We start from the raw sequence: 72,089 nt of genomic DNA on the forward strand, positions 1-72,089 counted from the left end.
GCAACTGACAAAGGATTAATCTCCAAAATTTACAAGCAGCTCATGCAGCTCAATAACAAAAAAACAAACAACCCAATCCAAAAATGGGCAGAAGACCTAAATAGACATTTCTCCGAAGAAGATATACAGAGTTCCAACAAACACATGGAAGAATGCTGAACATCATTAATCATTAAAGAAATGCAAATCAAAACTACAATGATATATCTTCTCACACCAGTCAGAATGGCCATCATCAAAAATTCTAGAAACAGGGTTTCCCTGGTGGCGCAGTGATTGAGAGTCCGCCTGCCGATGCAGGGGACATGGGTTCGTGCCCCAGTCCGGGAAGATCCCACTTGCCATGGAGAGACTTGGCCCGTGAGCCATGGCCGCTGAGCCTGCACGTCCAGAGCCTGTGCTCTGCAACGGGAGAGGCCACAGCAATACGAGGCCTACGTTCCACACACACACACAAAAAAAAACCAAAACAATAATTGCTGGAGAGAGTGTGGAGAAAAGGGAACACTCTTGCACTGCTGGTGGGAATGTGAATTGGTTCAGCCACTATAGAGAACAGTATGGAGGTTCCTTAAAAAACTACAAATAGAACTACCATATGACCCAGCAATCCCACTAATGGGCATATACCTTGAGAAAACCAAAATTCAAAAAGAGTCATGTACCAAAATGTTCATTGTAGCTCTATTTACAATAGCCCGGAGATGGAAACAACCTAAGCGCCCATCATTGGATGAATGGATAAAGAAGATGTGGCACATATATACAATGGAATATTACTCAGCAATAAAAAGAAACGGAATTGAGCTATTTGTAATGAGGTGGATAGACCTAGAGTCTGTCATACAGAGTGAAGTAAGTCAGAAAGAGAAAGACAAATACCGTATGCCAACACATATATATGGAATTTAAGGGGAAAAAATGTCATGAAGAACCTAGGGGTAAGACAGGAATAAAGACACAGACTTACTGGAGAACGGACTTGAGGATATGGGGAGGGGGAAGCGTGAGCTGTGACAAAGCGAGAGAGAGACATGGACATATATACACGACCAAACGTAAAATAGATATCTAGTGGGAAGCAGCCGCATAGCACAGGGATATCAGCTCGGTGCTTTGTGACTGCTTGGAGGGGTGGGATAGGGAGGGTGGGAGGGAGGGAGATGCAAGAGGGAAGAGGTATGGGAACATATGTATATGTATAACTGATTCACTTTTTTATAAAGCAGAAAGTAACACACCATTGTAAAGCAATTATACTCCAATAAAGATGTTATAAAAAAAAAAAAAAGAAAAGGGAACACCCTTGCACTGCTGGTGGGAATGTGGATTGGTACAGTCACTGTGGAGAACAGTATGGAGGTTCCTTAAAAAAACTACAAATAGAACTACCATATGACCCAGCAATCCCACTACTGGGCATATACCCTGAGAAAACCGTAATTCAAAAAGAGTCATGTACCAAAATGTTCATTGCAGCTCTATTTACAATAGCCAGGAGATGGAAACAACCTAAGTCTCCATCATCAGATGAATGGATAAAGAAGATGTGGCACATATATACAATGGAATATTACTCAGCCATAAAAGGAAACAAAATTGTCTTATTTGTAGTGAGGTGGATGGACCTAGAGTCTGTCATACAGAGTGAAGTAAGTCAGAAAGAGAAAGACAAATACCGTATGCTAACACATATGTATGGAATCTAAGAAAAAAAATGTCATGAAGAACCTAGGAGTAAGAGAGAAATAAAGACACAGACCTACTAGAGAATGGACTTGAGGATATGGGGAGGGGGAAGGGTAAGCTGTGACAAAGTGAGAGAGTGGCATGGACATATATACACGACCAAACGTAAAATAGATATCTAGTGGGAAGCAGCCGCATAGCACAGGGAGATCACCTCGGTGCTTTGTGACCACCTGGAGGGGTGGGATGGGGATGCTCAGAGGGAGGGAGATGCAAGAGGTAAGAGATATGGGAACATATGTGTATGTATAACTGATTCATTTTGTTATAAAGCAGAAACTAACACACCAATGTAAAGGAATTATTCTCCAATAAGATGTAGAAAAAAAAAGAATAAAGAGGGTTCCCTTTTCTGCACACCGTCTCCAGCATTTATTATTTGTAGATTTTCAATGATGGCCATTCTATCTGCTGTGAGGTGATACCTCACTGTAGTTTTGATTTGAATTTCTCAAATGATTAGTCATGTTGAGCATTCTTTCATGTGACTGAAGGCAATAAGTGTATCTTCTTTGAAGAAATGTCTATTTAGGTTTTCTGCAAATTTTTGGATTGGGTTGTTTGTTTTTTTGATATTGAGCTACATAAGCTGCTTGCAAATTTTGGAGATTGATCCTTTGTCACTTGCTTCATTTGCAAATATTTTCTCCGATTCTATGGGTTGTCTTTTCTTCTCATTTACGGTTTCCATTCCTGTGCAAAAGCTTTTAATTTCATTAGGTCCCATTTGTTTTTCTTTCCATTTCTCTAGGAAGTGGGTCAAAAAGGATCTTGCTGTGATTTATGTCATAGAGTGTTCTGCCTATGTTTTCCTCTAAGAGTTTGATAGTTTCTGGCCTTACATTTAGGTCTTTAATTCACTTTGAGCTTATTTTTGTGTATGGTGTTAGGGAGTGATCTAATCTCATACTTTTACATGTACCTGTCCAGTTTTCCCAGCACCACTTATTGAGGAGGCTGTCCTTTCTCCACTGTACATTCCTGCTTCCTTTATTAAAGATAAGGTGACCATATGTGCGTGGGTTTATCTCTGGGCGTTCTATCCAGTTCCATTGGTCTTATTTTCTGTTTTTGTTCCAGTACCATATTTCCTGGATTACCATAGCTTTGTAGTATTGTCTGAAGTCAGGGAGTCTGATTCCTCCTGCTGCGTTTTTTCATTCTCAAGATTGCTATGGCTCTTCAGTATCTTTTATGTTTACATACAAATTGTGAAATTTTTGTTCTAGTTCTGTGAAAAATACCATTGGTAGTTTTATAGGGATTGCATTGAATCTGTAGATTACTTTGGGTAGTATAGTCATTTCACAGTGTTGATTCTTCCAGTCCAAGAACATGGTATATCTCTCCATCTGTTTGTATCATCTAAAATTTCTTTCATCAGTGTCTTACAGTTTTCTGCATACAGGTTTTTTCTCCTTAGGTAGGTTTATTCCTAGATATTTTATTCTTTCTGTTGCAGTGGTAAATGGGAGTGTTTTCTTAATTTCACTTTCAGATTTGTTATCATTAGTGTATAGGAGTGCCAGAGATTTCTGTGCCTTAATTTTGTATCTTGCTACTTTACCAAATTCCTTGATTAGCTCTAGTAATTTTCTGGTAGCATCTTTGGGATTCTCTATATATAGTATCATGTTATCTGCAAACAGTGACATCTTTACTTCTCCTTTTCCCATTTGGATTCCTTTTATTTCTTTTTCTTCTTTGATTGCTGTGGCTAAAACTTCCAAAACTATGTTGAATAATAGTGGTGAGAGTGGGCAACTTCTTCCTGATCTTAGTGGAAATGCTTTCAGTTTTTCACCATTGAGGATGATGTTGGCTGTGGTTTTTTCATATATTGCCTTTATTATGTTGTGGAAAGTTCCCTCTATGCCTACTTTCTGTAGGGTTTTTATCATAAATGGGTGTTGAATTTCGTCGGAAGCTTTCTCTGCATTTATTGAGATGATCATATGTTTTTTCTCCTTCAATTTGTTAATATGGTGTATCACGTTGATTGATTTGCATATATTTAAGAATCCTTGCATCCATGGGATAAGTCCCCCTTGATCATGGTGTATAATCCTTTTAATGTGTTGTTGTATCCTGTTTTCTAGTATTTTGTTGAGCATTTTTGCATCTATATTCATCAGTGATATTGGCCTGTAATTTTTTTTTTGTAGTATCTTTGTCTGATTTTGGTATCAGGGTGATGTTGGCTTCATAGAATGAGTTTGGGAGTGTTCCTTCCTCTGAAATTTTTTGGAAGAGTTTGAGAACGATGGGTGTTAACTCTTCTCTAAATATTTGACAGGCTTCACATGTGAAGCCATCTTGTCCTTTTGTTTATTGGAAGTTTTTTTTTTTTTTTTTGTGGTACGCTGGCCTCTCAGTGTTGTGGCCTCCCTCGTTGTGGAGCACAGGCTCCAGATGCTCAGGCTCATCAGCCATGGCTCACGGGCCCAGCTGCACCGTGGCATGTGGAATCCTCCCCGACTGGGGCACAAACCCATGTCCCCTGCATTGGCAGGCGCACTCTCATCCACTGCTCTACCAGGGAAGCCCTGGAAGATTTTTAATCACAGTTTCAATTTCATTACTTGGGATTTGTCGGTTCATATTTTATATTTCTTCCCGGTTCAGTCTCGGAAGGTTGTGCTTTTCTAAGAATTTTTCCATTTCTTCCATGTTGTCCATTTTTTTTGGCATAGAGTTTCTTGTAGTAGTCCCTTACGATGCTTTGTATTTCTGCAGTGTCTGTTGTAACTTCTCCTTTTTCCTTTCTAATTTTATTGATTTGAGTCTTCTCCTTCTTTTTCTTGATGTGTCTGCCTAATGGTTTATTAATTTTGTCTATCTTCTCAAAGAACCAGCTTTTAGTTTTATTGATCTTTGCTACTGTTTTCTTTTTTTCTATTTCATTTATTTCTGCTTGATATTTATGATTTCTCTCCTTCTACTAACTTTGGGTTTTGTTTGTTCTTCTTTCTCTAATTCCTTAAGGTGAAATGTTAGAAATTTTATTTATATTTCTTGTTTCTTGATGTAGGCTTGTATTGCTATAAACTTGCCTCTTTATACCAAACTGCTTTTGCTGCATCCCTTAGGTTTAGGATTGTCGTGTTTTCATTGTAATTTGTCTGTAGGTATTTTTCTTGATTTCCTCTGATTTCTTTAGTGACCTCTTGGTTATTTAGTAACATATTGTTTAGGCACCATGTGTTTGTGTTTTTTCTGTTTTTTCCCTGTAATTGATTTCTAATCTCATAACATTGTGGTCAGAAAAGAATCTTGATATGATTTCAATTTACTGAGGCTTGATTTGTGACCCAAGATGTGATCTATCCTAGAAAACATTCTGTGTGCACTTGAGAAGCAAGTGTAATCTGCTCTTTTGGATGGAATTTTCTATAAGTAGCAATTAAACCTATCTGATCTACTGTGTCATTTAAAGCCTGTTTTCCTTATTAACTTCCTTTTGGATGATCTGTCCATTGGTGTAAGTGAGGTGTTAAATGTCCCCCACTATTATTGTGTTACTGTCAATTTCCTCTTTTATAGCTGTTAGCAGTTTCCTTATGTATTGAGGTGTTCCTATGTTGGGTGCATATATATTTATAATTTTTATATTTTCTTCTTGGATTGATCCCTTGATCATTATGTAGTATCCTTCCTTGTGTCTTTTAACAGTCTTTATTTTAAACTCATTTTATCTGATATAAGTATTGCTATTCCAGCTTTCTTTTGATTTCCATGGAATATCTTTTCACGTCCTCTCATTTTCAGTCTCTATGTGTCCCTAGGTCTGAACTGGGTCTCTTTTAGACAGCATATATATGGGTCTTGTTTTTGTATCCATTCAGCGAGCCTGTGTCTTGTGGTTGGAGCATTTATTCCATTCATGTTTAAGGTAATTATCCATATGCATGTTCCTATTACCATTTTTGTAATTGTTATGGGTGGGGTTTTTTTGTAGGTTCTGTTCATCTCTTGTGTTTCCAACTTAGATAAGTTCCTTTAGCATTTCTTTTAGAGCTGGTTTGTTGGTGCTGAATTCTCTTAGCTTTTGCTTGTCTGTAAAACTTTTGATTTCTCCATCAAATCTGAATGAGATCCTTGCTGGGAAGAGTAATCTTGGTTGTAGGTTCTTCCCTTTCATCACTTTAAATATGTCATGTCACTCCCTTCTGGCTTGTAGAGTTTCTGCTGAGAAATCAGCTGTTACCCTTATGGGAGTTCCTTTGTATGTTTTTTGTAGTTTTCCCCTTGTTGCTATCAGTAATTTTTCTTTGTCTTTAATTTTTGTCAATTTGATTACTATGTGTCTCGGCATCTTTCTCCTTGAGTTTATCCTGCCTGGGACACTCTGTGCTTCCTGGACTTGATTAACTATTTCCTTTCCCATGTTAGGGAATCTTTCACTATAATCTCTTCAAATATTTTCTCGGGTCCTTTCTCTCTCTCTTCTCCTTCTGGGACCCCTATAATGCGAATGTTGTTCCTTTTAATGTTGTCCCAGAAGTCTGTGAAGGCTGAATGAAGTCTTTAATGAATGAAGACTTTAATGTTGTCCCAGAAGTCTGAAGGCTGTCTTCATTTCTTTTCATTCTTTATTCTATTCTGTGGCAGTGAATTCCACCATCTGTCTTCCAGGTCATTTATCCATTCTTCTGCCTCAGTTATTCTGCTATTGATTCCTTCTAGTTTATTTTTCACTTCAGTTATTGTATTATTGATCCCTGTTCATTTGTTCTTTAATTCTTCTAGGTGTTTGTTCTTTAATTCTTCTAGGTCTTTGTTAAAACTTTTTGCATCTTCTCGATCTTTGCCTCCATTCTTGTTCTGAGGTCCTGGATCATCTTCACTATCATTATTCTGAATTCTTTTTCTGGAAGGTTGCCTATCTCCACTTCATTTAGTTGTTTTCCTGGGGTTTTATCTTGTTCCTTCATCTGGTACATAGCTCTCTGCCTTTTCATCTTGTCTATCTTTCTGTGAATGTGGTTTTTGTTGCACAGGCTGCAGGATTCTAGTTCTTCTTGCTTCTGCTGTCTGCTCTCTGGTGTATGAGGCTATCTAAGAGGCTTGTGCAAGGTTCCTGATGGGAGGGACTGGTGGTGGGTAGAGCTGGGTGTTGCTCTGGTGGGCAGAGCTCAGTAAAACTTTAATCCGCTTGTCTGCTAATGGGTGGGACTTGGTTCTCTCCCTGTTGGTTGTTTAGCCTGAGTCAACCCAACACTGGAACCTACCCGGACTCCTCGGTGGGGCTAATGGCCGACTCTGGGAGGGCTCACGCCAAGGAGTACTTCCCAGAACTTCTGCTGCCAGTGTTCTTGTCCTCACGTTGAGCCACAGCTACCCTCAGCCTCTGCAGGAGACCCTCCAACACTAGCAGGTAGGTCTGGTTCAGTCTCTATGGGGTCACTTTTCCTTCCCCTGGTCCCGATGAACACACTACTTTGTGTGTGCCCTCCAATAGTGGAGTCCCTATTTCCCCCAGTCCTGTCAAAGTTGTGCAATCAAATCCCACTAGCTTTCAAAGTCTGATTCTCTAGGAATTCCTCCTCCCATTGCCGGACCCCCAGGTTGGGAAGCCTGATGTGGGGCTCAGAACTTTCATTCCAGTGGGTGGACTTCTGTGCTATATGTGTTCTTTGTGAGTCACCCACCCAGTAGTTATGGGAGTTGATTTTATTGTGATTGCGCCCCTCCTCCCATCTCACTGTGGCTCCTCCTTTGTCTTTGGATGTGGGGTATCTTTTTTGGTGAGTTCCAGTGTCTTCCTGTTGATGACTGTTCAGCAGTTAGTTGTGATTCCGGTGTCCTCATAAGAGGGAGTAAGTGCACGTCCTTCTACTCTGCCATCTTGTTATTTCTATGATTCCATTTATATGAAATATCCAGAATAGTCAAATCCATAGAGACAGAAAATAGATTAGTGGTTTCCAGTGGCTGTGGGATGGAGGATTGGGAGTGACTGCTAATTGGTACATGTTTTCTTTTTGAAGTGATAAAGATATTCTGGAATTAGATAGTGGTAATGGATGCACAATTTTGTGTATACTTTATTTTTGTTTTTTTTTTTGTTTTTTTTTTTTTGCGGTACGTGGGCCTCTCACTGCTGTGGCCTCTCGCATTGCAGGCTCCGGACGCGCAGGCTCAGCGGCCACGGCTCACGGGCCCAGCCGCGCGGCATGTGGGATCTTCCCGGACCGGGGCACGAACCCGTGTCCCCTGCATCGGCAGGCGGACTCCCAACCACTGCGCCACCAGGGAAGCCCCTGTGTATACTTTAAAACGCTGAATTGTATATTATAAAAAGGTGAATTTATGGTTATGGATTAATTTTCAATTTTAAAAGCTGGAAACAATGAAAGTATCCACAAACATCCATAAATAGATAATTATTTAAATTAAAAATTATGGTAAGTCCATACAATGGGTTTGTGTGCAGCCATTAAAAGGACCTTTAAAAATGAGAATAAAGAACATGTTACATGGAAAAATCACCAAGCTACATGGTTAACTTTAAAAAAACACCCTACCAAAATGGTGAATGTATGATCACTTTGTGAAATGAAAAGCAACACATATACAGGTAGATGCAACTCTCACACACATATCTGTGTGTATGTGTGTGTTTGTGTAAACATATACAAATTTATATTCTGCTCTTCTCCACGCTATTAATTATTGAATCATGACTATACTGGCCAACTTTGGATATTTTTACTTTTCATTGGCTCTTTCTGCAGTATTAATTTTTTCTAATCTTACACTATTTTATCTCTTTTACTTATTTAATCTTTTGAATGTTTATAGAGGCTATCTAGATAGAGAGATAATAGATCTTCTTACTTTCTTCTTTGTGTTTCATAGAATTCTAAAAAATTCTAAGTGAAATATTACATTGAAAACCTGAAGTAAGGGCTTCCCTGGTGGCGCAGTGGTTAAGAGTCTGCCTGCCAATGCAGGGGATGCAGGTTCGTGCCCCGGTCCGGGAGGATCCCGCATTCCGCAGAGCAGCTGGGCCCGTGAGCCGTGGTCTCTGAGCCTGCGCCGTGGTCTCTGAGCCTGCGCGTCCGGAGCCTGTGTTCCGCAGGGGGAGGGACCGCAGCAAGTGAGAGGCCCGCGTGCCAAAAAAAAAAAAAAAAAACCTGAAGTAAAACACACACACAAAAATACATGTAGTCTTCCTCCAAATCATTCTTATTTTTCATTTTATGAGAATGTTACAGGGACTCCATGGTTCTTATCCTTAGATTTTTACCTTAAAAAAATTAACAGAGAAGTCCTTTATATTTGTTCAAAGAAGAGAAAAATTCTTGGCCTTAAGATGAAAGCTAATTTCCAGAAAAAACACAATGAATCAACGAACTCCTCAATTAAAAAACCCTAAATGAAAACAGATTACTATCGCCCAGAGGGTTCAGTTTTGTTCTCTGTTGTCATCCTTTGAGCACTTGAAATTATGAAAGAATTTCAGATCTATAGTCCTTCACCTTGGCAATGCCCTCTTCTTGTTCCATGTTTCACATGCAGCTAGTTCATCAATGTTGAAAAAAAAAGGCTGAACTTGGAAAAAATGATGGGGAAAAATCATTTTGAAACCTAGAAGTAAAAGGCTTTAGTTTTCCATTCTAGTATAACAAAAAAACACAAAAATCCAGTTGTGAGTATAATGGTGGTTGACAGGGCTGGGGAGAGGGGAAAATGTGAAGTTGTTTAATGGGTATAAAAAATTCTGGACTTTGGTTGTACAACTCTGTGAATATACTTAGCATGACTGAACTGTACACTTAAAAAAGGTTAATATGGTCAATTTTATGTTATATGCATCTTAATGCAGTTTAAAATAAAAATAAATAAATCCATTTAAAGTATAAATGGTTCGGGTTGATGTCAGCAGCTCTAAGTTGGGAATGTTTTCAACTCAAGTCAAATGTTTCCCATAAATCAAACCCACCTGGATTTGATACAATTTTTAATTCCAGTCATTTTACTAAAATACGCACATATTTCTCTTAATCTACTAAAACTATATCTATAGCTATAAAACAACTTAATTTCCAATTTTACTCTTAAAGTCTTTTGTCTTGCAAGATTTAGAGACCCCTGTAAAAAGATTGTGAAAATATTACTACATTTACTTTGGGAAATAATAAATAGTCTGATATATATATACACACACACACACACACACACACACACACACACACACACAAAACTCCAAGGTTTGACTTGTACAACTGGGTAGAAGTGTGACATTCACTGAAATGAAGAGTAGGAAAGGAGCAAGTTTGGAGGATTAGGGCTAGATCAACTGTTCTCAAAAGGTATGATTTCCCCCCCAGGGGACATTTGGGAGTACCTGGAGACATTTCTGGTTACCACACCTGGAGGCAGTTGCGGGATGTGGGGGCATGCTATTGGCCTGGGTTGGGATACTGTTAAACATCCTACAGTGCACAGGACAGGCTCCCACCAGAAAGAGTGATCTGTCCCCAAATATCAATAGTGCCAAGAGTGAGAAACCTTGGGTTGGCACCCTCTCTTCTGAATCTGGCCACTCTTTCTCAGCCTTTGCAGCAGGCTTCTCCTCTTCTGACTCTAATTGCTCAATAGTCTGCCTTTAGCAGCCCACTTCTCTTTTCCTCTACATTTTCTCTTGGGAACATCACTCATGACTTCAACTACCAATTCTATGTTGCTAACTCCCACATCTTTATGCCTAGTCCCAACTGTTCTTCTAGCTCTAGAGCATTTTTTCTTTGTATTTCCCTTCACATCTTTTCATTAACTTACTGCTACGTTTCTTGTCTTTATAAGTAGCATCTGGTAGAAAACCACAGGGTCATTTATTTCCCAAACATTTACTGAGTATCTAGTTTGTGTAAAGGGCAGCACTAGTATTTGAAAGAAGGTAGTGGTGGTGGAGATGAGAGGTAATCATAGTAAGTGTCTTAAATGCATTATCCCTGATTATGGCAATAGTTTTACAAGGAAGAAATTATTATCTCCTGGAAACGAAAGCCTCAAGTGCTTAATCAACTACTTAACTATCACAGAGCTTGTAAATAGCAGAGTATTTTAAAAGTCAGTTCTATTTTGACATTAAGGATTGAACTCTCTACATTAAAAAACACTGGGGACAGTGCTGGAAAAGTGTGTCCATAGCCAAAGGGAGATGGATGTGAATGAGGAAGGTCTAAGAAGTTCCAATAGCCTTTTATTCTAAGCCACAGTGCACCCTCTTCCGGTTGCTTACCGTATATCCCAGAATATAATACACCAGCCATAGGAGGATGAATCATTATTTTCCTTAACTCTAGAAAAGATAAAAAATTGACAACGAAAGTATGATATACCATCAATTGTCAGAGATTTACTAGATGTTGAAATATTTTTTAAAAGGTAAGCCTTCAGAGATTTCTAATTTGTTAAAATATGAAGAAGAAAGTAATCTTAGATTCTATGACATACGATGAATTTGTTTTCTACATTCAATTTCCACGGTCAGTGCTGGTGGCTGGTGTGCTATTCTGCACTTTAGTCAACTAAGACGTTTGTATATTGCTTTCTAAATGGTCGTAGATTGTTTCATGGCTCTGTGTTGTGCTTCTGCAACTAGATCGTAAAGCTCTTAGCTCTTCAATCACCTCTTTGTTCTCCTCCCCCCCCCGCCGCCCCGCCCCCACACCAAGCGCCTTTCAACAATCTACGCAGAGTTTACCACTTATGAGTAAACCTAAATTTCTTGTAACTTAGAATTTCATAGACAGTATAAGACTGTTCACAGATTTAGTTACACTGGGGGGCGGGATGGGGAAAACATTATATTAAATATGAGCATCGTTTTTTTAAAGACCCATCCTTGTAGAAACGTTAAAATGTGGTGGGGTAGGGAGCGAGGCGGAGAGGGGATATACGTCTCAGGATACAGGAAATACGGAAAAAGCGAAACCCGGAGGAAGCTCTGTGCCTGGAGGGGACCCGCCGCCATCTCCGGTCTCTTGGCTTCGCCAGGGCCCACCGGAGAGAGCTGACACCCGGGTCCTATAATCCTTATGGGGGACCAACCTTGTACCTCCGGGAGATCCACGCTCCAGCCTGGAAACACGCGGGAAATCAAGCCTCCAAAAAAGCGCTGCCTCCTAGCTCCACGTTGGGATTATCCAGAAGGAACCCCCAACGGAGGTAGTACCCCTCTCCCTTCCACACCTCCTCCAGCATCACCGGGCCTGAAGTCGCACCCACCTTCTCCGGAGAAATAGTACAATATACTTCTCTCACCCCAAACCAGGTCAGATTCTTTCTCATTTGGGATATCCAGGCTCTCTGAAACTTAATTATATATTTTCCCAGATCTCCTTCTCCCTTTCCCTATTCTCTCCAGGATTTCAAAGTTGAAGAAAGAACATGCAGGCATTAAATAGCTCTTTCACAAAATATGTGGGGGTGAATTTATGGATATTTAATAACATTAAGTAATTATTTTAATATATTAGCTATGACAATTGTGGTTATATTTTTAAGAAGTAGACTTAATCTTTTGATATGCTTGAAAGTAATTCAGTAGGGCCAAGGTGAGGGGTACAAACAAAATGTTCATGAGTTAATAATTGTTAAAGCTGAGTGACGTATACATGGGGATTCATTAAACTGTTCTTGCTACTTTTGTGTATATTTGAAACTTTTCCATTCAAAAAATGATTGGTTCAAGATCAATAACAACATTATATTGAAGGCCTAATTCCTATGGCTAGCACTGTGGTAGCAGTATTGTAAGGTGAGCCTTCAGAGGTGTGTGCTTCTCTGTGTATGGCAGGAGAATTCAATTAGTAAAAAACAAAAAGTTACAATATGGTAACTCAAACCCAAGTGCCATAATGTTTGCTTGTTCAAGGTATTTAGGAAGCACGGGGGCGGGGGGGACGAGATGGACCAAATCATTCTGCCTGGTAGTAATCTTGAGCCATCAGAGAGAAAGGGGTAACTCTGGGTGGACCTTAAAGGGTGAGTGACATCTGCCATGTGGAGGGGGAGAGAATGTTTTTCTGGCTTACCTTTCCCAAGGCAGGCTTGTTCTAGGAAAACTTGGCTATAACTCTGAATGTATGAGAAGAACTAGGTGAGATAGAGTGCTGCAGGGCTTTAAATGTTACGCTAAGGAGTATGCAGTTTAATCCATAAGCAGTGGAAGCCACTGAAGATTTTCAAGGAAGTATTGTATTTTAGCAGTCCAGTTTTTACTATCAGAAAAATGATCTTCTATTTAGATGAGCTTATAGAATACAAAAAACAAACGCTGACCGAAACCTCACAGATTCTTGTAATCCAAAGGAGACAGGGCATCCTTTCTTCATTCATGCAACAAACCTTTAAGAAGCCCTTGCAATGGACTAGGCATTATGCTGGGAGCTGTAGGGGATGGATAACCAAAGCACATAGGAGTGAAACAGATATTTGAATAAATAGGTCAATGAATGATGGGATAACAGTGGCAACTAAGGGAGTTCTGGACTTGGGGCTTGGTGGTAGTGCATAGAAAAAGAATGAGCTCTATTGTGCTTGGAGGCATCACCCAGTCATTCCTTACTGCCTGATTTCCCTCAACTTTACCTCTTTGTTCAAAGGGGTAGAGTTGGGACTGGGAGGCACCATAGGGATAGCAATGCTCAAACAGAAAACAAAGAAGGTTGTACAGGGCAAAAAGTGCAAGAGCTACATAATTTCCTCCAGTGACTCAAATCATTGAAAATTATAATAATAGCAAATATTTACTGAACATCTTTATGTGCCAGACACTGTTCTACAAAGCTTCCTAAAGTCTCTGCTCATAATTACTATGCAATAGATCCCTTCTACTACTGTCTATATAACTGTTTTTCATGAATATATAACTGCAATGGGGGTATGGTAAAGCATAAGGACTTGAGGAGCCCAGGGGAAAGAGATGAACAGTAACAGAAGAAATGATTTAATGTTATTTTATTATTTTTCAGTCTTTGAGGGATTGCAGTATGACTCCATTTCCTTGGTGCATCCATAAAATAATTATTCAGTGAAGACAATGAAGATTATTGACAACGCTACCCTGCTTTTCTGATGTCCTGCTTCAGGAAGTTGTGATTTTTAAGGTAATCTCTTTACCAAAAACTTTTTAAGGAAGGAGCAGGAATAAGAGTTGATTATGACACATTAAATATAACTAGCCAAACAAAAAGCTAGCACCAAATGATAAATTGAAACCATTTTCTACATTATATGAAAGCATATATACCATATAATAATAATGTTATCTATAAGCTGTTTTGCTATATTCATTCCTAATTACCTTATAGTTCCTGCTGTTACTGTGAAATGTATATTTTAAACCACATTTTCAGATTATTGCCCGTAAATGAGAACACGATTGATATTTTTACATACTGATTTTATACACTGTAACCTTTCTGATTTATATCTGTTCTAATAATTTGTAGGTTCTCTGGATTATCTGTTAATTTATTATATTGTGAATAATGGCAGTTTGTTCCTTTCCAATATTTATTTTTTAATTTGTCTTACCGGGCTAGCTAGGATCTTCGGTACAATGAGAAATAGTGGCAGTGACAGAGGATTTCCTTGTCTTGCTCCTGAATTTACAAGGAAACTATACGTATTTCACCATTTTTAGTAGATTTTCTATTTCGGGTTAAAGAAATTCCTTTGTATTCTTAGTTTGCTGAGAGCTTTTATTCTGAATGAGTATGGAGTTTTTTCTCCAAATACTTTGCATCTACTGCCATGATCATGTGGGGTATTTTCCTCCATTAATATGACACTGTGACTGTGTGATAAATTATAATATTCAGTTTTCTAATGTATTTCCTGCTTTTGGTTTCATCAGGCCTCACCATTGAATATTTTGTCCCCTATTTTTATAATTTTTCCTTTTATCTTTATTTTTCTCTTTACTTTCTTTTTGTTTGCTCTTTTTCTAATTTATTTATTTGGACCATTAGCTCAGTAATTTTAAATCTTCTTTCCTAAAATAAGAATTTATAACGAAGTTTTCCACTACATACCACTTTAGAAGAATTTCACAGGTTTTTATGTGTAGTATTTTTATTATTATTCAATTATTAGTATCTAATTGCTCTTATGATTTCTTTTTTGACTCATGAGTTATTTGGTTTTGTTTCAATTTACATACATATGATCTCTTTTTTAGAAATCATATTGTGAAATTATTAATCCAGTTACAGTTAAACTTCATCTTTATTATTCTTCTGGTAACAAAAACAAAATTATACACTGGCTCCTCATCCCAATAGATTTCAGCAATATAAAACTTTTTCTTTCATTAAATACATAGGGAAACTGATTACGCTATTCAATGATGGAGTTATTGATGATATTTACACTTGTGATTTTAAACCTTTTATTTTGATCTAATTCTACACTTAAAGAAAAGTTCTGAGAATATTACCAAAAACTCCCATACACCCTTTACCCAGGTTCACCAATTACCATTTTACCATGTTTGCTTTATAATTCTCTATTTCTGTTTCTCCCTCTCACTCTCCCTTCCCCTTTCCCTTCCCTGTCTTAAGCCTCCCCCCTCCCTCCTTCTCTCTCTTTGAACTATTTGAGAGTAACTTGCAGACATCATGCTCCTTTACCTGTAAATACTTCAGTGTATATTTCCTCAGAATAATGCCTTTCTCTTACATAGCCTCAGTACATGTGTCAAAATAGAAATTGGACATTGTTCCAATTTTTTGTTCCATAAACCTTTATTGTCAAGATTATCCACTCATACTCACTGAAAAAAGGATGAGTTTGGGAGAACATGTATTTCAAATGGACAATGTAAGCTCTATTATAGTTCATTTTTTCCAGCTTTATTTTTTTTATTGGAGTATAATTGCTTTAGAGTGTTGTGTTAGCTTCTGCTGTACAATGAAGTGAATCAGAATCAGCTATATGTATACCAATATCCCCTCCCTCTTAAACCTCCCTCCCACCCCTCGCCCCATCTAGGTTGTCACAGAGCACTGAGCTGAGTTCCCTGTGCTATACAGCAGGTTCCCACTGGCTATTTTACACATGGTAGTGTATTTATGTCAAACCTAATCTCCCACTTTGTTCCACCCTCCCCTTCCCCCACCATATCCACATGTCCTTTCTCTATGTCTACATCTCTATTCCTGCCCTGCTAATAGGTTAATCTGTACCATTTTTCTAAGTTCCACATATATGCGCTAATATACGATATTTCTTTTTTTCTTTCTGGCTTACTTCACTCTATATGACAGACTCTAGGTCCATCCACATCTCCACAAATGACCCAATTTCATTCCTTTTTATGGCTGAGTAATATTCCATTGTATATATGTACCACATCTTCTTTATCCATTCATCTGTCATTGGACATTTGTTTCCATATCATGGCTATTCTAAATAGCGCTGCAATGAACATTGTGGTACATGTGTCCTTTTGAATTATGGTTTTCTCAGGGTATATGCCCAGTAGTGGGATTGCTGGCTCGTATGGTAGTTCTATTTTTAGTTTTTTAAGGAACCTCCATACTGTTATATTTGACATATAACATTGTAAGTTTAAAGTGTACAGTGTGATGATTTGCTACATGTATATATTACAAAATGATTACACAGGATAAGATTAGTTAACACATCAATCACCTCATATAGTTACTATTTTTGTGTGTGTGTGTGGTGAGAACTTTTAAGATCTACTCTCCTAGCAACTTTTAAGTATACAATACAGAATTGTTAACTGTAGTCATTATACTATAGTATTAACTCTACTAACTATAGTTATATAACTATATATACTATAACTATAGTATTAATTACAGTATAATATACATCATGCTTTATATTAGATCCCTAGAACTTATTCATGTTACCACTGAAAGTTTATACCCTTTGACCACCTTCACCCATTTCCCCTACCCTACCACCCCTGGAAACCACCAATATACTCTCTGTTTCTATGAGTTCAGTTTTTTTAGATTCCATGCATAAGTGAGAGCATACAGTATTTATCTTTTTCTGTCTGACTTATTTCACTTTGCCTGATGCCCTCAAGGTTTATCCACTATGTCAGAAATGACAAGATTTCCTTTTTTTTTATAGCTGAATAATGTTCCATTGTGTATTTTTTTTTCTTTGTCCATTCATCTGTCAGTGGACACTTAGTTTGTTTCCACATCTTGGCTATTGTAAATAATGATGCAGTAAACATAGGGGTTGCAGATATCTTGAGATCGTGATTTCATTTCCTTCAGATATACCAAGGAGTGGAATTGCTGGATCATATGGTAGTTCTATTTTTAATTCTTTGAGGAACCAACATACTGCTTTCCATAGTAGATATTTCAGTTCACATTCCCATCAAGGGATGTGCAAGGGTTCACTTTTCTCTATATCATCACCAGCATTTGTTATCTCCTGCTTTCGTTAATAGCCATTCTAAAAAGTGTGAGATATCTCATTGTGTTTTTGATTTGTATTTCCCTGATGATTAGTGATGTTGAGTACCTTTTCATGTGCCTGTTAGCCAGATATGTCTTCTTTGGAAAAATGTCTATTTAGGTCTTTTGCACCTTTTTGAATTAGATTACTTGTTTTTCTGTTCCTTATATATTCTGGATATTAATTTCTTATCAGATATATGTTTTAAAAATATTTTCTCCCATTCCATAGTTTGCTTTTTCATTTTGTCAATTATTTCTTTGTCTGTGCAGAAGCTTTTTAGTTTGGTATAGTCCCATTCGTTTATTTTTTGCTTTTGTTGCTTATGCTTCGGGTGTCATATCCATAAAATCATTGCAAAGACAAATATCAAGAAGCTTTTTCCCTGTTTTCTTCTAGGAATTTCATGGTTTCAGATCCTTACCTTTAAGTCTTTAATCTATCTTGAATTAATTTTTGCGAGTGGTATAAGATTGGGCTCCAGTTTTATTCTTTTTTGTGTGAATATTCAGTTTCCTCAGCATTATTTATGAAATAGACTATCTTTTCTCCATTAAGTACTCTCAGATCCCTTGTCAAATATTAGTGGACTGTATATGCAGCATTTTATTCTGGGCTCCCGATTCTGTTCCAAGGTCTGTATGTCTGTTTTTATGTCAGCACCATACTCTTTTGATTACTATAGTTTTGTAGTATATGAAATTGTGGTTCCAATATTATTATCTAGGCCATATTCCAATTTCACCTATTTATCCCAATAATGTCTTTTATAGCTATTTTCTTTTCCTGATCAAAATTTCAATCCAAGATGATGCATTGCATTTAGTTCTCATGTCTCTTCAGTTTTTTTTTTTTATTATTACCCTGGAACAGTTCAACCTTTCTTTATCTCTCATGACATTGACAATTTAGAAGACTACAGAACAATTATTTTGTAGATTGTTCCTAAGTTTAAATTTGCATGCCAGTTCCTCATTATTATGTATAGATTATGCATTTTGGCAGGAATGTCAGAGAAGTAATAAATTGTTCTTAGGGCAGCATATCAGTGGCGTATAATATTGATTTGACCCCTTAGAAGAAATGTTAACCTTGATTACTTTGTTCAGATGATGTTTGCTAGATTAATCCACTATAAAGTTCCGTTTTCCTCTTTGTAGTTAATAATTTTGCTGGGGGTACTTTGAAACTGTGTAGATATCCTATTCCTCATCAAACTAAAATCCACTGGCCTTAATATCTATTGATAATTCTTTACCACATCAGTTATTACTATGAAGGCTGCAAAATGGTCATTTTCAAACATCATCATTTTTACTACATTAGTTTGTATTCTACTTCAAGGAAGAGCTTTTTTCCCCCTCCATCTATTTATTTATTTATCTTAGTTTGGCACACAGATTTTTTTTACTTTATTTCATGAATACGCTATTGCTATCATAATTTATTTTAATGCTCAAATTGTCCCAGTGGCAGCCCATTCAACCTGGATTCTCTGATTATTTGACATATTCCCATCATTCTTTGATATATACTTTGAGTTCAATATTTCCTTACTTTTTTACTTTCATGTTTGTCTGGTGTTTCCTGACTCATTGACCATTTCTCTATGGATCTCTGGTACCATTTAGTGGGAGACAGTATTTGGAAACCAAGACATGGGTACATGGATTTTTTTTAACTTTTTAAAAAATTTTTCATACAATTATAAAGATTACTTTCCATTTACAGTTATTACAAAATATTGGCTATATTCCCCACGTTGTACAACACATCTTTGAGCCTGTGTTATACCCAATGGTTCATACCTCCCACTCCTCCACCCCTATACTGCCCCTCCCCCTTCTCCCCACTGGTGACCACTAGTTTGTTCTCTATATCTGTGAGTCTGCTCCTTTTTTGTTATATTCACTACTTTGTTGTATTTTTTAGATTCCACATATAAGTGATATCATACAGTATTTGTCTTTCTCTGTCTGACTTATTTCACTTAGCATAATGCCTTCCAAGTCCATCCATGTTGCTGTAGATGACAAAATTTCATTCTTTTTTATGGCTGAGTCGTATTCCATTTTGTGTGTGTGTGTGTGTGTGTGTGTGTGTGTGTATACCCAATTTTACCCATTCATCTGTTGATGGACACTTAGGTTGCTTCCATATCTTGGCAATTATAATGCTGCTAGGAACATTGGGGTTGCATGTATCTTTTCAAATGACTGTTTTTTGTTGTTGTTGGATATATACCCAAGAGTGGAATTGTTGGGTCATATGGTAGTACTATTTTTAGTTTTTTGAGAAACCTCCATACTGTTTTCCGCAGTAGCTGCACCAATTTACATTCCCAACAAGAGTATAAAATGGTCCCTTTTTCCACATGCTCACCAACATTTTTTATTTGTGCTCTTTTCAATGATAGCCATTCTGATAGGTGTGAAGTGTTATCTTGTGGTTTTGATTTGCATTTCCCTGATGATTAGTGATGTTGAGCATGTTTTCATGTGCCTGTTGGCCATCTGCATTTCCTCTTTGGATAAATGTCTATTTAGTTCTTCTGCCCATTTTTTAGTTGGGTTTTTTTTATGATGTTCAACTGTATGAGCTGTTTATATATGTTGGTTGTTAATCCCTCATAGGTCATACCATTTTCAAATATTTTCTCCCATTCACTAAGCTGTCTTTTCATTTTGTCAGTGGTTTCCTTGGCTCTTCAAAAGCTTTTAAACGTGATTAGGTCCCATTTGTTTATTTTTGCTTTTATTTCCTTTACTTTAGGAGACAGATCCAAAAAAATATTGCTGTGATTTATGTCAAAGAGTATTCTGCTTTTGTTTTCCTCTAGGAGTTTTATAGTATCCAATCTTACATTTAGGTCTTTAATCCATTTTGAGTTTGTTTTTGTATATGGTGTTAGAGAATGTTGTAATTCCATTCTTTTACATGTAGCTGTCCAGATTTCCTAGCACTACTTATTGAAGAGACTGTCTTTTCTCCACTGTGTATTCCTGCCTCCTTTGTCATTGATTAATTGACTGTGAGTGTGTAGGTTTATTTCTGGGCTTTCTATCCTGTTGCATTGATCTACATGTCTGTTTTGTTCTAGTACCGTATGATTTGGATTAGTGTAGCTTTGTAGTATAGTATGAAGTCAGGGAGCATGATTCCTCCACCTCTGTTCTTTCTTCTGGAGATTGATTTGGCTATTATGGGTCTTTTGTGTTTCCATAAAAATTTTATGATTTTTGGTTCAGGTTCTATGGAAAATGCCACTGGTACTTTCATAGGGAATGCAATGAATCTTCAGATTGCCTTGGATAGTATGGTCATTTTAACAATATTGATTTTTCCAACCCAAGAATCTGGTATATCTTTCCATGTTTTTATGTCTTCAATTTCTTTCATCAGTGTCTTACAGTTTTTGGAGTACAGGTCTTTTGTCTCCCTAACTAGGTTTAGTCCTAGGTATTTTATTCTTTTTGTTGCAGTGGTAAATGGGAGTGTTTCCTTAATTTCTCTTTCAGATATTTCATCATTAGTGTATAGGAATGGAAGAGATTTCTGTGCATTAATTACTTGACCAAATTCACTGATTAGCTCTAGTAGTTTCCTGGTAACATCTTTAGGATTCTCTATGTGCAGTATCGTGTCATCAGCAGTGACAGCTTTACTTCTCTTCTGATTTGGATTCCTTTTATTTCCTTTTCATCTCTGATTGCTGTGGCTAAAACTTCCAGAACTATGTTGAATAATAGTGGTGAGAATAGAAAACCTTGTCATGTTCCTGATCTTAGAGGAAATGGTTTCAGTTTTTCACCATTGAGAATGATGTTGGCTGTGGGTTTGTCATATATAGCCTTTATTATGTTGAAGTAAGCTCCTTCTATACCTACTTTCTGAAGGGTTCTTATCATAAATGGGTGTTGAATTTTGTCAAAAACTTTTTCTGCATCTATTGAGATGATCATATGGATTTTTCTCCTTCAGTTTGTTAATGCGGTTTATCACATTGATTGATTTGCTTATATTGAAGAACCCTTGCATTACTGGGATAAACCCCAGTTGATCATGGTGCATGATCCTTTTCATGTGTTTTGGATTCTGTTTGCTAGTATTCTGTTGAGGATTTTTGCATCTATGTTCATCAGTGATGAACACTACACTACATCAGTGTAGTGTTCTTTCTTTGTGACATCTTTGTCTAATTTGGGAATCAGGGTGATATGACCTCGTAGAATTAGTTTGGGAGTGTTCTTCCGTCTGCTATATTTTAGAAGAGTTTGAGAAGGATGGTTGGTAGCTCTTCTCTAAATGTTTGATAGAATTCACCTGTGAAGCCATCTGGTACTCAGCTTTTGTTTGTTGGAAGATTTTGAAAAACAGTCTCAATTTCAGTGCTTCAATTGCTCTGTTTATATTTTATATTTCTTCCTGATTCAGTCTTGGAAGGTTGTGCTTTTCTAAGAATTTGTCCATTTCTTCCAGGTTGTTCAATTTATTGGTATATAGTTGCTTGTAGTAATATCTAAAGATCCTTTGTGTTTCCTCAGTATCAGGTGTTACTTCTCATTTTTCATTTTGAATTCTATTGATATGAGCCTTCTCCCTTTTTTTCTTTTTTTTTTAAATTTAATTAATTTATTTATTTGGCTGTGTTGGGTCTTCGTTTCTGTGTGAGGGCTTTCTCTAGTTGTGGCAAGCGGGGGCCACTCTTCATCGCGGTGCGCAGGCCTCTCACTGTCGCGGCCTCTCTTGTTGCAGAGCACAGGCTCCAGACGCGCAGGCTCAGTAGTTGTGGCGCACGGGCTTAGTTGCTCCGCGGCATGTGGGATCTTCCCAGACCAGGGTTTGAACCTGTGTTCCCTGCATTGGCAGGCAGATTCTCAACCACTGCGCCACCAGGGAAGTCCCTCCCTTTTTTTCTTGATGAGCCTGGCTAATGGTTTTTCAATTTTGTTTATCTTCTCAATGAACCACCTTTTATTTCATAGATCTTCACTATTGTTTCCTTCATTTTGTTTACATTTATTTCTGATCTGATCTTCATGATTTCTTTCCTACTGCCAACTTTGGGGGTTTTTTTGTTCTTTCTCTAATTGCTTTAGGTATAAGGTTAGGTTGTGTATTTAAGATGTTTCTGGTTTCCTGAGGTAGGATTCTATTGCTATAATCTTCCCTCTTAGAACTGCTTTTGCTGCATCCCATAGGTTTTGGGTTGTCATGTTTTCATTGTAATTAGTTTCTAAGTATTTTTTTATTTCCTCCTTGATTTCTTCAGTTATCCCTTGGTTATTTAGTAATGTATTGTTTAGCCTCCATGTGTTTGTTTTTTTTAAAGATTTGTTCCTGTAATTGATATCTAGTTTCATAGTGGTGTAGTAGGAAAAGGTACTTGATACGATTTCATAAATTTTCATAAATTTACCAAGGCTTGATTTGTGACCCAGGATATGATCAATCATGGAGAATGTTCCATGAGCACTTGAGAAGAAACTGTATTCTGTCTTTTTTGGATGGAATCTCCTATAAATATCAATTAAGTCCATCTTCTTTAATGTATCATTTAAAGCTTGTGTTTCCTTATTTATTTTCCTGTTTTTTTTACACTATTTTGAATTTTATTTATTTTTTTATATGGCAGGTTCTTATTAGTTATCCATTTTATACATATTAGTGTATATTTGTCAATCCCAATCTCCCAGTGTGTCACACCAAACGCCCCCTCCCGCGACTTTGCCCCTTTGGTGTCCATACGTTTTTTCTCTACATCTCTGTCTCTATTTCTGCCCTGCAAACCGCTTCATCTGTAACATTTTTCTAGATCCCACATATATGCATTAATATACAATATTTGTTTTCCTCTTTCTGACTTACTTCACTCTGTATGTCAGTCTCTCGATCCATCTATGTCTCGGCAAGTGACCCAATTTTGTTCCTTTATATGGCTGAGTAATATTCCATTGTACATATCTACCACATCTTCTTTATCCATTCATCTGTCAATGGGCATTTAGGTTGCTTCCATGACCTGGCTATTGTAAATAGTGCTGCAATGAACATTAGGGTGCATGTGTCTTTTTGAATTATGATTTTCTCTGGGTATATGCTCAGTAGTGGGATTGCTGAGTCATATGGTAATTCTACTTTTAGTTTTTTAAGGAACCTCCATACTGTTCTCCATACTGACTGTATCAATTTACATTCCCACAGCAGTGCAAGAGGGTTCCCTTTTCTCCACACCCTCTCCAGCATTTGTTGTTTATAGATTTTCTGATGATGCCCATTCTAACTGGTGTGAGGTGATACCTAATGGTAGTTTTGATTTGCATTTCTCTAATAATTAGTGATGTTGAGAAGCTTATCATGAGCTTCTTGGCCATCTGTATGTCTTCTATGGACAAATGTCTATTTAGGTCTTCTGCCCAGTTTTGGATTGCATTGTTTGTTTTTTTAATATTGAGCTGCATGAGCTCTTTATACATTTTGGAGATTAATCCTTTGTCAGTTGATTCATTTGCAAATATTTCTTCCCATTCTGAGGGTTGTCTTTTCGTCTTGTTTGTAGCTTCCTTTGCTTTGGAAACGCTTTGAAGTTTCATTAGGTCTCATTTGTTTAGTTTTGGTTTTATTTCCATTACTCTGGAAGGTGGATCAAAAAAATCTTCCTGTGATTTTTGTCAAAGAGTATTCTTCCTATGTTTTGCTCTAAGAGTTTTATAATCTCCAGTCTTACATTTAAGTCTCCATTTCAGTTTGAATTTATTTTTGTGTATGGTGTTAGGGAGTGTTATTAATTTCATTCTTTTACATGTTGCTGTCCTGTTTTCCCAGCACCACTTATTGAAGAGACTGTCTTTTCTCCATTGTTAATCATTGCCTCCTTTGTCACAGATTAGTTGACCATAGGTAGCTGGGTTAATCTCTGGGCTTTCTATCCTGATCCTTTCATCTATTTCTGTTTCTCTGCCAATATCATATTGTCTTGATTACTGTAGCTTTGTGTTATAGTTATATTTCTGTTTTTCTGCCAATATCATGTTGTCTTGATTACTGTAGCTTTGTGGTATAGTCGGAAGTCAGGGAGTCTGATTCCTCCAGCTCCGTATTTTTCCCTCATGACTGCTTTAGATATTCAGGGTCTTCTGTGTCTCTATACATATTTTAAGATTTCTTGTTGTAGTTCTGTAAAAACTGCCACTGTTATTTTGATAGGATTGCATTGAATTTTGAGATTCCTTTGGGTAGTATAGTCATTTTCACAATGTTGATTCTTCTGATCCAAGAACATGGTATATCTCTTCATCTGTTTGTATCATCTTTAATTCCTTTCGTCAGTGTCTTATAGTTTTCTGCATACAGCTCTTTTGTCTCCTTAGGTAGGTTTATTCCTACGTTGTTTTTTTTTAACATCTTTATTGGGGTATAATTGCTTTACAATGGTGTGTTAGTTTCTGCTTTATAACAAAGTGAATCAGTTATACATACACATATGTTCCCATATCTCTTCCCTCTTGTGTCTCCGTCCCTCCCACCCTCCCTATCCCACCCCCCCAGGCAGTCACAAAGCACCAAGCCGATATCCCTGTGCAACGCTGCTGCTTCCACTAGCTATCTACCTTACGTTTGTTAGTGTATATATGTCCGTGCCTCTCTCTCGCCCTGTCACAGCTCACCCATCCCCCTCCCCATATCCTCAAGTCCATTCTCCAGTAGGTCTGTGTCTTTATTCCCATCTTACTCCTAGGTTCTTTATGACATTTTTTTTCTTAAATTCCATACATATGTGTTAGCATACAGTATTTGTCGTTTTCTTTCTGACTTACTTCACTCTGTATGACAGACTCTAGGTCTATCCACCTCATTACAAATAGCTCAATTTCATTTCTTTTTATGGCTGAGTAATATTCCATTGTATATATGTGCCACATCTTCTTTATCCATTCATCCGATGATGGGCACTTAGGTTGTTTCCATCTCCGGGCTATTGTAAATAGAGCTGCAATGAATATTTTGGTATATGACCCTTTTTGAATTTTGGTTTTCTCAGGGTATATGCCCAGTAGTGGGACTGCTGGGTCATATGGTAGTTCTATTTGTAGTTTTTTAAGGAACCTCCATACTGTTCTCCATAGTGGCTGAACGAATTCACATTCCCACCAGCAGGGCAAGAGTGTTCCCTTTTCTCCACACCCTCTCCAGCATTTATGGTTTCTAGATTTTTTGATAATGGCCATTCTGACTGGTGTGAGATGATATCTCATTGTAGTTTTGATTTGCATTTCTCTAATGATTAATGATGTTGAGCATTCTTTCATGTGTTTGTTGGCAGTCTGTATATCTTCTTTGGAGAAATGTCTATTTAGGTCTTCTGCCCATTTTTGGATTGGGTTGTTTGTTTTTTTGTTATTGAGCTCCATGAGCTGCTTGTAAATTTTGGAAATTAATCCTTTGTCAGTTGCTTCATTTGCAAATATTTTCTCCCATTCTGAGGGTTGTTTTTTGGTCTTGTTTATGGTTTCCTTTGCTGTGCAAAAGCTTTGAAGTTTCATTAGGTCCCTATTGTTTATTTTTGTTTTTATATCCTGCCGAGGACCAGCCCCAGCGGTACAGGATTGCCAGAGGGGAGGACGGCGTCGGCGAGGACAGAACTCAAGACACCTCTTCTTGGGTGCAAGGATCTGACATTTTATTAGCAAAAAGCTGCAGCATTTATAGTTCTACAGTTCCTTATTTTTATTTTCATAACATCTTTTTAATCTTTCACAACCTTTCTGTTTTTGAGCCAAAAATCTTACACAAACAATAACACATTAACCACTTTAACAAAAAACATCCGTTTACATAAGTGGTTCACACAATGATCTCATTAATGTTTCCCTCACACAGTCTCCTGCAGTGGAGCATATTCCGATCACAGCTCCTGTTGACAAAATCAGGCACAATCTCTTCGGCTTTTCACACCTTGGTGATTTCACGTAAGCTATTTTCTTTATAGGTCAGTACCAAACAGTCCAAATCCCACCGGGTACTTTATGTTCTACCTTCACAGGCTTGCCGTTCCACTTCCAGATCGTATCTCTTCCTATTGTTGGCCATCTTGGAAAACACCGTACTGCAAAACCTAACCTATTCTTAAAATATCTGCAATAAGCTTTATATCTATTTCTTTGCATAGCTTTATCTGCATCTTTAAATTTTACATATCCCATGATCATTTTAATTCTAGCTATTTCCCACATAACCCAATATAGTTTCTTATATACCCAATCTACAAAAAATCTTCCCCTATACCAAAACCAAATATTTCCATTTTACTCTATACTGTGGTCTAAATTTAAATCCTGCATTACAACATAATATGTTGCATAGCAAAAATACCCCAAAGAGCATCATTTTACAACCAGGGAATTGCTTGGGGAAATCTTGAGGGGAACCACCTCTCGGGAAGCTTTGCTTTCCCATTTTGTACCTTCCAGTACTAGCTTTGCTCAGTACTGTCAGCCTTGGCTTTGCACAGACCTCTTGGTACATTCAGAGCTGGGTCCCGACAATATCCATTTCTCTAGGAGGTGGGTCAAAAAGGATCTTACTGTGATTTATGTCATAGAGTGTTCTGCCTATGTTTTCCTCTAAGAGTTTGATAGTTTCTGGCCTTACATTTAGGTCTTTAATTCATTTTGAGCTTATTTTTGTGTATGGTGTTAGGGAGTGATCTAATCTCATACTTTTACATGTACCTGTCCAGTTTTCCCAGCACCACTTATTGAAGAGGCTGTCCTTTCTCCACTCTACATTCCTGCCACCTTTATCAAAGATAAGGTGTCCATATGTGCGTGGGTTTATCTATGGACTTTCTATCCTGTTCCATTGATATATCTTTCTGTTTTTGTGCCAGTACCATACTGTCTTGAGTACTGTAGATTTCTAGTATAGTCTGAAGTCAGGGAGCCTGATTCCTCCAGCTCCATTTTTCATTCTCAAGATTGCTTTGGCTATTCGGGGTCTTTTGTGTTTCCATAAAAATTGCGCTATTTTTTGTTCTAGTTCTGTGAAAAATGCCAGTGGTAGTTTGATAGGGATTGCATTGAATCTGTAAATCGCTTTGGGTAGTAGAGTCATTTTCACAATGTTGATTCCTCCAATCCAAGGACATGGTATATCTCTCCATCTATTTGTGTCATCTTTCATTTCTTTCATCAGCGTCTTATAATTTTCTGCATACAGGTCTTTTGTCTCCTTGGGTAGGTTTATTCCTAGATATTTTATTCTTTTCTTGCAATGGTAAATGGGAGTGTTTCCCCAATTTCTCTTTCATATTTTACATCATTAGTGTATAGGAATGCCAGAGAATTCTGTGTATAAATTTGGTATCCTGCAACTTTACCAAATTCATTGCTTAGCTCTAGTAGTTTTCTGTTGGCATCTTTAGGATTCTCCATGTATAGTATCATGTCATCTGCAAACAGTGACAGTTTAATTCTTCTTTTCTAATTTGTATTCCTTTTATTTCTTTTTCATCTCTGATTGCCATGGCTACGACTGCCAAAACTGTGTTGAATAACAGTGGTGAGAGTGAAAATTATTGTCTTGTTCCTGATCTAAGAGGAAATGCTTTCAGTTTTTCACCATTGAGAATGATTTTGCTGTGAATCTGTTGTATATGGCCTTTATTATGTCGAAGTAGGTTACCTAATGCCCCCTTGTTGTAGAGTTTTTATCATCAGTGCATGTTGAATTTTGTCCAAAGCTTTTTCTGCATCTATTGAGATGATCATAATGGTTTTTCTTCTTCAGTTTGTTAATATGGTGTATCACATCGATTGAAATGCGTATATTGAAGAATTCTTGCATCGCTGGGATAAATGCCACTTGACCATAGTATATGACCCTTTTAATGTGTTGTTGGATTCTGTTTCCTAGTGTTTTGTTGAGAATTTTGCATCTATATTCAACAGTATATTGGTCTGTAATTTTCTTTTGTTGTAGTGTCTTTCTCTGCTTTTGGTATCACGGTGATGGTGACCACATAGAATGAGTTTCAGAGTGTTCCTACATCTGCAATATTTTGGAAGAGTTAGAGAAGGATGGGTTTTAGCTCTTCTCTAAATATGTGATAGCATTCTCCTGTGAAGTCATGCAGTCCTGGACTTTTGTTTGTTGTAAGATTTTTAATCCCAGTTTCAATTTCATTACTTTTGATTGGTCTTATTTTCTATTTCTCCTTATTTTTTTCTACATCTTTATTGGAGTATAATTACTTTACAATGGTGTGGTAGTTTCTGCTTTTTTTTTTAAACATCTTTATTGGGGTATAATTGCTTTACAATGGTGTGTTAGTTTCTGCTTTATAACAAAGTGAATCACTTATACATATACATATGTTCCCATATGTCTTCCCTCTTGCGTCTCCCTCCCTCCCACCCTCCTTATCCCACCCCTCCAGGCGGTCACAAAGCACACAGCTGATCTCCCTGTGCTATGCAGCTGCTTCCCACTAGCTATCCACCTTACGTTTGGTAGTTTATATATGTCCATGCCTCTTTCTCACATTGTCACAGTTTGCTCTTCCCCCACCCTATAACCTCAAGTCCATTCTCTAGTAGGTCTCTATCTTTATTCCTGTCTTACCCCTAGGTTCTTCATAACATTTTTTTCTTAAATTCTACATATATGTGTTAGCATACGGTATTTGTCTTTCTCTTTCTGACTTACTTCACTCTGTATGACAGACTCTAGGTCTATCCACCTCATTACAAATAACTCAATTTCATTACTTTTTATGGCTGAGTAATATTCCATTCTATACATGTGCCACATCTTCTTTATCCATTCATCCGATGATGAACACTTAGGTTGTTTCCATCTCCGGGCTATTGTAAATAGAGCTACAATGAATATTTTGGTACATGACTCTTTTTGAATTACGGTTTTCTCAGGGTATATGCCCATTAGTGGGATTGCTGGGTCATATGGTAGTTCTATTTGTAGTTTTTTTTTTTTTTTTTTTTTTTTTTGCCGTACGCGGGCCTCTCAGTGTTGTGGCCTCTCCCGCTGCGGAGCACAGGCTCCGGACGCGCAGACCCAGCGGCCATGGCTCACGGGCCCAGCCGCTCTGCGGCACGTGGGATCCTCCCAGACGGGGGCACGAACCCGTGTCCCCTGCATCGGCAGGCGGACTCTCAACCACTGCGCCACCAGGGAGGCCTCTATTTGTAGTTTTTTAAGGAACTTCCATACTCTTCTCCATAGTGGCTGTACCAATTCACATTCCCACCAGCAGTGGAGGAGTGTTCCCTTTCCTTCACACCCTCTCCAGCATTTATTGTTTCTAGATTTTTTGATGCTGGCCATTGTGACTAGTGTGAGATGATATCTCATTGTAGTTTTCTTTTCTTTTTTTTTGCGGTATGCGGGCCTCCCACTGTTGTGGCCTCTCCAGTTGTGGAGCACAGGATCCAGACGCACAGGCTCAGTGGCCATGGCTCATGGGCCCAGCTGCTCCGGGGCATGTGGTGTCTTCCCGGACCAAGGAACGAACCCATGTCCCCTGCATTGGCAGGAGGACTCTCAACCACTGCGCCACCAGGGAAGGCCCTCATTGTACTTTTGATTTGCATTTCTCTAATGATTAATGACTTTGAGCATTCTTTCATGTGTTTGTTGGCAGTCTATATATCCTCTTTGGAGAGATGTCTATTTAGGTCTTGTGCCCAGTATTTGAATGGGTTGTTTGTTTCTTTGTTATTGAGCTGCATGAGCTGCTTGTAAAGTTTGGAGATTAATCCTTTGTCAGTTGCCTCATTGGCAAATATATTCTCTCATTCTGAGGGTTATCTTTTAGTCTTGTTTATGGTTTCGTTTGTTGTGCAAATCTTTGAAGTTTCATTAGGTCCCATTTGTTTATTTTTGTTTTTATTTCCATTTCTCTAGGAGGTGGGTCAAAAAGGATCTTGCTGTGATTTATGTCATAGAATGTTCTGCCTATGTTTTCCTCTAAGACTTTGATAGTTTCTGGCCTTACATTTAGGTCTTTAATTCATTTTGAGTTTATTTTTGTGTATGGTGTTAGGGAGTGATGTAATCTCATACTTTTACATGTACCTGTCCAGATTTCCCAACAAAAATTATTGAAGAGGCTGTCCTTTCTCCACTCTACATTCCTGCCTCCTTTATCAAAAATAAGGTAACCATATGTGCATGGGTTTATCTCTGTGTTTTCTAACCTGTTCCATTGATATATCTTTCTATTTTTGTGCCAGTACCATACTGTCTTCATTACTGTAGCTTTGTAGTATACGCTAAAGTCAGGGAGCCTGATTCCTCCAGCTCCGTTTTTCATTCTCAAGATTGCTTTGGCTATTCGGGGTCTTTTGTGTTTCCATACAAATTGTGAAATTTTTTATTCTACTTCTGTGAAAAATGCCAGTGGTAGTTTGATGGGGATTGCATTGAATCTGTAGATTGTTTTGGGTAGTAGAGTCCTTTTCACAATGTTGATTTTTCCAATCCAAGAACATGGTATATCTCTCCATCTATTTCTCTCACCTTTAATTTCTTTCATCAGTGTCTTATAATATTCTGCATACAGGTCTTTTGTCTCCTTAGGTAGGTTTATTTCTGGATATTTTGTTCTTTTCATTGCAATGGTAACTGGAGTGTTTTCTTAATTTCACTTTCAGATATTTCATCATTAGTGCATAACAATGCCAGAGATTTCTGTGCATTAATTGTGTATCCTGCTACTTTACCAAATTCATTGATTAGCTCTGGTAGTTTTCTGGTAGCCTGTTTAGGATTCTCTATGTATAGTATCATGTCATCTGCAAACGGTGACAGCTTTACTTCTGCTTTTCCGATTGGATTCCTTTTATTTCTTTGTCTCTCTGATTACTGTGGATAAAACTTCCAAAACTATGTTGAATAAGAGTGGTGAGAGTGGGCAACCTTGTCTTGTTCCTGATCTTGGTAGAAATGCTTTCAGTTTTTCACCATTGAGGATGATGTTTGCTGTGGGTTTGTCATATATGGCCTTTATTATGTTGAGGAAAGTTCTCTCTATACCTATTTTCTGCAGGGTTTTTATCATAAATCGGTGTTGAATTTTGTCGAAAGCTTTCTCTGCATCTATTGAGTTGATCATATGGCTTTCTCCTTCAATTTGTTACTATGGTTTATCACATTGATTGATTTGCGTATATTGAGGAATCCTTGCATTCCTGGAATAAACCCCACTTGATCATGGTGTATGATCCTTTTAATGTACTGTTGGATTCTGTTTGCTAGTATTTTGTTGAGGATTTTTGCATCTATGTTCATCACTGATATTGGCCTGTAGTGTTCTTTCTTTGTGACATCATTGTCTGGTTTTGGTATCAGGGTGATGCTGGCCTCGTAGAATGAATTTGGGAGTGTTCATCCCTCTGCTATATTTTGGAAGAGTTTGAGAAGGATAGATGTTAGCTCTTCTCCAAATATTTGATAGAATTCGCCTGTGAAGCCACCTGGTCCTAGGCTTTTGTTTGTTGGAAGATTTTTAATCACAGTTAAAATTTTAGTGCTTGTGATTGGTCTGTTCATATTTTCTATTTCTTCCTGTTCAGTCTTGGCAGGTTGTGCATTTCTAAGAATTTGTCCATTTCTTCCAGTATTTCCATTTTATTGGCATAGAGTTGCTTGTAGTAATCTCTCATGATCTTTTGTATTTCTGCAGTGTCAGTTGTTACTTCTCCTTTTTCATTTCTAATTCTATTGATTTGGGTCTTCTCCCTTTTTTTTCTAGATGAGTCTGGCTAATGGTTTATCTATTTTTTTTTATATTCTCAAAGAACCAGATTTTAGATTTATTGCTCTTTGCTATCATTTCCTTCATTTCTTTTTCATGTATTTCTGGTTAGATTTTAATGATTTCTTTCCTTCTGCTAAATTTGGGGATTTTTGTTCTTCTTTCTCTAATTGCCTTAGGTGCAAGGTTAGGTTGTTTATTCAAAATGTTTCCTGTTTCTTAAGGTGGACTTGTATTGCTATAAATTTTCCTCTTAGAACTGCTTTTGTTGCATCCCGTAGGTTTCAGGTTGTCGTGTCTCCATTGTCATACGTTTCTAGGTATTGTTTGATTTCCTCTTTGATTTCTTCAGGGATCACTTCGTTATTAAGTAGTGTATTGTTTAGACTCCATGTGTTTGTATTTTTTACAGACCTTTTCCTGTAATTGATATCTAGTCTCTTAGCGTTGTGGTCAGAAAAGATACTTGATACAATTTCAATTTTCTTAAATTTACCAAGGCTTGATTTGTGACCCAAGATATGATCTATCCTGGAGAATGTTCCATGAGCACTAGAGAAAAATGTGTATTCTGTTGTGTTTGGATGGAATGTCCTATAAATATCAATTAAGTCCATCTTGTTTAATGTATCATTTAAAGCTTGTGTTTCCTTATTTATTTCCATTTTTTGATGATCTGTTCATTGGTGAAAATGGGGTGTTAAAGTCCCCTACTATGATTGTGTTACTATCGATTTCCCCTTTTATGGCTGTTAGTATTTGCCTTATGTGTTGAGGGGCTCCTATGTTGGGTGCATAAATATTTACAATTCTTTTATCTTCTTATTTGATCAAACCCTTGATCATTATGTAGTGTCCTTCTTTGTCTCTTCTAATGCTCTTTATTTTAATGTCTATTTTGTATGATATGAGAATTGCTACTACAGCTTTCTTTTAGTTTCCATTTGCATGGAAAATCTTTTTCCATCCCCTTACTTTCAGTCTGTGTGTGTCTCTAGGTCTGTAGTGGGTCTCTTGTAGACAGCATCTATATAGGTATTGTTTTTGTATACATTCAGCAAATCTGTGTCTTTTGGTGGGAGCATTTAGTCCATTTACATTTAAGGTAATTATCGATATGTATGTTCCTATTCCCATTTTCTAAATTGTTTTGGGTTCATTATTGTAGGTCTTTTCCTTCTCTTGTGTTTCTTGCCTAGAGAAGTTCCTTTAGCATTTGTTGCAAAGCTGGTTTGGTAGTGCTGAACTCTGTCAGCTTTTGCTTGTCTGTAAAGGTTTTAATTTTTCCGTCAAATCTGAATGAGATCCTTGCTGGGTAGAGTAATCTTGTTTGCAGGTTTTTCTCGTTCATCACTTTAAATATGTCCTGGCAGTCCCTTCTGGCTTGCAGAGTTTCTGCTGAAAGATCAGCTGTTAGTCTTATGGGGATTCCCTTGTGTGTTATTTGTTGTTTTTCCCTTGCTGCTTTTAATATGTTTTCTTTGTATTTAATTTTTGACAGTTTGATTAATATGTGTCTTGGAGTATTTCTCCTTGGATTTATCCTGTATGGGACTCTCTGTGCTTCCTGGACTTGATTAACTATTTCCTTTCCCATATTAGGGAAGTTTTCAACTATAATCTCTTCAAATATTTTCTCAGTCCCTTTCTTTTTCTCTTCTTCTTCTGGAACCCCTATAATTCGAATATTGGTGCGTTTCATGTTGTCCCCAAAGGTCTCTGAGACTGTCCTCAGTTCTTTTCATTCCTTTTTCTTTATTCTGCTCTGCAGTAGTTATTTCCACTATTTTATCTTCCAGGTCACTTATCCGTTCTTCTGCCTCAGTTATTCTGCTACTGGTCCCATCTAGAGTATTTTTAATTTCATTTATTGTGTTGTTCGTCATTGTTTGTTTCATGTTCAGTTCTTCTAGGTCCTTGTTAAATATTTCTTGCCATTTGTCTGTTCTATTTCCGAGATTTTGGATCATCTTTACTGTCATTATTCTGAATTCTTTTTCTGGTAGACTGCCTATTTCCTCTTCATTTGTTAAGTCCGGTGAGATTTTATCTTGCTCCTTCATCTGTGGTGTGTTTTTCTGCCTTCTCATTTTGCTTATCTTACTGTTTTTGGCGTCTCCTTTTTGCAGGCTGCAGGTACATAGTTCCCGTTGTTTTTGGTGTCTGTCCCCAGTGGCTAAGGTTGGTTCAGTGGGTTGTGTAGGCTTCCTGGTGGAGGGCAGTAGTGCCTGTGTTCTGGTGAATGAGGCTGGATCTCGTCTTTCTGGTGGGTAGGTCCACCACTGGTGGTGTGTTTGGGGTGTCTATGGACTTATTATGATTTTAGGAAGGCTCTCTACTAATAGGTAGGATTGTGTTCCTGTTTTGCTAGTTGTTTGGCATAGGGTGTGCAGCACTGTAGCTTGCTGTTCGTTGAGTGAAGCTGGGTGCTGGCGTTGAGATGGAGATCTCTGGGAGATTTTCACCGTTTGATATTATGTGGAGCTTGGAGGTCTCTTTTTGACCAGTTTCCTGAAGTTGGCTCTCCCACCTCAGAGGCACAGCACTGACTCCTGCCTGCAGCCCCAAGAGCCTTTCATCCACGCAGCTCAGAGTAAAAGGAAGAAAAAGTAGAAAGAAAGCATTAGTAGAAGTACAAAGAAAGAATGAAAGAATAGAGAAAGAAAGAAAGGAAGGAAGGAAGGAAGGAAGAAAGAAAGAAAGAAGAAAAGGAGAGAAAGAAAGGAGGGAGGGAGAGAGGGAGGGACGTAGGGAGGAAGGAAGAAAGGAAGAAAGGCAGGAAGGAAGGAAAAAGGAAAGAAAGAAAAAAGATAAAGTAAAATAAAACAAAGTAAAATATAATAAAATTATTAAAATAAATAAATAATTATTAAGGAAAAAAATTAAAAATGGACTGATAGAACCCTAGGACAAATGGTAGAAGCAAAGCTATACAGACAAAATCTCATACAGAAGCATAAACATACACACTCACGAAAAGAGGAAAAGGGGAAAAAGTCATAAATCTTGCTCTCAAAGTCCGCCTCCTCAATTTGGGATGATTCGTTGTCTAAAGGTGGGAAGGAAGGAAAGAAAGAAGGAAAGAAAGAAGATAAAGTAAAATAAAGTAAAGTTATTAAAATAAAAAATAATTATTATGAAAAAAATTTTTTTAAAAAGACGGATAGAACCATAGGACAATTGGTGGAAGCAAAGCTATACAGACAAAATCTCACACAGAAGCATACACACTCACAAAGAGAGGAAAAGGGGAAAAAATCATAAATCTTGCTCTCAAACTCCACCTCCTCAATTTGGGATGATTCGTTGTCAATTCATGTATTCCACAGATGCAGGATACATCAAGTTGATTGTGGAGCTTTAATCCGCTGCTTTTGAGGCTTCTGGGAGAGTTTTCCCTTTCTCTTCTTTGTTCTTACAGCTCCCAGAGGCTCAGGTTTGGATTTGGCCCTGCCTCTGCGTGTAGGTCGCCAGAGGGCATCTTTTTTTCGCTCAGACAGGACGGGATTAAAGGAGCCGCTGATTCCGGGGCTCTGGCTCACTCAGGCCGGGGGAAGCGTGGGGCACGGAGTGCGGGGAGAGCCTGCGGCAGCGGAGACCAGAATTCCATTGCACCAGCCTGAGGCGCGCCATGCATTCTCCTGGGGAAGTTGTTCCTGGATCCCGGGACCCTGGCAGTGGCTGGCTGCAGACTCCCAGGGAGGTGTGGATAGTGACCTGTGCTCGCACACAGGCTTCTTGGTGGCAGCAGCAGCAGCCCTAGCGTTTCCTGCCCGTCTCTGTGGTCCGCGCTTTTAGCCACGGCTTGCACCGGTCTCTGGAGCTCCTTTAAGCAGCGTTCTTAATCCCCTGTCCTCACGCACCAGGAAACAAAGAGGGAAGAAAAAGTCTCTTGCCTCTTCGGCAGCTCCAGACCTTTTCCCGGACTCCCTCCTGGCTATCCGTGGTGCACTAACCCCTTCAGGCTGTGTTCACACAGCCAACACCAGTCCTCTCCCTGTGCTCCAACCGAAGCCCGAGCCTCAGCTCGCAGCCCTGCCCGCCCCACCGGGTGAGCAGACTAGCCTCTTGGGCTGGTGAGTGCCAGTCAGTACTGATCCTCTGTGCGGGAATCTCCCCGCTTTGCCCTCCGCACCCCGGTTGCTGTGCTCTCCTCCGTGGCTCTGAAGCTACCCCCTCTGCCACCTGCAGCCTCCGCCCGTGAAGGGGCTTCCTAGTGTGTGGAAACCTTTCCTCCTTCACAGCTCCCTCCCACTGGTGCAGGTTCCATCCCTATTCTTTTGTCTTTGTTTTTTCTTTTGTCTTTTGCCCTACCCAGGTACATGGGGAGTTTCTTTCCTTTTGGGAGGTCTGAGGTCTTCTGCCAGCGTTCAGTAGGTGTTCTGTAGGAGTTGTTCCACGTGTAGATGTATTTCTGGTGTATCTGTGGGGAGGAAGGTGTCTTACTCCGCGTCTTACTCTTCCGCCATCTTCCCCTCTGGTTCTAATTCTTCTTAATTCAGTCTTGGAAGGTTATACCTTTCTAAGAATTTCTCCATTTTTTTCCAGGTTGTGCATTTTATTGGCATAGAGTTGCTTGTAGTAGTCTCTTACGATGCTTTGTATTTCTGCAGTGTCTGTTGTAACTTCTCCATTTTCATTTCTAATTTTATTGGAGTCCTCTCCCTCATTTTCTAGATAAGTCTGGATAATGGTTTATCAATTTTGTTTATCTTCTCAGGGAACCTGCTTTTAGTTTTATTCATCTGTGCTATTGTTTTCTTTGTTTCTATTTCATTAATTTTTGCTCTGATCTTTATGATTTCTTTCCTTTTACTAACTTTGAGCTTTGTTTGCTCTTCTTTCTCTAGTTCCTTTTGGTGTAAGGTTAGATTTTTTGAGATTTTTCTTCTTTGCAGAGGAAGCCGTGTATTATTATAAACTTCCCTCTTAGAACTGCTTTTGCTGCATTCCAAAGGTTTTGAGTCATCATGTTTTCATGGTCGTTTTTTTCTTGGTATTTTTTTATTTCCTCTTTGATTTCTTCAGTGATCTCCTGGTTATTTAGTAGTGTATTATTTTGCCTCTATGTGTTTTTATGTTTTACACAATTTTTCCTGTGATTGATATCTAGTCTCATAGCATTGTGGTCGGGGAAGATAGTTAATATGATTTCAATTGTCTTAAATTTACCAAGGCTTACCCTAGATATGATGTATCCTGGAGAATATTCCATGAACACTTGACCATAAAGTGTATTCTGTTGTTTTCGGATGGAATGTCCTATAAATATCAATTAAGTCCATCTTGTTTAATGTATCATTTAAAGCTTGGGTTTCCTTATTTACTTTCATTTTGGATGATCAGTCCATTGGTGAAAGTGGCGTGTTAAAGTCCCCTACTATAATTGTGTTACTGTCAAGTTCCCCTTTTAAGGCTGTTAGCATTTGCCTTATATATGTTGGGTGCATAAGTATTTACAATTGTTATATCTTCTTCTTGGATTGATCCCTTGATCATTATGTAGTGTCCTTCTTTGTTTCTTGTAATTGTCTGTATTTTAAAGTCTATTTTGTCTGATATGAGAATAGCTACTCCAGCTTTGTTTTTTTTGTTTTGTTGTTTTGTTGTTTTTTTTGGTACACAGGCCTCTCACTGTTGTGGTCTCTCCCATTGCAGAGGACAGGCTCCAGACTCACAGGCTCAGCGGCCATGGCTCACGGGCCCAGCTGCTCCATGGCATGTGGGATCTTCCCAGACCAGGGCAGGAACTCATGTCCCCTGCATCGGCAGGTGGACTCTCAACCACTGTGCCACCAGGGAAGCCCTCCAGCTTTGTTTTGATTTCCATTTCCATGGAATATCTTTTTCCATCCCCTCAGTTTCAGTCTATATGTGTCCTTACGTCTGAAGTGAGTCTCTTGTGGACAACATGTATATGGGTCTTGTTTTTGTATCCATTTAGCCAGTCTATGTCTTTTGGTGGAGCATTTAAACCATTTGCATTTATGGTAGTTATCAATATGTATGTTCCTATTAACATTTTCTTAATTGTTTTGGGTTTGTTATTGTAGGTCTTTTCCTTCTCTTGTGTTTCCTGCCTAGAGAAGTTCCTTTAGCATGTGTTGTAAAGCTGGTTTGGTGGTGATGAATTCTCTTACCTTTTGCTTGTCTGTAAAGCTTTTACTTTCTCCATCAAATCTGAATGAGATCCTTGCTGTTTAGTGTAATCTTGGTTGTAGGTTTTTCCCTTTCCTCACTTTAAATATGTCCTGCCACTCCCTTGTGTCTTGCAGAGTTTCTGCTGAAAGATCAGCTGTTAACCTTCTGGGGATTCTATTGTATGTTATTTGTTGTTTTCCCCTTGCTGCTTTTAATAGTTTTTCTTTGTATTTAATTTTTGATAGTTTGATTAATTTGTGTCTTGGTGTGTTTCTCCTTGGATTTATCCTATATGGGATTCTCTGTGCTTCCTGTACTTGATTGACCATTTCCTTTCCCATATTAAGGAAGTTTTCAACTATAATATGTTCAAATATTTTCTCGCACCCTTCCTTTCTTCTTCTTCATAGACCCCTATACTTTGAATGTTCGTGTGTTTAATGTTCTACCAGAGTCTCTGAGACTCAATTCTTTTCATTCTTTTTTCTTTATTCTGCTCTGTGGTAGTTTTTCCACTATATTATCTTCCAGGTCACTTAGCCATTCTTCTGCATCAGTTATTCTGCCATTGATTCCTTCTAGAGAATTTTTAATTTCATTTATTGTGTTGTTCATCATTGTTTGTTTGCTCTTTATTTCTTCTACATCTTTGTGAAACATTTTTTGTATTTTCTTGATTCTATTTCTGAGATTCTGGATCATCTTTACTATCATTACTCTGAATTCTTTTTCAGGTAGGCTGCCTATTTCCTCATATTTTTGGTGGGTGGGTTTTTATCTTCCTTCTTCATCTGCTGTGTGTTTCTCTGTCTTCTCATCTTACTTACTTACTGTGTTTTGAGTCTCCTTTTCACAGGCTGCATTTTCGTAGTTCCCGTTGTTTTTGGTGTCTGGCCCCAGTGAATAATGTTGGTTCATTAGGTTGTGTAGGCTTCCTGGTAGAGGGAACTGGTGCCTGTGTTCTGTTGGCTGAGACTGGATCTTCTCTTTCTGGTGGGCAGGACCATGTCCGGTGGTGTGTTTTGGCATGTCTGTGACATTATTATGATTTTAGGCAGCCTCTCTGCTAATAGGTGGGGTTGTATTCCTGTCTTGCTAGTTGTTTGGCATAGGGTGTCCAGCACTGTAGATTGCTGGTCGTTGAGTGGAGCTGGCTCTTAGTGTTGAGATGGCTATCTCTGGGAGATCTTTTGCTGTTTGATAGTACGTGGAGCCTGGAGGTCTCTGATGGACCAGTGTCCTGAACTCGGCTCTCCCACCTTCAGAGGCACAGGCCTGTCACCCAGATGGAGCACCAAGACCCTGTCAGCTACACGTCTCAGAAGAAAAGAGAAAATAATGAAAGAAAGAAAAATAAATAAAGTTATTAAAATAAAATTTATTTTAAATATTACAATTTAAACTCTTTAAAAGTTATGAAAAAAACGAAAGAAAGTAGAGAGCAACCAAACTGAAAAACAAATCCACCAATGATAACAAGCACTGAAAACTATACTAAAAAAAACAAAAATAAAAATGGACAGTCAGAACCCTTGTACAAATGGTAACAGCAAATCTATACAGACAAAATCACACCCAGAAACATACACATACATACTCACAACAAGAGAAAAAGGGAAAAAAATTATATATATATATATATATATAGAAAAGAAAAGAAAGGAAGAGAACAACCAAATCAATAAACAAATCTACCAATGATAATAAACTCTAAATAATAAACTAAGATAAACATAAAATGAGAAACAAATTAGATGTAGAAAGCAAACCCAAAGTCTAAAGGTGATCCCAAAATCCACTGCCTCAATTTTAGGATGATTCGTTGTCTATTCAGGAATTCCAGAGATGCAGGGTACATCAAGTTGATTGTGGCAATTTAATCCACTACTCCTGAGTCTGCTGGGAGAAATTTCCCTTTCTCTTCTTTGTTTGCACCGCTGCTTGGGTTCAGCTTTGGATTTGACCCCGTCTCTGCATGTAGGTTGCCTGAGGGTGTCTTTTCTTCACTCAGACAGGACGAGGTTAAAGTAACAGCTGACTAGGGGGCTCTGGCTCACTCAGGCCGGGGCGGAGGGAGGGATACGGAATGTGGGACAAGCCTGCGTCAGCAGAGGCGGGGGTGTGAGCTTGCAACAGCCTGAGGCATGTCATGTGTTCTCCTGGGGAATTTGTCCCTGGATCACGGGACCCTGACAGTGGCGGACTGCACAGGCTCTCGGGAGGGGAGGTGTGGATAGTGACCTGTGCTTGCACACAGGCTTCCTGGTGGTTGCAGAAGCAGACTTAGCATTTCATGCCCATCTCTGGTGTCTGCACTGATAGCCACAGCTCGCACCTGTCTCCGGGGCTCATTTACACAGTGCTCTGAATCCCCTCTCCTCGCACACCCTGAAGCAATGGTCTCCTTTCTCATAGGCTGTTACAGACTTTTTCCTGGACTCCCTCCTGGCTAGCTGTGGCACACTAGCCCCCTTCAGGCTGTGTTCATGCAGCCAATCCCAGTTCTCTCCCTGAGATCTGATCTCTGAAGCTGGAGCCTCACCTCCCATTCCCCACCTGACCCAGTGGGCTTTCTCAGGCTGGTGAGTGCTGGTCGGCACTGATCATCTGTGTGGGAGTCTCTCTGCTTTGCCCTCTGCACCTTTATTGCTGCCCTTTCCTCCAAGGCTCTGAAACTTCCCTCTGCCACCTCCCTTCTCTGCCAGTGAAGGGGCTTCCTAGTGTGTGGAAACTTTTCATCCTGCACAGCTCCCTCCCAGAGGTGCAGGTCCCTTCCCTATTCTTTTGTCTCTGTTTTTTCTTTTGCCCTACACAGGTACATGGGGAGTTTCTTGCCTTTGGGGAGTCTGAGTTCTTCTGCCAGCATTCAGTATGTATTTTATAGGAGTCGTTCCACATGTAGATGTATTTCTGATATATTTCTGGGGAGAAAGGTGATCTCCACGTCTTACTCCTCTGCCATCTTGAAGGTCACATGGATATTTTTTAGCTTAATATTTTGTTACTCTTTTCCATTTAATTGCACTTAGTACAGACAACATGGTTTACATGATACTGATTTTTAGTATATGTTGAGATTTGCTTTATGTTCTAGAGAACATGATGAATTTATAAGTGTTTCATGTGTGCCTGAAAATATTTTGTATATTCTAATTGTTTCATGTAGCATTCTATAAAAGTCCATTAAACTTGTTAATTGTATTGTTTGTCTTCTATATTACTGTTAATTCTGTTTGTCTGCTACATCTATCCATTATTGAGAGCAATTAAAAATCTCCCACTGTAATTGTAGATTTGTCAAATTCTTGTAGTTCTGTAAGTTTTTGCTTTATATATTCAAGGCTTTATTATGTGCATACTAGTCTAAAATAGATACACTTTTTATCTTTTATAGTGACTCATTTGACCTTTTTGAATTTAAAGTCTACTTTGATAGACTTTGTTTTGGATGATATTTCTGTTTTCTATCCTTTTACTTACTTAATTTCTTTATTTCCTTTCTTTTATTTTTCAGAGAATTTTTTGCCAAAAAAATTGAATGCATTGGTTTACTTCTGAATTTACCAGTAGGATTTATAATTAGAATTAAGGATAAACTTCATAGCTCCAAACATTATTTTCTTCACCAATTTTTTATTTTATGAAACTTCAACTCTTCAGGAACATCAAAAGCCATCCTTCATGTAGATACGTCTATTGTTTATTTTTCTACATATTTTTTCTCTTTGTAGATATATATATAGATATAGATAGATAGATAGATAGATAGATAGATAGATAGATACACACTTTTTTTGCTGAACCTTTTGGAAGTAACTTGCAGCTATTGTGACACTTCAACCTTAAATACTTTGATGTGTATCTCTTAGGAGCGAGTGCATTACTATTATCACACTCAGAAAAATTCAACATTGATGCAATTATCTAATATACTATTCATGTCAAAGTTCTCCAGTTGTCCTAACAATATCCTTTATATCTTTTTATTTGTTTTGATCCAGGATCCAGTCAAGAATCATGCACCATATTTAGCTGTCATGCCCCTTTAGTCTTTTAAAATCTCGAATTGCACCTTCCCATCCTTTTCTTTTAATTTTTCATTACATTGGCATTTTGGATGAGTCCAGGCAGTTGTCCTACATTCATCCCACAATCCAAACTTGTCTGCTTTCCCAAGATTAATTTGAGCATTTTTAGTAAGAAGTCTACATAGGTGATGCTCTGTCCTTGCTATTGCATCACATCAAGAGGCACAAAATGCCATTTGGTCCCATTCATTATTGACGATGTTAAGTTTGTTGACCTTGTTTAAAGACTTTTTTAAGAGCAGTTTTAAGTTCACAAAAAAATTGAGAGGAAGGAACAGAGATTTCCCATATGCCCACTGCCCCTACACAGGCATAGCGCCTTCTCCATTATTAACATCTCGTACCAGATTTGTACATTTGTCACATTTGATGAACATACATTGACATATCATTATATTCCAAAGTCCATAGTTATATTTTTACTCTTGAACAATATACATTCTTGCTGTTATACATTCTATGAGTTCGCACAAATGTATAATGACATGTATTCATCATACAGAGTATTTTCAGTGCCTTTAATATCTTCTGTGCTCCACCTATTCATCCCACTGCCTCAACCCCTGGCAACCACTGATCTTTTTAGAGACTCCATGGTTTTACCTTTTCCAGAATGTCGTGTAGTTGGAATCATACATTATGTAGTCTTTTCAGATTGTCCTCTTTCCCTTAGTAATATGCATTTATGCTTCCTCCATGTCTTTTCATGACCTGATAGCTCATTTATTTTCAATGCTGAATAACATTCCATTGTCTGGATGTACCAGTTTATTTGTCCATTCATCTACTGAGGCTGTATCCAAGTTTTGGCAAGTATGAATGAGGCTGCTATAAACTGCCATGTGCAGGTTTTTGTGTGGATATGAGTTTTCAACTCTTTTGGATAAACATCAAGAATCATGATTTTTTATATTTATAGTTATATTTATACATTTATTTCTTCTTTTATATGTACACATATATTTTTTGAAACATTAGACAATAAGTTGCCTCATGACTCAAAAACACTTCAGTATGTGTTTCCTAAAGACCTTATTTATTTTTTACCAATTATGCCAATAAATGTCCTTTAGGTAAAGAGAAAGAAAAGAAAATCTGGTCCAGGATCCACTCCAGAATCATATGTTGCATTTAGTTGTCATGTCTGTTTAATTTTCTTTAATCTGCAATAATTTCTTAGACTTTCTTTGTCTAAGAAAAAAATGTTTTTGAAGATATAACACAGTTATTTTATAGAATTTCCTTTGATTTCAGTTTTCCGAGCTTTCCTCATGGTTAGATTCAGCTTATGTACTTTTGTCAAGGAATACCACTGAAATGAGCTTTTTTTCTTCTCAGTGTTTTATATTAGGTGGTGCACAATGTCAAATTGTTCTTTAACTTTCAATTTCTTGTTACAGAATGCTGTTCAGGAGATGTCAGAATGTAAGGCTTTGATGCCCTTCAGTGACTTTATGAATAGCTATGTGGGTACTTTTTACTTTCTCCTTGGGAAATAGTCACACTTTTTTGGAAACAGGTGAAATTATAGTTTATAAATAGCATCGTATTCCTTGTCTACGTTTATAGAAATGCTCAGCATTAAAGGGAGTTCTCATGTCTATTCTGCCATAATATTTTCCTTCCTCAGAGCATTTATGTAGCCTGGCTGGTTGTCTGTCCATTTCTCTCTCCCAGAAGAGATTGTTTTTTCCATTTCTCTCTCCCAGAAGAGGTTAACTTGTTTTCTTTCTTTTTTTTTTTAAGAGAAAGAAGGTTTATTCAGGGAGATACACACTCCATAGACAGAGTGTGGGCCATTTCAGAAGGCAAGAGGCCTCAAAATATGGGGTGGTCAGTTTTTATGGGCTGGGTAATTTCATAGGCTAATGAGTGGGAGGATTATTGCAACTATTTTGGCAAAGGGGCGGGGATTTCCAAGAATTGTGCCACTGCCCACTTTTTCACGTTTTATGGTCGGCCTCAGAACTGCCATGGCACCTGTGGGTGAGTCTTTTAGCATGCTAGTGTATTACAATGAGCATATAATGAGGCCCAAGGTCTACTGGAAGTTGAATCTTCCGCCATCTTGGACCTAGATGGTTCTAACCAGTTTATGTCGTATCCTCAAGGGCTGTGTCATTCTTTTAGAGGTTGTGCCATGCCTCCTTCTCTCTTGTTTCCTTCCCCCCTCAGAGATTTTACTCCCATAATCTTCTGGGAAGCAGAGGGGTGATGGTCTCTCTTCTGTAGCTGCTTGAGAGCTGACTAGAAGTGTTAACCCTGCCTGTCAGGGAATAAAACTCTCTGGATGCCTGATCTAGTGACCCCAGTGGCAGGATGGCTTCTTGTTTTGAGTCAGAGGGTAGTAAGGACTGGAATCCTGGAATCCTCATGTAGCCAACATCTTGATGTCAAACTGTTGTAACTGCTTCTGTAGCCTTCCTATGAATCTTCTTGAAGATGAAGCACTTTTTGCAACAGCATCAGTACAACAATAACTGTTTATAAATGACAAAAGACTAAAGCATGCGTGGTTAAACATCTGATTACAGTGAAATCGATAAAGAAGCTTGGTTACTGTTGTGACATACAACATTTTAAGATAACAACTACAACTATAGCATTATACCAGGACATATCCAAATTTCAGAAAATTTATATAATTTTTAGAATGTCTATATTAATGCCATTCATCCATACAGTGTATTTTAAGTAGGTTTATTGCTCATGTGATAATGTTCTCCATGTAATTTAACATACCAAATAATACTAGTTAAATATCTTTTGTTAAGATACCTCAGGGGCCCTCTAAAGCATCCCAAAGTTAGCTGGAAGTCAAAAGAAATTGAATTAAAATTTGTTACTTGGGAAGTTTGTGAAAAACTTTCAAAACACTTGGTCAAATAAGATCATAGGTCACTGTGAGACAATACTTATTCCTTAACCAAAGTTAAAAGAGATCTCAAAAGCAAATACAGATCACTTAAAGGCAAAGAAACTCATACAACCTGTTACTAAAAGTAGCATTTTAAGAAAACTTTGGAGGGAGAAACCAAATCCATTCTTGCCCCAGCCCACTCCCAACAAAATCCATTTACCCAACTAAGTTTCCTTTTCCTTTTCCACAAACCTTTGACAACTTTTTGTATCTATGTTATTTTGTCCATTTTCTTTCCATTTAGGAGCAACGAGCTGTAGGACAAAAATTGCTCTTTTCCCTTAAGAGAATGTAATGCCCTTCCTCACACCTTCTTTTGTTTAAAATACACACCCTACATTCCTTAAGCAACCATAAACTGTGTTCTGCACCAGGACTTTGTAGATTGGTAAACATAAATACTAATGATTTCTAAAAACATATGCTTTCTTATAGAGAATAACTCAGGGTGGCACCAAATATATTTATCATTAGTGCTAAATACCTTTAGTTTCTCTGTTCAGTAATTTATATCTCAGTAACTTATTTTATTTGGGAATAACCTAGCTATTAAATAAACTTCCATCACTTAACTCAGAACAACTCTAAATATCAAGTAAATTTCCAAATATCTGGAGAGATTCTTTAATTTTTATTGTAGTATAGTTGATTTAAAATGTTGTGTTAGTTTCTGCTGTACAGCAAAATGGATCAGTTATATACATATACATATATCCATTCTTTTTTAGATTCTTTTCCCATATAGGTAATTACAGATTATTGAGTAGAGTTCCCTGTGCTATGCAATACGTCCTTCTTGGTTATCTATCTTATATATATTAGTGTGTATACGTCAATCCCAATCTCCAAATTTATCCCTTCCCCCATCCCCCTGGGTAACCATAAATTTGTTTTCTATATCTGGGACTCTATTTCTGTTTTGGAGGTAAGATCATTTGTACCATATTTTTAGATTCCACATATAAGCGATAGCATATGATATTTGTCTTTCTCTGTCTGACTTACTTCACTCATTATGACAATCTCTAGGTCCATCCATGTTGCTGCAAATGGCATTACTTCATTCCTTTTTATGGCTGAGTCATATTCCATTGTATATATGTACCACATCTTCTTTATCCATTCCTCTGTTGATGGACATTTATGTTGCTTCCATGTCCTGGCTATTCTAAATAGTGCTGTGGTGAACATCGGGATGCATGTATCTTTTTGAATTATGGTTTTCTCCAGAGATATGCCCAGAGTAGATGACTGGATCATAGGGTAACTATGTTTTAAGTTTTGTTCTCCATAGTGGCTGTACCAATTTACATTCCCACCAACAGTGTAGGAGGGTTCCCTTTTCTCCACACCCTGGAGAGATTCTTTTTAAGTACACATTCCTAAAACATAATTATTCCTAAAAAGTTCATCCAGATTGGGGAAGACAGCGGAAGAGTAAGACGTGGAGACCACCTTCCTCCCCACAGATACATCAGAAATACATCTTCACGTGGAACAACTCCTACAGAACACCTACTGAACACTGACAGAAAACCTCAGACCTCCCAAAAGGCAAGAAACTCCCCATGTACCTGGGTAGGGCAAAAGAAAAAAGAATAAACAGAGACAAAAGAATAGGGATGGGACCTGCACCAGTGGGACGGAGCTGTGAAGGAGGAAAGGTTTCCATACACTAGGAAGACCCTTCACGGGTGGAGACTGCAGGTGCTGGAGGGGGGAAGCTGAGGAGCTGCGGAGGAGAGCACAGCAACAGGTGTGTGGAGGGCAAAGCAGAGAGATTCCCGCACAGAGGATCAGTGCTGACCGGCACTCACCAGCCTGAGAGGCTTTTCTGCTCACCCGGCAGGGCGGGCAGGGACTGGGAGCTGAGGCTCGGGCTTCAGTCGGATCGCAGGGAGAGGACTGGGGTTGGCGGCATGAACACTGCCTGAACGGGCTAGTGCGCCACACCTAGCCAGGAGGGAGTCTGGGAAAAAGTCTGGACCTGCTGAAGAGGCAAGAGACTTTTTCTTCCCTCTTTCCCGCTGCACGAGGAGAGGGTATTAAGAGCGCTGTTTAAAGGAGCTCCAGAGATGTGCGCGAGCGGCGGCTATCACCGCGGACCCCAGAGACGGGCATGAGACACTAAGGTTGCTGCTGCCACCACTAAGAATCCTGTGTGTGAGCACTGGTCACTATCCCCACTATCCCTCCCGGGAGCCTGTGGAGCCCGCCACTGCCAGGGTACCGGGATCCAGGGACAAGTTCCCCAGGAGAACGCACGGCGCGCCTCAGGCTGGTGCAATGTTACACTGGCCTCTGCTGCTGCAGGCTCATCCCACATTGTGCCCCTCCCTCCCTGCAGCCTCAGTGAGCCAGAGACCCCGAATCAGTGGCTCCTTTAACCCTGTCCTGAGTGAAGAACAGACGCCATCTGGCGACCTAAGCTTAACCCTGGGAGCTGTGCGAACAGGGAAGAGAAAGGGAAATCTCTACCAGCAGGCTCCAGTCCAGCGGATTAAATCTCCACAATCAACTGGATGTACTCTGCATCTGCGGAATACCTGAATACACAACGAATCATCCCAAATTAATGAGGTGGACTTTGAGAGCACGATTTATTATTGTTCCCCTTTTCCTCTTTTTGTGAGTGTGTAAGTGTATGATTCTGTGTGAGATTTTGTCTGTATACCTTTGCTTTCACCATTTGTCCTAGGGTTCTATCCGTCCGTGTTTTTGTTTTTAATTTTCAAAAAAAATTTTTCTAGGGCTTCCCTGGTGGCGCAGTGGTTGGGAGTCCGCCTGCCGATGCACGGTATGCGGGTTCATGCCCCCGTACAGAAAGATCCCACATTCCATGGAGCGGCTGGGACCGGGAGCCAAGGCCGCTGAGCCTGTGCGTCCAGACCCTGTGCTTCACAACAGGAGAGGCCACAGCAGTGAGAGGGCTGTGTACGGCAAAAAACAAACAAAAAAATTGCTTGATACTTATTTTTTATGTTAATTTATTTTATTTTGCCTTTATTTTATTTTCTTTTATCCCCTTTCTTGCTTTATTTCTACCTTTTCTCCCTTTTATTCTGAGCCATGTGGATGAAAGGCTCTTGGTGCTACAGCCAGGAGTCAGTGCTGTGCCTCTGTGGTGGGAGAGTCAACGTCAGGACACTGGTCCACAAGAGACCGCCCAGCTCCATGTAATATCAAATAGTGAAAATCTCCCAGAGATCTCCATCTCAGCATCAACACCCAGCTTCACTCAACGACCAGCAACTACAGTGCTGGACACTCTATGCCAAACAACTAGCAAGACAGAAAAACAAAACCACCCATTATCAGAGAGGCTGACTAAAATAATAATAAGTCCACAGACACCCCAAAACACACCACCAGACATGGACCTGCCCACCAGAAAGATAAGATCCAGCCTCATCCACCAGAACAAAGGCACTAGTCCTATCCACCAGGAAGCCTACACAACCCACTGAAACAACTTTAGCCATGGGGACAGACACAAAAAACGATGGGAATTACAAACCTGCAGCCTGAAAAAAGGAGACCTGAAACACAGTAAGATAAGCAAAATGAGAAGACAGAAGTATACACAGCAGTTGAAGGAGCAAGAAAAAAACCCAACAAACCTAGCTAATGAAGAGGAAATAGGCAGTCTACCTGCAAAAGAACTCAGAATAATGATAGTAAAGATGATCCAAAATCTTGGAAATAGAAGAGACAAAATGCAAGAAACATTTAACAAGGACATAGAAGAAATAAAGATAAAACAAGCAATGATGAACAACACAATAAATGAAATTAAAAATACTCTAGAAGGGATCAGTAGCAGAATAACTGAGGGAGAAGAACAGATAAGTGACCTGGAAGATAAAATAGTGGAAATAACTACTGCACAGCAGAATAAAGGAAAAAGAAGGAAAAGAACTGAGGACAGTCTCAGAGACCTCTGGGACAACATTAAACACACCAACATTCGAATTATAGGGATTCCAGAAGAAGAAGACAAAAAGAAAGTGACTGAGAAAATATTTGAAGAGATTATAGTTGAAAACTTCCCTAATATGGGAAAGGAAATAGTTAATCAGTCAAGGAAACACAGAGTCCCATACAGGATAAATCCAAGGAGAAACATGCCAAGAAACATATTAATCAAACTGTCAAAAATGAAATACAAAGAAAACATATTAAAAGCAGCAAGGGAAAAACAACAAATAACACACAAGGTAATCCCCATAAGGTTAACAGCTGATCTGTCAGCAGAAAATCTGCAAGCCAGAAGGGAGTGGCAGGATATATTTAAAGTGATGAAGGGCAAGAACCTACAACCAAGATTACTCTACCCATCAAGGATCTCATTCAGATTTGACAGAGAAATTAAAATCTTCAGAGACAAGCAAAAGCTGAGAGAGTTCAACACCACCAAACCAGCTTTACAATAAATACTAATGGATCTTCTCTACACAGGAAACACAAGAGAAGGAAAAGACCTACAATAATGAACCCAAAACAATAAAGAAAATGGGAATAGGAACATAGATATTGATAATTACCTTAAATGTAAATGGATTAAATGCTTCCACCAAAAGAAACAGACTGGATGAATGGATACAAAAACAAGACCCAAATATATGCTGTGGACAAGAGACCCACGTCGGACCTACAGACACACACAGACGGAAAGTGAGGGGATGGAAAAAGATATTCCATGCAAATGGAAACCAAAAGAAAGCTGGAGTAGCAATTCTCATATCAGAGCAGACAGACTTTAAAATAAAGAGTATTAGAAGAGACAAAGAAGGACACTACATAATGATCAACGGATCGATCCAAGAAGAAGATATAACAATTGTAAATATTTATGCATCCAACATAGGAGCACCTCAATACCTAAGGCAAATACTAACAGCCATAAAAGGGGAAATTGACAGTAACACATTCATAGTAGGGGACTTTAACACCCCACTTTCACCCATGGACAGATCATCCAAAATGGAAGTAAATAAGGAAACACAAGCTTTAAATGATACATTAAACAAGATGGACTTAATGGATATTTATAGGACATTCCATCCAAAAACAACAGAATACACATTTTTCTCAAGTGCTCATGGAACATTCTCCAGGATAGATCATATCTTGGGTCACAAATCAAGCCTTGGTAAATTTAATAAAATTGAAATTGTATCAAGTATCTTTTTGGACCACAATGCAATGAGACTAGGTATCAATTAAAGGAAAAGATCTGTAAAAAATAAAAACACATGGAGGCTAAACTATACACTGCTTAACAAAGAAGTGATCACTGAAGAAATCAAGGAGGAAATCAAAACATACCTAGAAACAAATGACAATGGACACATGGTGACGCAAAACCTACGGGATGCAGCAAAAGCAGTTCTAAAAGGGAAGTTTATAGCAATACAATCCTACCGTAAGAAACAGGAGACATCTTGAATAAACAACCTAACATTGCACCTAAAGCAATTAGAGACAGAAGAACAAAAACCACCAAAGTTAGCGGAAGGAAAGAAATCATAATGATTAGACCAGAAATAAATGAGAAAGAAATGAAGGAAATGATAGCAAAGATCAATAAAACTAAAAACTGGTTCTTTGAGAAGATAAAAATAATTGATAAACCATTAGCCAGACTCATCAAGAAAAAAAGGGAGAACACTCAAATCAATAGAATTAGAAATGAAAAAGGAGAAGTAACAACTGACACTGCAGAAATACGAAAGATCATGTGAGATTACTGCAAGCAACTCCATGACAATAAAATGGACAACCTGGAAGAAATGGACAAATTCTTAGAAATGCACAACCTGCCAAGACTGAATCAGGAAGAAATAGAAAATATGAACAGACCAATCACAAGCACTGAAATTCAAACTGTGATTAAAAATCTTCCAACAAACAAAAACCCAGGACCAGATGGCTTCACAGGCAAATTCTATCAAACATTTAGAGAACGACTCACACCTATCCTTCTCTAAATCTTCTAAAATATAGCAGAGGAAGGAACACTCCCAAACTCATTCTACGAGGCCACCATCACCCTGTCACCAAAACAAGACAAGGATGTCACAAAGAGAGAAGACTACAGGCCAAATCAGTGATGAACATAGATGCAAAAATCATCAACAAAATACTAGCAAACAGGATTCAACAGCACATTAAAAGGATCCTACACCGTGATCAAGTGGGGTTTATTCCAGGAATGCAAGGATTCTTCAATATACGCAAATCACTCAACGTGATACACCATATTAAAAAATTGAAGGAAAAAAACCATATGATCATCTCAAGAGATGCAGAGAAAGCTTTCCACAAAATTCAACACCGATTTATGATAAAAAACCCTGCATAAATAGGCAAAGAGGGAACTTTCCTCAACATAGTAAAGGCCATATATGACAAACCCACAGCCAACATCATCCTCAATGGTGAAAAACTGAAAGCATTTCCACTAAGCTCAGGAACAAGACAAGGTTGCCCACTCTCAACACTCTTATTCAACATAGTTTTGGAAATTTAGCCACAGAAATCTGAGAAGAAAAGGAAATAAAATGAATCCAAATTGGAAAAGAAGAAGTAAACCTGTCACTGTTTTCAGATGACATGATACTATACATAGAGAATCCTAAAGGTGCTACCAGAAACTACTAGAACTAATCAATAAATTTGGTAAAGTAGCAGGATACAAAATTAATGCACAGAAATCTCTGTGCAAAATTGCCAAAGCAATCTTGAGAACGAAAAAACGAGCTGGAGGAATCAGGCTCCCTGTCTTCAGACTATACTACAAAGCTACAGTAATCAAGACAGTATGGTACTGGCACAAAAACAGAAAGATAGATCAACGGAACAGGATAGAAAGCCCAGAGATATACCCACCCACACATGGTCACATTATCTTTGATAAAGGAGGCAGGAATGTACAGTGGAGAAAGGACAGCCTCCTCAATAATTGGTGATGGGAAAACTGGACAGGTACATGTAAAAGTGTGAGATTAGATCACTCCCTAACACCATACACAAAGTTAAGCTCAAAATGGATTAAAGACCTAAATGTAAGGCCTCAAACTATCAAACTCTTAGAGGAAAATATAGGCAGAACACTCTATGACATAAATCACAGTAAGATCCTTTTTGACCCACCTCCTAGAGAAATGGAAATAAAAACAAAAATAAACAAATGGGACCTAATGAAACTTCAAAGCTTTTGCACAACAAACGAAACCATAAACAAGACTAAAAAATAACCCTCAGGGGCTTCCCTGGTGGCGCAGTGGTGGAGAGTCCGCCTGCCGATGCGGGGGACACGGGTTCGTGCCCCGTTCCGGGAGGATCCCACATGCCGTGGAGCGGCTGGGCCAGTGAGCTATGGCCGCTGAGCCTGCACGTCCTGAGCCTGTGTTCCGCAACGGGAGAGGCCACAACAGTGAGAGGCCCGCTTACCGCAAAAAAAAAAAAAAGATAACCCTCAGAATGGGAGAAAATATTTGCAAATAAAGCAACTGAAAAAGGATTAATCTCCAAAGTTTATAAGCAGCTCATGCAGCTCAATAGCAAAGTAACAAACAAACAAATCCAAAAATGGGCAGAAGACCTAAAAAGACATTTCTCCAAAGAAAGTATACAGCCTGCCAACATACACATGAAAGACTGATCAACATCACTAATCATTAGAGAAATTCAAATCAAAATTACAATGAGATATCATCTCACACCTGTCAGAATGGCCATCATCAAAAAATCTAGAAACAATAATTGCTGGAGACGGTGTGGAGAAAAGGGAACACTCTTGCACTGCTGGTGGGAATGTGAATTGGTACAGCCACCATGGAGAACAGTATGGAGCTTCCTTAAAAAAACTACAAATAGAACTGCCATATGACCCAGCAATCCCACTACTGTGCATATACCCTGAGAAAACCATGATTGAAAAAGAGTCATGTACCAAAATGTTCATTGCAGCTCTATTTAAAATAGCCCAGAGATGGAAACAACCTAAGTGCCCATCATCGGATGAATGCATAAAGAAGATGTGGCACATATATACAATGGAATATTACTCAGCCATGAAAAGAAAAGAAATGAGCTATTTGTAATGAGGTGGATAGACCTAGAGTCTTTCATACAGAGTGAAGTAAGTCAGAAAGAGAAAGACAAATACCGTATGCTAACACATATATATGGAATGTAAGAAAAAAAAATGTCATGAAGAACCTAGGGCTAAGACAGGAATAAAGACACAGACCTACTAGAGAACAGACCTGAGGATATTGGGAGGGGGAAGGGTGAGCTGTGACAAAGTGAGAGAGAGGTATGGACAATATACACTACCAAACATAAGGTAGATAGCTAGTGGGAAGCAGCCGCATAGCATAGGGAGATTGGGTCTGTGCTTTATGACCGCCTGGAGGGGTGGGATAGGGAGGGTGTGAGGGAGGGAGACCCAAGAGGGAAGAGATATGGGAACATATGTATATGTATAACTGATTCACTTTGTTATAAAGCAGAAACTAACACACCGTTTTAAAGCAATTATTCCCCAATAAAGATGTTAAAAAAAAAAAAGACACACTCCTACTAGAGAATGGACTTAAGGATATCAGGAGGTGGAAGGGTAAGTTGTGACAAAGCGAGAGAGAGGCATGGACATATATACAGTACCAAACATAAGGTAGATAGCTAGTGGGAAGCAGCCGCATAGCACAGGGAGATCAGCTCTGTGCTTTGTGACCTTCTGGAGGGGTCGGATAGGGAGGGTGGGAGGGAGGGAGACCCAAGAGGGAAGAGACATGGGAACATAGGTATATGTAGAACTGATTCACTTTGTTATAAAGCAGAAACTAACACACCATTGTAAAGCAATTATACCCTAATAAAGTTGTTAAGATAATAATAATAAAGATTCTTTCACTTCAGAATTAGGAAAAAAGAGACAAATACCATATGCTAACACATATATATGGAATTTAAGAAAAGCAAATGTCAGGAAGAACCTAGGGTAAGACAGGAATAAAGACACAGACCTACTAGAGAATTGACTTGAGGATATGGGGAGGGGGAAAGGTAAGCTGTGACAAAGTGAGAGAGTGCCATGGACATATAAACACTACCAAAAGTAAAATAGATAGCTAGTTGGAAGCAGCCGCATAGCACAGGGAAATGAGCTCAGTGTTTTGTGACCACCTAAAGGTGTGGGATAGGGAGGTTGGGAGGGAGGGAGACGCAAGAGGGAAGAGATACGGGAACATATGTATATGTATAACTGATTCACTTTGTTATAAAGCAGAAACTAGCAAACCATTGTAAAGCAATTATACTCCAATTAAGATGTAAAAAAAAAGGAAATGAAGGAAACAATAGCAATTATCAATAAAATTAAACGCTGGTTTGTTGAGAAGATAAACAAAATTGATAAACCATTAGCCAGACTCATTAACAAAAAAATGAGAGAAGACTCAAGTCAATAGATTTAGAACCGAAAAAGGAGAAGTAACAACTGACACTGCAGAAATACAAAAGATCATGAGAGATTACTACAAGCAACTCAATGCCAATAAAATGGACAACCTGGAAGAAATGGACAAATTCTTAAAAATGCACAACCTGCCAAGACTGAATCAGGAAGAAATAGACAATATTAAAAAACCAATCGCAGCACTGAAATTGAAACTGTGATTTAAAATCTTCCAACAGAGCTTCCCTGGTGGCGCAGTCATTGGGAGTCCGCCTGCCGATGCAGTGGACACGAGTTCATGCATCGGTCAGGGAGGATCCCGGGCACCATGGAATGGCTGCGACCGTGAGCCTCGTCCGCTGAGCCTGCGCTTCCGGAGCCTGTGTTCCGCAGCGTGAGAGGTCACTAAAGTGAGAGGCCTGTGTTGTGCAGAAAAATAAATAAATAAATCCAACAAACGAAAGCCCAGGACCACATGGCTTCACAGGCGAATTCTATCAAACATTTTGAGAAGAGCTAACACCTATCCTCAAAATCTTCCTAAATATAGCAGAGGGGGTAACACTACGAAACTTATTATATGAGGCCACCATCACCCTGATACCAAAACCAGACAAAGATGTTGCAAAGAAAGAAAACTACAGACCAATACCACTGATGAACACAGATGCAAAACTCCTCAACAAAATACTAGCAGACAGAATCCAACAGCACATTAAAAGGATAATACACCATGGTCAAGTGGGGTTTATTCCAGGAATGCAAGGATTCTTCAATATACGCAAATCAATCAATGTGATAAACCACATTAATAAATTGAAGGAGAAAAACCATATGATCATCTTAATAGATGCAGAGAAAGCTTTCGACAAAATTCAACATCATTTACGATAAAAACCCTGCAAGAAGTTGGCATAAAGGGAACTTTCCTCAACATAATAAAGGCCATATATGACAAACCCACAGCCAACGTCGTCCTCAATGGTGAAAAACTGAAAGCATTTCCACTAAGATCAGGAACAACACAAGGTTGCCCACTCTCACTACTCTTATTCAACATAGTTTTGGAAGTTTTCGCCACAGTAATCAGAGAGACAAAGAAATAAAAGGAATCCAAATCAGAAAAGCAGAAGTAAAGCTGTCACTGTTTGCAGATGACATGATACTATACATAGAGAATCCTAAACAGGCTACCAGAAAACTACCAGAGCTAATCAATGAATTTGGTAAAGTAGCAGGATACACAATTAATGCACAGAAATCTCTGGCATTGTTATACACTAATGATGAAATATCTGAAAGTGAAATTAAGAAAACACTCCAGTTACCATTGCAACAAAAAGAAAAAAATATCCAGAAATAAACCTACCTAAGGAGACAAAAGACCTGTATGCAGAATATTATAAGATACTGATGAAAGAAATTAAAGGTGAGAGAAATAGATGGAGAGATATACCATGTTCTTGGATTGGAAAAATCAACATTGTGAAAGTGACTCTACTACCCAAAGCAATCTACAGATTCAATGCAATTCCTATCAAACTACCACTGGCATTTTTCAAAGAAGTAGAACAAAAATTTTCACAATTTGTATGGAAACACAAAAGACCCCGAATAGCCAAAGTAATCTTGAGAATGAAAAACGGAGCTGGAGGGATCAGGCTCCCTGACTTTAGCGTATACTATAAAGCTACAGTAATCAAGACAGTATGGTCCTGGCACAAAACAGAAAGATAGATCAATGGAACAGGATAGAAAGCCCAGAGATAAACCCACGCACATATGATCACCTTATATTTGATAAAGGGGGCAGGAATGTACAGTGGAGAAAGGACAGACTCTTCAGTAAGTGGTGCTGGGAAAACTGGACAGGTACATGTAAAAGTATGAGATTAGATCACTCCCTAACACCATACACAAAAATAAGCTCAAAATGGATTAAAGACCTAAATGTAATGCCAGAAACTATCAAAGTCTTAGAGGAAAACATACGCAGAACACTCTATGACACAAATCACAGCAAGATCCTTTTTGACCCACTTCCTAGAGAAATGGAAATAAAAACAAAAATAAACAAATGGGACCTAATGAAACTTTAAAACTTTTGCACACCAAATGAAACCATAAACAAGACAAAAATCCAACCCTCAGAATGGGAAAAATATTTGCAAATGAAGCAACTGACAAAGGATTAATCTCCAAAATTTATAAGCAGCTCATGCAGCTCAATAACAGGAAAACAAACAATCCAATCCAAAAATGGTCAGAAGACCTAAATAGACATTTCTCCAAAGAATATATACAGATTGCCAACAAACACATGAAAGAATGCTCAACATCATTAATCATTAGAGAATTGCAAATCAAAACTACAATGAGATATCATCTCACACTGGTCAGAATGGCCATCATCAATAAATCTAGAAACAATAAATGCTGGAGAGGATGTGGAGAAAAGGGAACACTGTTGCACTGCTGGTGGGAATGTGAATTGGTACAATCACTATGGAGAACAGTATGGAGTTTCCTTAAAAAACTACAAATAGAACTACCATACGACCCACCAATCCCACCACTGGGCATATACCCTGAGAAAACCATAATTCAAAAGGAGTCATGTAACAAAATATTCACTGCAGCTCTATTTACAATAGCCCCGAGATGGATGCAACCTAAGTGTCCATCATTGGATGAATGGATAAAGAAGATGTAGCATATATATACAATGGAATATTACTCAGCCATAAAAATAAACGAAATTGAGTTATTTTTAGTGAGAAGGATGGACCTAGAGTCTGTCATACAGAGTGAAGTAAGTCAGAAAGAGAAAGACAAATACCGTATGCTAACACATATATATGGAATCTAAGAAAAAAATGTCATGAAGAACCTAGGGGTAAGACGGGAATAAAGACACAGACCTACTAGAGAATGAACTTGAGGATATGGGGAGAGGAAGGTTAAGCTGTTACAAAGTGAGAGAGTGCCATGGACATATATACACTATCAAACATAAAATAGATAGGTAGTGGGAAGCACCCGCATAGCACAGGAGATCAGCTGGGTGTTTTGTGACCACCTGGATGGGTGGGATCGGGAGGGTGGGAGGGAGGGAGACGCAAGAGTGTGGAGATATGGGAACTGATTCACTTTGTTTTAAAGCAGAAACTAACACACCATTGTAAAGCAATTATACTCCAATAAAGATGTTTAAAAAAAAAAAAGAACCTAGGGGTAAGACAGGAATAAAGACACAGATATACTAGAGAATGGACTTGAGGATTTGGGGACGGGGAAGGGTAAGCTGTGACAAAGTGAGTGAGTGGCATGGACATATATACACTACCAAATGTAAAATCGATACCTAGTTGGAAGCAGCCAAATAGCACAGCGAGATCAGCTTGGTGCTTTGTTATCACCTAGAGGGGTGCGATAGGGAGGGTGGGAGGGAGGGAGACGCAAGAGGGAAGAGATATGGGAACATATGTATATGTATAGCTGATTCACTTTGTTATAAAGCAGAAACTAACACACCATTGTTAAGTAACTCTACTCCAATAAAGATGTTTTAAAAAAAGTTCATCCAGAAGCTCTTATCTCACTTGCATTTAATTCACTTTTAAAACTTTCATCATATCAAGTGAAGGTCTTATTTGACCTGTAGTAAACCTAGCTACAAGAGAAGTATTATACTTAACATTGATGACTTTAAAGACATCTATATTAATCAAACCAAGAGGCTGGAGCTAATGCCACGTATTAATTTAATACTGAATATTTTCTATATCACGTGAACGTGCAATTTACTCTGGCCAGTTTCTTTCTTATTTATGAATATTTATATACACATCAAGGTCACCTGTCTAGATGGTTAAATCTTTTCTTACTAATATTTACGGCGAAGACACTTAAGACTTTTATTTGTCCTTAATAAGTTCCAGATTACCTGCCTCTTTTTCAAAACTTGTATTTTAAAAGATAGCAGAGATAAAGGTTCTTGGAGAAAACCAGGTAGAATATTTGCATTTCAAAAGCATGGGAGGAGAAAGGCAAGTTCCTCCTGGGATGACTTTGTTCTCCTTTTGTTTGATACTTAAGAGCCTCTTAAATTAAATAGGGAAGGTTTGGGGAGTGGTGAAGAGATTGGTGGGTTTTGGATTATTTTTGTAACCATACCTCTGGCTATGTAAAGACTAGATTTGTAAAACAAGGACAGTTTTTTTTTCTTTCTTTTTCAAAGAATTGGGTGACTATCTCAATGATATTGAAGGACCCATTTATTTATATTGGAATGTTTTAGCTTAGGGGAGAGGGCCTCCCCAAAACTTCCTATCAGGTATGGTTAGTTTAGTCAGATCAGTGGCCTCCTACTTTGGTAATCTATTTACAAACACTTTTGGGAATCCTCCCTGGGTTTAAGAAATTATTTAATTATGGCCCTCAGTTCAGCCTTTGATCTAAAGAGGCTTGTCTACAGGCTCATGTGATCCCATATTTAAAGGTAGCTGGACAATTTTTGCCCAAATTTTTGTCCATTCAATTTTTATCCTGTAGGCATCCTTGGCTTGAATTTTATAAACACACCGAATGGAAGCATTCATGGCATTAGAGTGTCTGAATTTGTCTACTCAAAGGCAAAGAGTTACTGGGAGTCTGGGTACAGAGGATCGCGACCTTTTGTTCTAGCACTGTGAACAAGTTTAACAGCCCATAGTTTAAAAACTTAGACGGGGTGGAATGGAGACCTCTTCTGGTTGGGGACTGAGGTTGACTCTTCTGGCCAAGAGCAACTGTTTCTCTTGGTGGGTCCCTTTTCTGTGAGAGTCTCCACCTTGGACTGTCTGGAATTTAGTAAGTCCCTTCCCAATGCCAACTTAAAAATAATGCACAATGTGAGTGTTGTGAGTTTTTATTTGGGGAAAATGAGAACTATAGCCTGAGAGACAGCATCTCAGGTAGCTCTGAGAAACTGCTCCAGAGAGGTAGGGGGGAAGGTCAGTATATATGTGATTTTGGTGAAGGGGGAGTACATGTGCACATATTTTTTGCAGAAGGTTCTGATAGTCTGGTGAAGGTACTGCTAGTCACGAGGTGCAGAATCACCTTTAAGGATTTTAGTGCTTTTCTAGATATGAGGAGATACAAGAATTGGGCTCATAAAATCGTCTCCTAAAAATATCTAACTGTCTGAAGACCTGTTCTGCCAGTTTTTCCCAGAGCACAGAGTGCCTCATTTTTGCTTTCCACCCTGAACTCCTTTCAGGGGGTGTTGAAAGTCAGCAGCTGCAGCAGCTCATGATTTAATCTTTGTAGAGGTAGAAAGCAAATGTCAACGGCAAGTGCCAATTTGTCGTTGACACCAGTAAGGGGACGGAGCACTCAGGCATGAGCAGAAACTGAGGCGCAAAGGTACAATTTCCTATAAAGCAGTTGAGGGGAGGGGTGAATCGTTTGATTTAGGGCTTTCCATCAGTCCACATTATCATACAGGATTGGGGGGACTAGAGTCCTGGGAAATCAGTCAGCACAAAGTAGGCGGCCCACATATCTAATAAGAAGATAACTTTCCTACCTGCCACGTCAAGTGTTACCCGAGGCTCCTCCAGAGAAATGACCAGGTGTGCTTTGGGACACAGGAAGGGTCCGGGACCCATCAGTCTTCATCCTCTTGGCCATGATTGGTTTGGGAACCTGAGTCCTGTTCGGGACTGGAGGCAGTTCTGCTTCCAGTTGCATTCTAGTTGTATATTGCACAGGGTCCCAGTGGACTTTTCCCATACAGGGAGCATTAGTCTTTCCAGTGGCCCTCCTGGCTACTCTTAAAACATATGCTTTCTCGGCGAGACAGTGGCTCTGATCTAGCCTTCCTGTATCCTGTCCTCACCAGATGCTTAAAACAGATGCTTAAACAGATGCTTAAAGCAGATGCTTTCTCGGCAAAACAGTGGCTCTGATCTAGCCTTCCTGTATCCTGTCCTCACCATGGGTCTTCACAAGGGAGGGTAACCCTGAGGTGGTGCAGGTCTTAGGGCTGCCACCAGTAATTGTGCTTTTTTGCTGTTGTCCCTGATGCTGAAAGCTCAGCTCCTCTGTACACAGGCACCAAATTGAACCTCCAAGACAGAGTTTGGGGTGAAGTAGAAAAGGATAGCTTTATTGCTTTGCCAGGCAAAGGGGGACACAGCAGGCTCCCGCCTCAAAAATCTATGTGTCCCAAAGAAGATGTGGCACATATATAGAATGGAATATGACTCAGCCATAAAAAGAAATGAAATTGAGTTATTTGTAGTGAGGTGGATGGACTTAGAGACTATCATACAGAGTGAAGTAAGTCAGAAAGAGAAAAATAAATACCATATGCTAACACATATATTTGGAATCTAAAAAAAAAAATGGTTCTGAAGACCCTAGGGGCAGGACAGGAATAAAGATGCAGACATAGAGAATGGACTTCAGGACACGGGGAGGGGAAGGGTAAGCTGGGATGAAGTGAGAGTGGCATGGACATATATACACTACCAAACGTAAAATAGATAGCTAGTGGGAAGAAGCTGCATAGCACAGGGAGATCAGCTCAGTGCTTTGTGACCACCTAGAGGGGTGGGATAGGGAGGGTGGGAGGGAGACGCAAGAGGGAAGAGATATGGGGTTATATGTATACGTATAGCTGATTCACTTTGTTATAAAGCAGAAACTAACACACCATTGTAAAGCAGTTATACTCCAATAAAGATGTATAAAAAAAAAATGTGTCCCAACCCGGGAGGATTTAAGGGGTTTTATAGCAATAGTTCAAAGGGTGGGCTTGTTGACAAGATTAGGGTGTGTGTAGGGCTCCTCTCCTCTCCTAACCTTGATGAGCTTCTTTGGTCCCTTTAATCTTTTTTATTTTAATTTTAAAAAATTTTTAAATGATCTTTTTTAAAAAAGAATTTATTTGGGGGGGTGGGTTTGGTTTTGATTTTGTGGGGGTTTTTTTGTTGTTCCCTTTACTCTTGCATCAGGTGGTTTCTTGGCTGCTTCTCCCTTGATTAGCAGCTGTTCAAATATGCCCTTTGGAACTCAGGGAAGGTCATGGAGGCTGGAGTCTTACCTATGAGAAACAGGGGGCAAAAAGGCCTCCAAACATGGGAGCCCCACAGAGCCCCCCTCAGTTTCATCCCTGAATCCTTTTTGTCTCTTCAACCCTATCTCAATTGTTAAATACTCCAAAGGCCAAATGCATGAGCTGATTGATGGGGGTCTGGGTTCTCCAGCTCCTCAGATGGGGCATTAGGGGTAGGTGATCCGGAAGACTGTCCCAGCTGTATACCTCAAGTAGGTGGACTCATAAAGAGATCATCTAAAACATCAGGCTCCTGTGGGGGAAGAAGGCACTTTGAAGGGATGTGAGCCAGGCACACCAAGCAGGAGTTATTTAGACTTGGATTTTGGAATAGGGTCATGAACATTTGGATGTATAGGACTTCCCCTCATTTACCTTTCCTTTTACAAAATAGGCTCAAATGCAAGATGGTATTGTAATTCAATGACCCATTTTTTTGGCCAGATCTCTTGGTCCCCTAGTTTGTATTCGGGCCATGAATATTGCAAAAGAAAATTAATTTTTTCTTAAACCATCCTGTCTAAATTTTCCCCAATTAGCTAATGTGCATCTTAGTGGGCAGTCCTTCAGGATGCTTGTAGTCACCCCCATTTTTTATTAGGATGTCTTGACAAGACGTGGGTCTGCTGCATCCTGGCCAGGTGGTAGTTATTTGTCCTGGTGTTCTCCCAGTGTCAACAGTGGGGTCTCTGTGAGCACCCAAAATCTGCCTGGTCGGTGAGCCTGAGGAGGCCCCTTGGATTAGTCAAGGAAAGGAACAAGAGCCTGTGGGAGAAAAAGCAACCAGAGTCCCAGGGCCTAAATCCTTCAGAGAGGGAGGGAAGAGACCTAGGCCCTGAGCCAACTAAACGGATTACCTTTATCACTGAAACAAAAGAAAGAGAAACAAATAATGTAGGACTGGAGCACCACAAGGCAGTGATAACAATACAAAGCAAAAGCTCCTCTCAGGATATGGTCCTTGTGATGTTGAAGAGGGCTGCCTCTCCACAGAAGTAAAAGAGGTAACACCCAACCTGCTGGCAAAGCTGGCCAGGAGGCTCAAGGATCAACAGAGAGTCCAAGAAGTCAGGAGAGAAGGAGAGTATAAGAGAAATCCATGACAGGAGGGAAGGTGTACAGCCATGACACTTCCCAGAATAGAGAGGAGCTGGCAGGAAGGTGTACAGTCATGATACTTCCTAGGCCAGAGATTCATAAGCCCACTGAGAAATGTGCTCGACCACTAACCTCTGCTCAGGGGTTGATAGTCTGCCCTCGACCCCCACGAGGGAAGTTTTCACCCACAAAGAAGAGGTTTTTTAACAGCTTCATGTGCAGAATCTCCTTAAGCACCTTTCTCTGTGTTATTAGCCTTTTTTTGCCTCTCATTACGCAAGCACCTTCCTATAATACTTTAGATTGATCATCTTTAAAAGGAAAATGTGATATAAGTTCCTTTCTTGGTAATCTTACTTCCTGACATGCTATCACATCTCAGTCCGTCTTTCTTGGAAGTGCACCGGGTTTTTTTGCACTGATTCTGTATTAGTTTTCTATTATTGCCATAACAGATTTATCACAAACTTGGAGGCTTAACATGACACATTTATTATATTATAGTTCTGTAGGTCAGAAATCCAATATGAGTCTCATTGAGTGAAAATCAAGGAGTTGGCTGGCTGCATTTCTTTCTGAGGGCTTTAGGGGGAAATCTGTGTCTTACTCATTTGGTTATTGGCAGAATTCAGTTCCTCTTAACTGTAGGTCTGAGATCCCTGTTTCCTTGCTGGCTGTTGACTGAGGGCTTTTCCCAACTTCTAGAAGCCACCTGCATTCTTTGGCTTGTTGCATACTTCTTCCATATTCAAAGACAACAACAACAGGTCGAGTCCTTCTCACATTAGAAATTCTCCATTTTCTTTTTTTATCTGAGAGGTATAAACTTTGGAAATTTATATCACCTAGGATATATGTATATGTTTGAACAGCACTGCACTAAAAAAATTACGGTGACACTAAGAGAATGTCAGATTACTTTTCTTTTAAAATAATATTTATATGATTTACTTTTGAGGAAAAAATAGAAAACAGAAGCATTTTATGTTGTTGTAAGATAATCTCTTCTGAAATCATAAAATCTGGGTTCAAATATGATTTCTTGATTTTCTAATTATATCATTTGAAGCAAGTCCAGCTTCTGAGTCCAGTTTTCGTCTTTTTAAATGAAAATAATGTCTGTCACATTTGACTCATAAGCTATTGTGAAAGTCAAGTGACATAAGTCAAATAAAAAAGCTATGTGCATGTACAATATATTAAATCAATTGCAATTTTAGTTTCAGAGCTCCCAAATCAATATGCGTCAAATCCTCCAAGCTTCCAAGGTCAGCCATACACTACCACACTTGACCTGCAAAAAGGTGAATAAAAGAACATTTTCTTTTTTCTTTTCTGATTCGGGGGCTCTGGCTCATTCAGGCCGGGGGGAGGGAGGGGCACGGAGTGTAGGGCGAGCCTGCGGCGGCAGAGGCCGGCGTGACGTTGCACCAGCCTGAGGCGCGCGTGTGTTCTCCCAGGGAAGTTTTCCCTGGATCACGGGACCCTGGCAGTGGCGGGCTGCACAGTCACCCGGGAGGGGAGGTGTGAATAGTGACCTGTGCTCGCACACAGGCTTCTTGGTAGCGGCAGCAGCAGCCTTAGCGTCTCATGCCCGTCTCTAGGGTCCGCGATGTTAGCCGCGGCTCGCGCCCGTCTCTGGAGCTCCTTTAAGCAGCGCTCTTAATCCCCTTTCCTCGCGCACCAGGAAACAAAGAGGCAAGAAAAAGTCTCCTGCCTCTTCGGCAGGTCCAGACTTTTTCCCGGACTCCCTCGCGGCTAACCGTGGTGCACTAACCCCTTCAGGCTGTGTTCACACCGCCAGTCCTCTCCCTGCGATCCGACGGAAGGCCGAGCCTCAGCTCCCAGCCCCCGCCCGCGCCGGCGGTGAGCAGACAAGCCTCTCGGGCTGGTTGAGTGCTGGTCGGCACCGATCCTCTGTGCGGGAATCTCTCCGCTAAAAGCACATTTTCTGACTATTACCCTCAACCATAAAGAACGTATAAAAGTGTCCTCATGGAGCATAGAGACAGAAATTTTTCTGCACGTGGACTATATGTACCCTGCACCCTCTAATAAGGGTGGGTATTAATGGAAGCTTTTATCTTCATCTCACAAATTATTTTTCAGCTTTTTTGAGGTATAATCTGTTTTCATTTTTTAAAAAATATTTGTTGTTTATTTATTTATTTATTGGCCACACTGTGCAGCTTGTGGGATCTTAGTTCCCTGACCAGGGATCAAACCCCAGGCCCTTGGCAGTGAAAGCAGGGAGTCCTAACCACTGGACTGCCAGGGAATTTCCCTGTTGAGGTATAATTGACAAAATTGTAAGATATTTAAAGAGTAATCGTGGTGATTTGTTATACATATACATTGTGAAAGGATTCCCATCATCTAGTTAATCTGCACATTTATCACCTCGCATTTTTTTTTTTTTGGTGAGAGCATTTAAGTTCTAATCTCTTAGCAAATTTCAATTATGTAATACAGTGTTATCAACTATAGTTAACATGTTTTACATTAGATCCTCAAACTTTCTTCATCTTATAGTTGAAAATTTGTAACCTTTTACAAACCTGTCTCTATTTCCTCCACACCCTAGCTCCTAGCAACTATTTTTCTACTCTATGTTACTAAGAGTTTGACTTTTTTTTTTTTAGATTCCACATATAAGTGATACCATGCAGTGTTTGTCTTTCTCTCTCTGGCTTATTTCACTCAGCATAATGCTGTCAAAATTTATCCGTTATGTCAGAATGTCAGAAATGTCAGAATTTCCTTCATTTTCATGGCTGATTATACATATATATATGTATATATATATATTATTAATATATTATATATATTATATATTAATATATAATAACTTCTTTATTATATCAGCCTTTGATAGACACTTAGGTTGTTTCCATATCTTGGCTCTTGTGAATAATGCTATAATGAATATGGGAGTGTAGCTATCTTTTCAATGTCCTGTTTTTATTTCTTTTGGATATATATGCAGAAATCTCCATTTTCTTTTGTCTTCCCATCTCTCTCTGATTCTCCTGAGGAAAAATTCTCTGCTTTAAGGGACTCATGCAACTACAGTGTGACCACCCAGGTAATCCAGAATCATCTTCCCCATCTCAATGTTCTTAATCACATCAGCAAACTTCCTTTTGCCATGGAACTAGGGTGTGAATATCTTTGGATAGCCATAATTCTGCCTACTACAGATTCCATTATAGCAACCAAACTGATATCCAGAGTGTGATACATCTATCCTTTCATTCCATCAATAAAAATATATTGAGCATCTTTTAAATTCTAGGCATTTTTCTAGATGCTAGGGTCACAAAATTAAGACACCTAACTTACCCAAGGAGTTCATAAGCTGATGTGGTAAGTGCTGTAAGTAGAAATTGGAATAGAGTGTTATAAGGGAAAAGAGGAGGGCGTATGCTAGTAAGGTCTGGGATGACCTCCTGTGTGAATCAATGTCTAAGCAGCGTCTTAATAAAAAGAGTAGAAGTATTAAGTTAGGATGGGTGATGGTAGAGAGACAAATAGATGGAATAACTTTAAGCAATGAGAATAGAATACCAAAGGTACAGAAGTTTGATATAGCCTGTTCTTGTTGGGGGATGGAGGTGGATGGTAAGCATATCTACAAGTCAAATAGGTTTCCTAGAGTGGAGAGATGAAACTAGATTAGCAAGCTAGAGCATGAACGTGAAGACCTTATGTGCCTTGCTAGATAGGTTTAAGATAAATATGTAGGAAATTAGAAGTCATTGAAGATTTTTAAAGAGGGTACTATGTTCGCATTTATATTTTATATAGATCATACTAGTGATCATATGGAGGATGGTGTAAAGATTGGGGTGAGACCATTTAAGATGCTTTTGTGATAATCCTGAGAAGAAATGATAAGGACCTGAACTCAGTCAATCATAGTTGAGATGGGCTTCCCTGATGGCACAGTGGTTGAGAGTCCGCCTGCCGATGCAGGGGACACGGGTTCGTGCCCCAGTCCGGGAAGATCCCACATGCCGCGGAGCAGCTGGGCCCGTGAGCCATGGCCGCTGAGCCTGCATGTCCGGAGCCTGTGCTCCGCAACGGGAGAGGCCACAACAGTGAGAGGCCCGCGTACCGCAAAAAAATAATAATATTATTAGTTGGGATGAATAACAGAGGAATGGATTTGAGAAAGGTTGATGAAGTATTACTAAATACATGACATATCAATCAAGGTTAAACTAGAGAAACAGAGCCAGTAAGAGATACATATTAAGAAATTTATTGCAAAGAATTGACCTATGTGATTTTGGGGACTGGCTAGGCAAGTCTGAAATCCACAGAGCAGTCTCTCAGGAGTTTCAGGCTGGACCTCTGGCACAAACTGAAGTTGGTGTTCATAGGAGATATTTCTTCTCCAGGAAAGTCTCAGGTCTGCTCTTAAGGCCTATCAACTGATTGAATCAGATACACCCAGATTATCTAGGATAATCTCCTTTACTTAAAGGAGATTACAGACATTAATCACTTGTACAAAATGGTTTCACAGTAATACCTAGATCTGTGCTTGATTGAACAACTGGAAAATCTAACTAGCCAAGTTTACATATTAAAAGACCATCACAAATGGGATGGGGGCCAGTGGAGACAGAATAATAAAGAATGATTCTTAAGTTTCTGTCTTGAGTATTAGATGAAATCACTAACCGACATATAGAATACAAGAGGAGCAAGTTTTGGACGTTTTGAGTAAGATATATCTGTAAAGTTATGAGATTGCAGAACTAGCAGGTAAATACATTTGGAAACCATCAGCATAAAGGTGATAGTTGAACCAGGTGAGTAAAATAGATAATCTAGTAGGGGGTGTATATAGGGAAAAGTTACTAGCTGAGGAGGAAATTCTGGGGACCACCAACATTAAGGGATTATCTAGAAAAAGATGAAAAGCTAAAGTATAAATAGGATGAGGGGAGGATCCAGAAGTTTTTGATGCCCAGTTTTAAGAAAACATGTAGTGAACAGCAGTAGAGGTTCAGTAAGTTTAGTGCTGAAATATAACCATTAATTTGTGAATTAAGTTCATTAGTGAATTTAGCATGATTGGTTTCAATGTTGTTAGAGCAAAAGCCATATTGCAGTGGGTTAAGGAGTGACTAGGAGGTGCCAAATTGAAGCTAGTTGGTGTAGACCACTCATAGGAGATGTTTAACTGAGAAGGGGAAGATAAAAATTAGATGATATAGAAAATGGTAGAAATTTGAGAAAGTGTATTGGCTGAAAGTAACAAGAAAAGAGGGAGAGATTGATGATCTAGGAGAGAAGACAATTCATAATAACTGAGAAGGAAAAGAAATAGGCCTAGTTGTTAGAGGGCGATGCAATGCCAAGGGAAGCACTTGTTTTCTTCTTTGGACGAGAACAAAATAATGGCTCTCAATGAAGGTAGTATAAACCCAAAGGATGGTTTGAAAGTTTGTGAGAAGCATTTTAGAATATCATAATGGGGACTTTCCTAACAGTCCAGTGGTTAACACTGCGCGATTCCACTGTAGGGGGACACGGGCTCAATCCCTGGTCGGGGAACTAAGATCCCACATGCCACGTGGCATGGCCAAAAAAAAAAAAAAAAAAAAGAATATCATAATGATGGAGGGCTTCCTGGCATATCGTGGGCAGGGTCAAGATTCCCAAATGTCCTGCAATATGCAGGACAGCCTGCACAAAATTTAATTTTTCTATATCCCATACAACTTGAATAGCCCATTGAATATTCATATAGGTGAAAAGTATGTTTACGTTGATCTAGGCCTTGAATTGAACTCCATTTTATATACAAAGAAGAAAGTTTTAATATACACTGACTTTTCCCAGAATACAACTACCATGTAAGCCAACTTAAGATCTTACTTTGTTTTGTTCATGATGTTACCAAGAATGTTCATAATTTTGGAAAATCATGTCACATACAAAAATGCTGCTCTTGGATATTTGAAATAACGGTAATAACATACCTGTATCGGTCATCATTTGTAGTTGCCACATTTACAGGCATTTTCTGTATATTTTTCTACATATGTCTTTTAGTGTTATGTCCCAGCATTTACATATTGAAATACATCTTATTTCTTTATAAACTACTTTCTTTGTATTTCTCTTTCATATTATTGATAACAAATTTTTGAAATTTTGTGTATTTAATTTCATGATATTAAAATAGGTATTAAAATATTTAAGAAAGTGGGCTAGATAGGATTGAGAAAACTAACCAGAGGAAAGAAGATAAAAATGGGTGAGAATGTTAATAAACTTTATGTAGAGATGCAGGAATTTGTGAGAATGGCCATGCATTATGCTTTGTGGTAGAGGTTACCATAACTCTAATTGACAAATCTAGTGAATTGTTTTCAGTCCTTATCTTGACCTTCTGTAACATTTAAAATTATCTCCTCTCTTCCTTTCTATGACACCCTTCACTTCCAGTTCTCCTCTTTCATTGTTTTCTCACTTTCCTTTTCTGAATACTCTATCTGGATCCTTAGATTTGGTGGTTCCTGAATCTCATTGTTTTGATTCTCACTTCTGCTTGGCAATCTCACTCACTGCTTTGAGTTAATTAAACATTATGCAGATGACTCCCAAATCTGTATCTCCAACACAAGTCTTTATGCCAGGCTTCAGACTCATGAAGCCAACTGCCTGCTGGCTTTTTCTATGTAGATGCCTTACCAGCATCTCAAACTGAACACAGCTAAAACTGAACTTTTCATGGCTCCACCAGCAGCACCACAAACCTTTTTCTTGTTGGTATTAATACTCCCAAGGCAAAAACGAGGGCATCATGTCATATTTCTCCTTTCACACTTCCACAGTTTAATCTGTCACAAAATCATAATTATTATTCCTTCAAAATATCTCATGAATTTTTCTTCTTTTCCATTTCCAAATCTCCATTCCCATACCCTGGTTTGGACTCTTACCATTTTTCTCCTAAATGACAATAATAGTTTTCTAACTGATCTCCAGCTTGTTCCACTACTGCTTGTTGACCCTTGGTACAGCCTCTAGAATTAGTATCTAACCATATTTTTACCTACTTAAAATCCTTTAATGACTTCCTATTTTCTATGATAAAATGTTAACCTGACCTAAAAGATTCTCTATGATAATCCTCTTACTCAAGCCTTGCTTGTTGCCTCTAATTCCTATCCCCCATCCCAGACTTCTACAACCCTCTTCTTGTATTTTATATTCCACTAAGCTTTCCTTGAACTTTGTTATTTCATTCCCATTTCTTTGTACAGTTGGCTCCCTCTAATATCTTTAGGCCCTTGTCTACCTCATGAATTTTGTTCTTCAAAGCCCTTCTCAGCTGTCCTAGTCTCAGGAAAATATTCCCTCATTTCCTGTCCTCAGTCTCTAGATGTGACTACTCCCTCTTTGCTACTTCTCTGCCTGGTATTTGTCTATTACTGCATATATCATATACACACTTGGTAGATGCACATTGATTTGATTTGAATTCTCAGTGTAGTATCTTTCCATCTGGTTGATTAGGATTGTTAAAAAAGAAATAAAGTACACAACAGAAGTTCATTGGTTTGTTTTCTTTGTTTTGCTTATTAATTGATATATAACTCATAGTAAAGTAATAAATCTTAAGTATATAGCTCAGTGAATTTGTATATATATTTATACACTTGTGTAACTACCACCACTTAAAACAAAATATAGAACATTTCCAGTAACTCAAAAGACCCATTTGTGCCCCTTCCAAGTCAGTACCCTCAAGAAGTAACCACTATTGTTACTTCTATCACCATTGGTTAATTTGGCCTGTTCTTGAACTTTGTATAAATGGAATCACAGAGTATGTGCTCTTTTGACTGACAGGTTTTTGTATGAACTCTTATAAAAACCTTAGAACTCTTGGGCACCCTAATGGTGCCTATGAGGTAATAAGATACTGAAATAGCCCATGAAGGTAATGTTCCAAGAGGGAAACAAAGACTTCAACAACTCTTCAGTCAGAAAAATCAGAAAGTCTATGCCCATTTGGATGGGTATCCTCACAATGAAATAAAATGTTGTAGCACATGTATTATCTATGACAATGCAAAATGAAATATCAAGAATTTCGAAGAAACTGAAGGGAGGAATAGACAGTAATAGTTGGAGAAAAATACTCTACTTTCAATAATGGATAGGACATGTAGACAGAAGGCCAATAAAGAAATAGCAGACTTAAACAACACTATAAACAAGTAGACCTAACAGAGAAGTATACCACACTCCACCCAACAACAGTAGTGTACACATTTCTCTCAATTGCCAGGAACATTCTCTAGGATAGGCCATGTGTTAGTCCACAAATTTAAATCATACAGTGTATCTTCTCCCACCAAAATTGACTGAAGCTAGAAATTAATAACAGGAAAACTGGAAAATTTACAAATAGATGGAATTAAATAGCACATCCTTAAACAGCAAATGGGTCAAAGAAGAAATCATGAGGGAAATATAATATAATACTGTGAGATAAATTAAAATGAAAACACAATATACCAAATGTATACATTTGGTAAATGTCAACATTAAAAAAGAAGAAAGATCTCAAAACCTGACTTTATAACTTAAGGAACCAAGAAAAGAAAAACAAAACAAACCCAAAGCTAGCAGAAGGAAGGAAATAATAAAAATTAGAGTGTAAATAAAATAGAGAATAGAGAAACAATAGCACAAACAAAATCAAAAGTTGGTTCTTTGAAAAGATCAACAAAATTGAGAAAACATTCCCTGGACCAAGGAAAAAAGGGATAAGACACAACTAACTAAAACAATAACTAAATCAGAAGTGAGGGGGGGACATTACTACCTTACAGAAATAAAAAAGGATTATAAGAGAGTACTGTGAACAATTGCATACAAACAGGTTAGTTAACCTAAATTAAATGGGCAAATTCCTAAACGTACACAACTTACTGAAACTTAAGAAGAAACAGAAAATCTGAATCAGTAATCAAGAATCTCTCTGATCTTCACTGATAGATTGTACCAAATATTTAAAGAAGAATTAACACCAATCCTTCACAAACTCTTCCAAAAATAGAAGAGGAGGGAACACTGCCTGTTAATTTATGAGGCCAGAATTACCCTGATATAAATGCCAGACAAGAAACCACAGGAAAAAAAATATAGACCAATATCCTTTATGAATATAAATACAAATGTCCTTAACAAAATACTAGCAAAGTGAATCCAACACTGCATTATATATATGGGATGGGGTGGGGGAG

The 72,089-nt window shown here is 38.7% G+C and overlaps 1 protein-coding gene across 1 annotated transcript; it reads left to right on the plus strand.

Moving 5' to 3' along the window:
- The first annotated feature begins 11,718 nt into the window (after nt 1–11,718).
- NBDY (negative regulator of P-body association) lies at nt 11,719–46,592 on the plus strand. The gene is made up of 3 exons (XM_079910704.1): nt 11,719–12,034; nt 13,737–13,871; nt 46,550–46,592. The coding sequence occupies exon 1, from the start codon at nt 11,799–11,801 to the stop codon at nt 12,003–12,005; it is 207 nt and encodes a 68-aa protein (XP_079766830.1). The 5' UTR covers nt 11,719–11,798; the 3' UTR covers nt 12,006–12,034; nt 13,737–13,871; nt 46,550–46,592.
- Nucleotides 46,593–72,089: the final 25,497 nt, after the last annotated feature.

The sequence above is a fragment of the Stenella coeruleoalba genome (genome assembly GCF_951394435.1).
Source record: "Stenella coeruleoalba genome assembly, chromosome: X".
Lineage (NCBI taxonomy): Eukaryota > Metazoa > Chordata > Mammalia > Artiodactyla > Delphinidae > Stenella > Stenella coeruleoalba.

Bases quoted from the DNA above. Each gene is read 5' to 3' on its own strand.
- NBDY (XM_079910704.1), top strand. From the start codon at position 11,799: ATGGGGGACCAACCTTGTACCTCCGGGAGATCCACGCTCCAGCCTGGA.